This window comes from Neofelis nebulosa, chromosome 7, assembly GCF_028018385.1.
Source record: "Neofelis nebulosa isolate mNeoNeb1 chromosome 7, mNeoNeb1.pri, whole genome shotgun sequence".
Taxonomy (NCBI): domain Eukaryota; kingdom Metazoa; phylum Chordata; class Mammalia; order Carnivora; family Felidae; genus Neofelis; species Neofelis nebulosa.
Window position 1 is genome coordinate 99,841,675 of NC_080788.1, and position 72,089 is coordinate 99,913,763.

The following is a 72,089-nucleotide window of genomic DNA, read 5'->3' on the forward strand; positions in this document are numbered from 1 at the left end:
CAAGCATACGTCCTGCAGGGCTTTTCTGCAACACTCTCCCGGGCCAGCCCCCAGGTGGATCTGCAGAGCTGGGATTATCTGAGGGCTGCTGTTGGCGGGCTCATTGCTTGCTGCTGAGGATCCAGTGCTAAATCAGATAGATGTGGTCCCTGATCTGGTGCGGTTGGGGTTAAAGTCAAATCAGCAGAGATTAGGAGTAAGGAGACAGAATCGGAATGGCTGCCAGTCATTGTTCTATCTCCCCATACCCTGTGCTTCAGGTTTGGGGGTGAGGGAAGGGAAAGGGGGAAGGAGAAAAGAAGTAGAACTGAAGGAAGAAGGGAGGAAAGAATACAGAGACAAAAAATAAACACAACTCAGAAGTAATGATGGCTAAAACGTTTTGAAAACGTACAGGGACCACCATGCTATTTTGTTTTTATACATACACACATGCATCTAATATATTTACATTTTACTATATATTACATATTTAATAATATGTTTAACATTTGATTTTTATGGTACCAAATCCTAAAACCACCACGAAGAAGGATGTCCTGGTGTACTGATAAATGTTTAACCACCAGCACTCTTTAAAAAGCCTGATTTGTAGCACTTGCCAATCTCCATGTATAAATATTCCCCACCAATGCCAATGTCAAGGTACAAATCTGATGTCACTGAACATGGGAGTTGGGTAGAAATTCGCAGCAGCCACCATTATATGCTTTTGGACCATACAGATACAATAGATATAAGTAACTTGGAAAACATAGATAATGGTAAAATATAGTAAAATAATTAGGAAGTGATGACTTTGAGTATTGCCTTTGATTTAATATGACTCGCTTATTAAATTGTATAATTTAACTTTTTTTTTTTATTTTTTTTATTTTGGGGACAGAGAGAGACAGAGCATGAACGGGGGAGGGGCAGAGAGAGAGGGAGACACAGAATCGGAAACAGGCTCCAGGCTCTGAGCCATCAGCCCAGAGCCTGACGCAGGGCTCGAACTCACGGACCGCGAGATCGTGACCTGGCTGAAGTCGGACGCTTAACCGACTGCGCCACCCAGGCGCCCCTGTATAATTTAACTTTTAACAGGGACTATGTTTAACAGTGACATGCAAAATTCCCAAAAATTTAACAACTGGCTTTTGTAAACACACCTAGGCCCTCACACCACTGCTTATGAAGTAGGTACTATTATTATCCCCATTTTACATTAAGAGGAAAGTGAGGAAGAGAGAAGTTCAGTAAAGTTTAGTGATTTGCCTATGGTTCCATGATTGGTGAATGGCTGAGCTGGGATAGCAAATTCAGGCTGCAAAGTTTTTCTACTTCTCTGGTGGGGAAGTATAGACTTACAACAGTTCCCAGGGACTCCAAATTCACTTCTATTTCCATTCTAATTATTAGTTGTGACAAAAACTATTTTGTAGCTCTTTAGTGGGGAGGATAATTTTAGGGAGGAGTGGATGAGTGGATGATTCTCCAGCCTAGATGGGTAGAAAACTGGTTAGAAAGATACTCCAAGAAGCTAAAAAAGACTTCCTCTGCATCCCAGCAGGGGGCTGCATCTGAACTCAAGCCAATATGCAGAATCTTGTGGAATATTCTTTGGGAAGAATAGCAATGTGAAGCTACTTTTCTTCTTAAATTTATACAAGTCATTTCTGGTTAAGATGAATGAATTTATAGAATCCTAACAGTCATTTAGGCTAAATCTGTTTTTTTCTCCAGAATCCTTATAGAGATGTGTGAGTGGGTCATAATTCTAAATGAGAGACATAATATTTAGGGGAAGAAACTGTTACCATTTAAGCAAAGAGTTTGTTACTAGAATTAAATATTGCAGGTCATAACCATTACTAACACTACACTGACAACAATTACTTTCTGGCATGTCTTTTCGTGGTTCTCATTTTATGTATATGTTTTGAAAGGATAATAATTATTATTCTGAGATTTATAACAGAATAGTATATGTCCTATAGAATATTAGGTAATTTAGAACCGAATATTAACATCAATCTTGATGTTATGTGTAAGATTTTTCATTATAATTGCACATTTTAATGATCTGCAACTGATAAAAGCAATTGATACCATTAAATTGCTTTTTTTGTTATGACATGTTGTGATGAACTAATTCATAACTTTAGGCTCATAAAATGAATATTCAGTGAATTAATTTTGTATTTATAACCTATGATCCTGGGCTGCATATTTATGAAACTCAGGCAAGTAAAAATAAAAAATCCATATTCATTTTTGACAAAAATGTAAATCATTTCAAAAGTTATTTGAAGCGAATAAAGTACAAAAGCATCCATTGCTTGGAGGCTAATTCATTTGGGTTACGAATTTATACATTTATGTACCTCCTGTGGTCTCCATGGCAACAACAATAAAACAAGTTAACAGAAGAGGTTTCTCTTAATCCCCATAAAAGAGGTTAAGGTCCTTTTATGACATATGCAAATGTAAGCCATCAAATCAAATTTATATTCAGTCAGCTTCAAAGATTAAAAAGGTGATCAATACACTTGGATATAAGTTTCAATAACCAACAACTCAATTACCAAATTCAGGGCTTAGGCACAAGTGTCCTTCACAGCATAAAGCTAAACACAACATTTGAACCTATCGCTAATATCACTAAACTATGCATTAATACATTTGCTTAATGAACCTATAGCCGTGCTAATTTTCTTGTCCAGTGTTCCAGGTTTCATTCCACCAGTGAATACTGGCCACTTTGATCATCAGTTCTCTGGCAGTCAGAGGTGGAGGCCAGGTCACACTAGAGGCACTGGAAAATGGATTCGAGGAGGGCTGGAAAAATGGCAATAGAGCTTTCATCATGGCATTGGGCACTGCTCTTAGCAGAGGCAGGGAAATGTGAGCCCCTGTTCAGCTCCTGAGTGTCTATTTTCCCTCTTTCATGCCTGTACCCAACTGCTATCTGCTCTAAAGCCTTCTAGAGCCATACAACATTGAGGCCTCTCAACGACAGATTTCACTACATAGTAGTTTACTCTAAAGGTTCAAAGATTAGGGATAGTAGCAGGGCAGCGATGTGGCTTGAAGATCCTGCAGTCCCAAGCTCCAATTGCTTCTGTATAAGGTACACATGAGAGTTGCTGAAAGCAACTTCTTTCATAGGACTCCTACCAAGGACTAGGCAAGGACGGCCATGTGTTCAACAAAACCTTTTCCTTTGCCCCTGACACATGGCTAAACAGCATCTCACAGCCTGCCCTGCCCATGACTGAGTTATGGCCAATGGAACAAGGGCAAAACCATGTTGACCATTTCCAGACCTGTCATACAACCTTCTGTGTCATTCTCCACAACTTCTTAGTACCTATTTGCCAGCTGGATGCAGACATCTAGGCAGAGAAGTCTGCGATCCCAGCAGGTGCTGGGGCCATACATGGGAAAGAGACAGTGTCTCTGAGTGGCTACACTGAAGGTTGTCCTTCAACCCAGAACATCCTCATTAGATTTTACATGAGAGCAAAAAATAAACTTCAATTGTGGTAAGCCACTGACATTTTGAGATTTGATTGTCAGAGCAGCCAGCTTTCCTTACTCTAGTATATTGGGTAAGGGGAAGCAGTCTTCCACAATATGAAACTTTTTATCCTTGATGCTTATACCATGGCTGCCCCCTATCTGTTAAAACTACACTACTATTTTCAGTGGAGAGATGGCTCCTGAAGCTTATTGGGTAACTAAAAACATAGGTGTGTTTAGTAGGAAAACAAAAGGCATCAAAGAGGTCCGGAGAAAGGGAGAAAGTTATGAATATATAAAACATCTGACTTTTACTGATTTATTGCAAAACCATACATACGCAAATCATGCAAAACTTAAAAATGCAGGCAGTAATGTCTTCCTAGACAATTAATGGATAGAGTAGAATACTACCTAACAGCTAGAGAAAAGAACTAGGCTAAAATAATATTACACAGGGTAATGACATTCTAAATGCATGGTATTTTAAATTGTAAAATTAGAAGAGAAATCTCTTTTAATTGCTGTAGGTAAACAAGCTGTAGGTAAATATGGCCTCTTTAAAAAAAAAAAAAGAAAAGGAAAAAAGGAGCGGGTAAATTGCTGATGAAAAATCAATTAAGCAACAGTAATCCCTAACATACTTCTGTTTATTTCTTTAGCTTAAGGAAATAATAATATTAAAAAGTTGTCAATAAAATTTATAATCAGTGTGATAGCAACTTTTCCTCCCCCATTCCTAAGATACTGGATTCTTAAAATTTTATTTATCTCTTTTGTTTTGTTTTTTAGAAAACCTCTTCATTATATATATTCACAACTTATTGGCACATTTAAAATGTACAGTCATATTAGACACTGAAGTGTGACAAACATAAATCCTGAATATTTCAAAAGAAACCATGGCACAAAAACAGACACATAGACCAATGGAATAGAATAGAAACCCCAGAATTAGACCCACAAAAGTATGGCCAACTAATCTTTGACAAAGCAGGAAAGAATATCCAATGGAAAAAAGACAGTCTCTTTAACAAATGGTGCTGGGAGAACTGGACAGCAACATGCAGAAGAATGAAACTAGACCACTCTCTTACACCATTCACAAAAATAAACTCAAAATGGATAAAGGACCTGAATGTTGAGACAGGAAACCATCAAAACCCTAGAGGAGAAAGCAGGAAAAAACCTCTCTGACCTCAGCTGCAGCAATTTCTTACTTGACACATCCCCAAAGGCCAGGGAATTAAAAGCAAAAATGAACTATTGGGACCTCATGAAGATAAAAAGCTTCTGTACTGCAAAGGAAACAATCAACAAAACTAAAAGGCAACCGACAGAATGGGAAAAGATATTTGCAAATGACATATCGGACAAAGGGCTAGTATCCAAAATCTATAAAGAGCTCACCAAACTCCACACCTGCAAAACAAATAATCCAGTGAAGAAATGGGCAGAAAACATGAATAGACACTTCTCTAGACACTTTTCTAAAGAAGACATCCAGATGGCCAACAGGCACATGAAAAGATGCTCAACGTCACTCCTCATCAGGGAAATACAAATCAAAACCATACTCAGATATCACCTCACGCCAGTCAGAGTGGCTAAAATGAACAAATCAGGAGACTATAGATGCTGGAGATGATGTGGAGAAATGGGAACCCTCTTGCACTGTTAATGGGAATGCAAACTGGGGCAGCCGCTCTGGAAAATAGTGTGGAGGTTCCTAGGGATACAGGAGTGCTGATGCATAGGGGCACTTGCACCCCAATGTTTATGGCAGCACTTTCAACAATAGCCAAATTATGGAAAGAGCCTAAATGTCCATCAACTGATGAATGGATAAAGAAATTGTGTTATATACACAATGGAATACTACGTGGCAATGAGAAAGAATGAAATATGGCCTTTTGTAGCAACGTGGATGGAACTGGAGAGTGTTATGCTAAGTGAAATAAGTCATACAGAGAAAGACAGGTACCATATGTTTTAACTCTTATGTGGATCCTGAGAAACTTAACAGAAGACCATGGGGAGGGGAAGGAAAAAAAAAAGGTTAGAGAGGGAGAGAGCCAAAACATAAGAGACTCTTAAAAACTGAGAACAAACTGAGGGTTGATGGGGGGTGGGAGGGAGGGGAGGGTAGGTGATGGGTATTGAGGAGGACACCTGTTGGGATGAGCACTGGGTGTTGTATGGAAACCAATTTGACAATAAACTTCATATTTAAAAATAAATAAATAAATAAATAAATAAATAAATAAATAGATAGATAGATAAATAAAAAAATAAATAATTTCAAAAGAAACCAACAAAGGAGTATTATTTTTGAATTTTCATTTTGCCTACTACAATTTGAAGATCTTCATAGTGAAAAATAAAAAAACACTAAAATCTAGTTTAAATAATAATATAAATAAGTATCATATTTAACATCCAACAAACCACCAACATCCAATGAACTGCTAATTACCATTCTATTCTGTCTGCTTCTCTCCCTTCTCTATTTCAAAGGATACACTGATGTTTTTGAAAGTATCTTCTAAACTGTAAAGCATTGTATGAATGTAGTGTAGTGTAAAATATCATCACTCAATCTAGATGACTTGAGGATAATGTCAAAACTTAACAAGTAACAAAGACATGTGAGATTTAAGCTTCTTTCTTTTGGCCTGCACTCCTACTTTCACATCCAGGAACATGAAGATTTGGGGATGCTCTTTCTTTTATTCAAAATAAGATCTGTGAAGGTATTGGATATCACCTTACTCCTTCCCCTCCCCTGATCTTTTCTTCTTCCAAAGAAGAAAACATATAAAGGAAACAAGAGGATAAAGACACTAAATAAAACTTTACTAATCAGAAGGAGGACCACCCATAGCCCTATGAAATTTCTACATGATCAATGCCCCATTTCAGATTTATATAACAGTCACATATTGTCACAAAGCTTAACATTAACCAATATTGTGTCTACAGTCTCTCCCTTTTCCGTATATCTTTAATACAGTTATTAAGTGTTATTTAGGAAATAAAATGCTTCTTTGATCCCTTATGCCAGCTAGAGGCTTTAGAATATGGTGTAGTTTTTTGAAGATGAACACATAGGATTGCAAAAGCTATTAATGACTGTGTCATTTGATTTCACTTTATCTTTTACATGTGGTCATTGACACCATTATAATATTATTCTTGTCAATTACACTATTGTAGGGACCTTAAAATTTTTTGGTTAGAGAAAAAATTGGCTTTCATTCATAAATTGCCTTTTCCTGTCATACGGGTATAATAGAAAGGAGGTTTTGAGGGAATACACTAAACATGATAAATAGGAATTGGGTTCAAATGATCACTAAATGGGAAAAAGAGATAAGGGGGTGGGCCTACCCACTTGTAAAGCCCTTAATAAACTTGTTATTTTGTAAGTTCTTTAAGGATTAAGCTCACAGATATTAATGTGACATCTAAAATTATTAGAAAATATCTGAAGTCAACACATGTCTGAAACCAATTATATCATAGAGTAGTTAATCTTTCCAAAAAAAAATTCAAATATTCTCTCAGTTCTGAGAATCTGTGAAGTTGTTAATCCCTCAGTCTCTGAAATCCCACAAACCTGGTTTGAATCTGACCTCTGCTACCCATCACTGTCTAGGCACATTGTTTCTTCTCTCTTCAAGACTCAGCTTCTTCTTCTGCAAAAAGCAGCTTAACAGCGTTTGCCTCCTCTAGCTTCTGTGAGGATCAAACAGCATAATGTGTGGACACCTCTTAGTCTGGTGACTGGTATACAGTAATCATTCAGTATATCTTTGTGGTTTTGATATTATCGTTGTTATTAGTAAAATATAGCCAATAAGCCGAAACTGCAGGGCCATGGGGTACTAGGGCAATGTGTTAACCTGTTAGGTCTACAGTGTGATACTTTGTTTTCCAAAACCTGCTTCCCACTGAATTTTTAAAAAACGTTTTCTTATTGTAATCAAAAAAAGCATCCTCTGCCACCTAGTGGCACTTTATGACCAGTCAAGAAAAACATAAAAGATGCCAAAAATGACAAAAAACAAAAGAAAAAAAAAACAAGCAAAGAACCCCCCCATACCATATTTAATTTAAACAAAAGAATCATGCTGTAGATTTCCAAAAGAAGCAATACACAGTAGGAAAAAACTGCTTAAATTTAAAATATTTAAACATTCTTTTTTTCTCCATAATATTGCATTGGTCAAATTGCATTTGAATATTTAGTTGCTAACAGCAATTCTGCAGAGTGACTAGTAGCTCTTATGGCTTTTATGGCACATTTAAGCTCCTTGGTTTTTTCATGGCACAGGAGGTCCATAAATATAAGGATTTTGTCTTCCATGCTTTTAAAACACAAATGTCACAAATGTTGATTTAAAAAAAATGTGGGGTGCTCAGAGGCCTTCTATTTCTGCTTTTTAACTTGGGGGTAAGGAAATACGATTCTTTTAACCAAATACATATAATTTATGTAAAAATGGTAGTTCACTGGGCAAAAAGTCAAGAAGGATCATCCAGACAGAGGGAACACTGGATGCAAGGGTGGGGTACTTACAATAGCAGGTTTCGGAAACCACAAATCGTTTGGGCTACAAGGTTCAAGGTTTAAGGTGTAGGTAAAAAGGTGGGCGAGGCCAGATTCCCAAAAGCCTGGAATGTGCTATATCTTGACTTTAACCTATAGGATATTAAAGGCCATCATAGGACTTGACAACAGAAATTAGATAATAACAGAAAATAGTGATAAGGACAAAAGTTACCACTAAATAATCACTTCCTATGTGCCAGACCCCTTTTGTTCCAAAATTATCTCAAATAACCCTTGAAACTTCCCCCACTCATTTTACCTATTGGAAAACTGGAGGCTCATGGAAGTTAAGTAACTTCGTTGAGGTCATACAGCCAATAAGTAAAGGAGGTTGAATTCAAAGGTGATCTATCTCTAAAGGATGATTCCATTCCAGTAAGCCAGAAGGCCTATTGCATGCTTCCTAATAGGGTCACATTTGTTTTAAGATAATACATAATAGCATTCTCTTATTTTGATTGACCTTTTGAGAAGTAGGGAACATACTTTGGGGCTAGGGGCTGCCTCTTTAAATGTTTTGTCTACCACCGTGCACAGTAAGTGTTCAGATGCTTGCTGAATGACTCAATGCTGAGTCCAGCAAGGGTGGGTGGAAGGCATGGAAGTGAAACATTCTTAGGTGGAGCTGCATTTTCATTAACACATGAGGAGGCATTTTGAACAACATTCCTAGATTTTCTGGGCTATCCTGTATTAACAAAATAACGTGTATTGAGTATGGATTACATATATTAACTTATGTAAGCCTCACAAGAACCCAAGACTGAGGTAAGAGAGACTGCATCACTTGCCTAAGGTCTCGGGTTATTAATTGGGAGACGCAGGATTCATGGCCAGGACATCTGACTTTAGAACCTTCACTCTTCCATGCTTTGGTCTGCAGTCCCCACCATGCTAGACTGCCTCTCAGCGAAGATTCCTCTACTCGGTATAATTCAGCAGGGTACTCATCTCCTAGGATGACAATGGAGATACATGCAGCCTGTGAGCAGCACGGAGGGAACAGAGGTGTCCACTGCCTGCCACTGTGCTCTCGGGCCTCCAGCCAAGGGCTGACTGGGGCTCAAATTCAGCCTCTGTTTCGTTGGCAAAGCCATGTGCCCTGGCCATCGTCCACACCAAATCAGGTCCCCTGGAGGGCTTCCTCTGCCAGGACAAAAGGTTGCCTTTTCCTAATTAACATGAAGGCACAATATAGGCAAGCAGCCCTGTAAGGGGATCTGATTTTTAGGGACAGTGAGGGTAGACGAGGGGGATAGTGAGGGTGTGGAAGAAATTACTAAGCTTCTAGGGCAACTCCAAGGTTGAAGAGTCATAAAACATGACCCTCTGCTTTAGAGTGTGGGCAAGAAAGAGCCAGGACACTACCCAGTCACTAAAGACTCTTTTTTTTTTTTTTTTTAATTTTTTTTTAACGTTTATTTATTTTTGAGACAGAGAGAGACAGAGCATGAACAGGGGAGGGTCAGAGAGAGAGAGGGAGACACAGAATCGGAAACAGGCTCCAGGCTCTGAGCTGTCAGCACAGAGCCCGACGCGGGGCTTGAACTCAACGGTCCGTGAGATCATGACCTGAGCCGAAGTCGGACACTTAACCGACCAAGCCACCCAGGTGCCCCACTAAAGACTCTTTTAAGGTCAAATCATAAATGAACTTAAAATGACCTGTTCATAATAGACTCATTTGTCCTAAGGAAAGCCTGTGTATTTTGGGGGAAAGACCAATTCTCAGGCAGGGCCTATAAGAGACAAATCCTCCCTTTGCACTTCCCAGTTTTATTAGTTGTCAGATCATTTCAGCTACAGCTATACAATTACAGCTTTGTTTTCAAAGTATTATAACATGTTCTCTATAAACAACAAAGGAATTTGAAAACTGTAAAGTACCATATACATGTGAGATATTAGGATGGTCAGGGGATAATGGGAAGGATGTTGATGATGATGAAGTTGAAGTCAGCTAAGATTTATTGAACTCTTATGATGCTGTGGGTTGAGCAATGTGCTGAGTAGTTCATATGCATTACTTAATTTTTAAACAAATATTTTTGAAACGCCTATGGTAGGCATACATTTAAGCACTAAAGAAAGGTGGTGAATAAGACACAGTCCTCATAGAAGTGACATACTAATGAAGGAGAGCCACAATAATCAAAATAGGCAAACAAATATATAATATCAAGTAGTGGTAAATGCTATACATAGAAAAGTCAAGAAGGATTAAAAGATAAGAGGAATGGTCAAGGGAAGGTCTCTGAGGAAGTGACAGTTAGGTAGAGACCTGAATGAAGTGGGCAAATGATTCATGAAAACATTAGGGAAAAGTGTTCCAAGCAGAGGGACAGCAAGTGCAAAGGCCCTGAGGTAGGAGAAAGCTTGGCATGTCTGAAGAAGAAGGATAGAGTGGAGTGAGGGAAGGTGATACTGAGAAGAAACAAGATCAGCTGGTGGTGGTGTTAGGAGTAGTAGTGGCAATAGTGGTAGTAGCTAAGTCAGTTGTAGGTGGTCAGGTTCTGGTAAGTCTGAAGATTTTGAGTTGGGAAATGACATGATCTGACAGAAAGGATTATTCTGTGTGCATTAACTCATGTAATGCTTATAGCAAACCTGTGAGGTGGGTCTATCATTTCCACACAACAGATAAGGAAACAGAGGATTAGAAAGTGTAAGTAGGTAGTGCAATTAAAATTGGAATGCTGGTCTGTCTGACTCCAGAACCAGGTTCTTATCCACCAGACCTAAGCTATCATGACCATTAAAACGGAGCTGTTAGGTGTGGGAGCCAGCCTCCAAGATGGCCCCCAGTAATCCTTGTCTGCTTGTGTCATATGCTTGTGTGTTCCTCTCCCACAATGAACAAGTCTGACCTTTAAGACAAACAAGATGTTGTGGAAGTGACTGACAGTGAGTGGCCTCTGAGGCCAGGTCATAAAAGACATCACTATGTCTGCCTTGCTTTCTCGGATGGCTCACTCTGGAGGAAGCCAGCCACGGAGGCCTCAAGCAGCCTATGGAGAGGCCTTCGTGGAAAGGTGCTACAGCCTTCCACCAGCCAGCACCTCCCACACGCCAGCCACAGGGAAGCCACTTTGGAAGTGTATCCTCCAGCACCAGTTAAACCTTCAGATGAATGTCCTTCGATCGACACCTTGTCAACAACCTCATGAAAGACTTGGAGCCAGAACCACCAGGAATTAAGCCATTCCCGAATTCCTGACACACAGAAAACTGTGAGAGAGCATGCCTATTGTTTTAATTTAGTAAATCTTGAGGTAATTTGGGGAAGCAATAGATAACTAATTAGGCTTCTGTGATAGCAAACACCCCCTAAACTGTCAGATCCAAATATTACTTAGAATGGAAATATTAAGAACCATAAGCATATTGATTTGCTTTAATTTTTAAAAAGGACTTAGCCTGTTCAGGCTGCTACAAGAAAATATCATAGCCTTGGTGGCTGAAACAATAGATATTTACTTCCCACAGTTTTGGAGGCTGGAAAGTCTAAGATCAAGGTACAGGCAGTTTTGGTTCTTGGTAAGAGCCCTCTTCCTCATCTGCAGATGTCTGCCTTCTTGCTGGACCCCCACATGACAGAGAAAAACAGCTCTGGTGTCTCTTCCTCTTCCTATAAAGGCACTCTTCTCATCATGAGAGTCCCATTCTCATGGCCTCATCTAAACCAAATGATCTCCTAAAGGCCCCACCTCTTAATACCATGGCATGGGGGGCAGTTAGGGCTTCAACATATGAATTTCAGGGAGACAGAATCGTTTAGTCCAGAACAACAATTAAGTGGCCATTTTCTAGGATGACTGAATTTTAGACAGATACTTAAGTATAAGTATGGTATATCAGAATACACTTATAAAATTTGATACTTAACCTACTATAATTCATCTAATAGGTAAATATAAGTTCGTATGCAGGGCGCCTCGGTGACTCAGTCAGTTAAGCATCTGACTTCAGGGCAGGTCATGATTTCATGGTTTGTGGGTGCGAGCCCCATGTCAGGCTCTCTGCTGTCAGTACAGAACCTGCTTCAGATCCTCTGTCTCCCTCTCTCTCTGCCCCTCCCCTACTCTCTCTCTCTCTCTCTCTCTCAGCAAGAAACATTAAAAAAAAAAAAAAAAAGAGGAAATAAGAGTTAGTATGCAATGTTGCTCTGTATTAACTGCCAGTGTTCATGGGTAGGGAACCTGTGATATCCATGGTATGCTCAGATAAGCATTTCTGTTCAGGTCCAGTTCAAGCACTTTTTGTTGTCCTGACTCTGTATCATTTATGATCCTTCCTCTGCCTTGGGCCATCTGTGTAGGAAGAACTGCTATTTGTGTCAGAGATGTCAATGCTAAGTGAATACACTCTTTCTTCTTCTGAAATTGACCAGACTTCAAAATTTAAGTCTGGTGTCTAAGTTTCAGTTTTCCTTCTGCCTTTGGACAACTGCAAGAACATATATTAAAACTATTGTAGACTGTGGGTCTAAAGTTCTCTCTTGTCTAGCAAGAGAGTGGGATGCAGGATGAACGTGGGAGATGGCTAATGTTTGGGAAAAGACAAGAGCCCCGAATAAGGGTCCTTGCCCCATTTTTATTAGGATCAGAAGGCTTACATACACGGCATGGACGTGTACAAAGAGACAATGAATCTGTGACCATTAACTTGTGGATGTGAGGGAAAGGGGTTCTTGCAGATATTCAGGGTTAGGGGTTTGGGTTAATACAAAGGAAAATCCTGACACCTGGTAGTGGGCAGAAGGTTGTTTACAGCAGACATGAGGCACCACCTCTGTTTGTCTTAGCTAGCCTAGGGGATGAGACCAGTAAGATGTGTGACCTCAGAGTTAACAAGGCATCTTTTCTTTTGTTAATCATCTCCACTCTGGGCTGCTTCACCTGCAGCACAGCGGTCTATAGCCCAATTTAACTGTTACCTATCTTGGTCCTTCCTTCCTGTGAAAGCAGCTTTCTGCTATAGTACTAAATCAGGGGGTGCTTCCACCCTGAATACCTAATCTTGTTTATTTCATATACCTATGTTCTATTTTGGTGTCTTTGCACCTCCCTATTCTGGGCCTTTGCCCCTCCCTCTCTATTCTGGGGTCTCTGTACCCTCATACTCTATTCTGGGTGCCTTTGCACCTCCCTACTCTATTATGGGGGCTCCAGCCCCCCTTTACTCTATTCTAGGGGCCTAAGTCCCCCTTCTCTATCCTAATTCGCCTAATCTTGTTTACCCAAACTCTGGTGTGAGCATCCTATGGCTTTGTACTTCTTTATGCCTTGTTAACCCACTGGTGTAAGCCCAGGGGATTCCTAAGCTTATTCCCCACATTAAAATCTGCCAAATAATTACGTCAGTGATTAGTTACCCTTCAGATGGCCAAATCTTCATTTAACTGTAATACAGGATTTCATGTGATAGTACCCCTTTGAACATTTAGAATTTTCTCTAGCTTGGTTTAAACATTTTATGCATGAATGAGAACATTATAAAATATTTAATAAGATTCTTTAAAGTTAAATTTTAAAGTCAATCTCATAAATTTAGAATGGCCCTTACTTTTGCCCTTCTGCATCTAGATGGGAAAGGAGAATAATTAATCTTCCTAATGGTGGCTTAGAGAGCTGTGAGATCATCTAAGGATGTTATCTCATAGACAGTGTAGTTGTCATTGAGTTTAGCTAAGCTAAAGGCATAATAGTGCTGCCTTGGCATACAATTGGTGTTTCGAGGCAGCCTGCAGGGGCCTTGAACTGACACCAGCCCCTCCTGTGTGTGTATGTCCTTGTAACAGTCCATAGAGTCATAGGAAAATGTAAGTTCCTGCTGTGACTCCCTCAATGGCTGACATGATAAACAGTCCCCACCCTCTTCCTAGGACCTTGTGCATCCCTTAGATAAAAACCCAATGAAATTTACCCAAACCCTGCTATTTTTCGGTTTGAATCAACAAATTTGGCCTTAGCCCGGGAACCCCCAAGCACTCTACTCACTGACCCTCAAGGCATACTGTGTACTTCCTCCAGGACTTGTGAGTAATAAATTTCTCTATTTCAATTTCTCTTATGGTCTTTTAATAAACTGCAACTTGCCATCTAATAACAAGTATTAATTTAACAAAGTCACAAGAGGTGACTATACTAATATCAGACAAAAGAAAATATAAAACAAAAAGAAATGTTACTAGATATAGAGGGAAATTTTATAATAGTAAAAGAGCCAATACATCAGAAATATATAACAATTATAAAGATATATACAAATATGCCCTAAAATACCTGAAACAAAAACCGTCAGAATTGAAGAGAGAAATAGTTCAACAGTAACAGTCGTAGACTTCAATACCCTATTTACAATAATGGATAGAATATTTAGGCAGAAGATCAACAAGGAATTAAAAGACTTGAACAACACTACACATCATCTAGGCTTAATGGACATCTATAGACCACTTAACCTAACAGAAGAATGCAGATTTTTCTCAAGGAATGGAACATTCCCTGGATTAGACATATGCTAGGCCATAAACCAAATCCCAATAAATTAGAAAGAACTGAAATCACACAAAGCATGCTCTTTGATCCCAATAGAGTGAAGTTGAAATTAATAACAGAAAGAAATTGGGGAAATTCAGAACTTTGTGGAAATAAATAACACACTTCTAAGTAACCAATGGACAAAGAGGATATCAAAAGGAAAATTAGTAAATACCTTCACAACAATGAAATGATGACACAACCTGACAAACGTTATGGGATGCAGCTAAAGCAGTGTTTAGGAGGTAACTTAGGGGTTCAATGCCAAAATTAGAAAAAGAAGAAATATCCACTTTAAAATACTTTGAAAGGAGTGGGGAAGAAAACTAAAACCAAAGATGCAAAAAGAAGGAGATAATGAAAGAGAGGATTTTTAAAAAATAGAGAAAACCACTGAAACTAAACATTGGTTCTTCGAAAAGATCAATAAAATTGACAAACCTTTAGCTAAACCAACCAGGAAAAACAAGAAGACTCACATTACTAAATTACTAATTAGTAAAATTAAGAATGAAAGAAGAGACTTAACATTGACCTTACAGATATAAAAAGAATTATAAAGGCATATACTATGAACTACTGTGGGCCAACAAATTAGATAACTTAGATGAAAAAGACGTATTACTAGAAAGACACAAACTACCAAAACTGACACAAGAAAAAGTAGAAAATCTGAATAGATATATAGTGAAAGATTGGATTAGTAATTTAAAGACTATCCACAAAGAAAAGCCCAGGCCCAGATTTCACTATTGACTTCTACCAAAAATTTAAAGAATTAATATAATTGTTGGGGCACCTGGGTGGCTCATTCAGTTAAGGGTCTGACTTTGGCTCAGGTCATGGTCTAATGGTTGTGAGTTCGAGCCCCACATCAGGCTCTCCACTCTCAGTGCAGAGCCCTTTTCAGATCCTCTGTCTTCCTCTCTCTCTATCCCTCCCTGCTCCCCACTATTGAAAATAAATAAACATTTTTAAAAAATGTTTAAAATAAAGAATTAATAGAATTCTTCAAAAACACTTTCAAAAAATAGAAAAGGAGGGAACAATTCTCACCTCATTCTATCAGGCTAGTATTATCTGGATATCAAAACCAGACAAAGACATCACAAGAAAAGAAACCAATATCTCTTATGGATATAGGTGTAAAAATCCTCAATAAAATACTAGCAAATGGAATTTATCAATATATAAAAAGAACTAAACACCATAACCAAGTGGGATTTATATCAGGAATGTAAGGTTGATTTAAATCAATTAATACAATCCACTATATCAATAGAATAAAAGACAAACCACATGATCATCTCAAAAAATGTAGAAAAACCATGTAATAAAATTCAACATTCCTTCATAATGAAAATATACAACCACCTAGGAAGAGAAGGAAACCTCTTCAAGCTAATAAAGGGTATCTGTGAAAAATCCAAACTCACATTATACTTAATGATGAAAACGGAATGGTTTCCTTCCAAGAACAGGAACAAGAGATGGTTCTCTACTCTTGCCACTTCTATTCAGCATTGTACTGGAGGTCTAGTCAGGGAAACTAGGTAGGAAAATTAAATAATTAAATAAAAGGCATCTATATTAGCAAATAAAAAGAAGTAAAACTATCTCTACTTTTAGATCACATATTATTACATACAAAAAAATGTAAGAAATCCACTAAAAAGTATTAGAACTAATAAACACATTCAGCAAAATTGCAGGATACAAGGTAAATATACAATACAAATTCTATTGCATTTCTGTATAGCAGCAATGAACAAACCAAAAATGAAATTAAGCAAACAACTGCATTACCTTAAAAAAAAAAAAGGTGGGGGGTACTGGGTGGCTCAGTAGGTTAAGCATCTGACTTTTGATTTTGGCTCAGGTCATGATCTCATAGTTTGTGAAACTGAGATTGAGCCCCGCTTAGTTGGGCTCCACGCTGATAGCAGAGACGGCTTGGGATTCCCACTCTGCCCCTTCCCTGCTCATGTGGGAGCTCTGTCTCTATAAATATAGATAAATGAACTTAACAATAAAAACAACTGCATTAATATAAGCATCAAAAAGAATACTTAATAAATTTAATAGAATTGCAAAACTTGTAATCTGAAAACTACAAGATATTGCTGAAAAAAATTAAGAAGACATGAATCAATGGAAAGACATCCTTGTTCACAGACTGGAAGGCTTAATATTGTTAAAAGGGCAACTCCCCAAACTGATCTACAGATTCCATGTAGTTTCTTGAAATTCTAGTTTGCTTTTTTATAAAAATCAATAAGCTGATTTAAAATTTTAAATGGAAATTTAAGGATCCCAGAATAGCTAAAACAATATTAAAAAAGAACATAGTTGGAAGACTCACATTTCCTCATTTCAAAACTATAGTAATGAAGACATGTGGTAATAGCATCAAGGGAGACATTAGATCAATAAAACAGAACTGGAAATTCAGGGAAAAACAAAATCACATACATATATGATCAACTGATTTCTGATAAAGTTGCCACGACCATTCAATGTTGAAAGAATAGTCTTTTCAACAAATGGTGTTGGGACAACTGGATGCTACAGAATGAAGTTGGACCTCTTATCCCACACCATATATAAAAATTAACTCAAAATGAACCAAATATCTACCAAATATCTGTATGAGCCAAAACTATAAAATTCTCGTATGAAAACATAGGTACCCCTGAATTAGGCAATCGTTTCTTAGATACCGTATCATAAACACTTTCATTTCAAGGTACATGTCCATGAGAAATGGGAACATTACGTCCACACAAAAACTTGTACATGAATGTTCATAGCAGCATTATTACTAATAGCCAAAGAGTATCAAGTGATGAATGGATAATCAAGTATGTTCTGTTCATACATTGCAGTGTGATTCAGCAATAAATGAAGTACTGATACATGCTACAACATGGATGAACTTTGAATGCATTATGCTAAATGAAAGAAGGTAGTCACAAAGGACCACATATTATATTATTCAATTTCTGTGAAATATCTAGAGTACAAAAAAACCATAGTGGCAGAAAGTAGATTGGTGTTTGCTTAGAGCTGGGGAAAGGGGTAGTTGGGTGGAAATGCGGAATGACTGCTAAAGAATACAGGGTTTCTGTCTGGAGGTGATAAATATGTTTTAAATTTGATTGTGGTGATGGTTGCACAACTCTGTAAATATACTAAAAACCATTAAATTGTACGTTTTAAATGGCTATAGTGTATGGTACATGATTTATATATCAATACATTATATATCAAAAATGATATATCAGTAATGTTTTTTTTTTTTTTTTTTTTAAAAAAAGAAGGAAAACCTTCAAGACGCCAGAGGAAAAAGGATCATGGCATATACCAGGGCTGTGACAGTGGGATGAAAAGATAGATTTCAGATGAATTTAGGAGTTAAAAGCAACAGAACTTGGTGATTTGGTTGATTAGTTAGGAGGGCTAATCTGGTTTTAATAACTCAAATAGTGTCTCCTTCAGATCTTTGGTGGTAAGATCTAGCAGCAAAGCTAGATCATCAGTGGCTCCTCCCCCTAAGCCTAATGAAATAAACCAAAACAATGAAAAACTAGCTCTCAGAGGAAGAGGTACAGCCTTAGCCTGGGAGAATTAGTGAGTCACACTGTGACAGTAAAGCTGTGCCACTTGTTAAAATATTGAAATACTTCCATGATGGTTGGCAGCTAGCTGCTACCTGGAGCCACCTACCTCCCCCAAGACTCCTGCCTCTACACAGCTTCCAGCTACTAGAGTCATCTTGGCTGCTCCCCCTGCCCTCCACCTTCCCTCTTGAGATCTTCAGCAACAAAGATATTAATCTTTAGTTTCTCCTGCACAGGGGGGCCACCAGGACATTGCTGAAGCATTATGGTCCATACTTTTCCTAACTGGTGATATCTAACTGAGGATGCTCAAAAGAAAACTGCCCATGGTTATTAGCCAAGGGTGGAGGTAGGGTTTACCCCCAGACAGGCTAACTGCTACACTATCCTTCTACTTTCTAGAATTTTTTGAGCTTTTCTCTATGGCCTTATGTAAGTTAATTTTAGTAAAAGGTCTCTGAGTAAATGAAAAAAAAATATTCTGTTACCAAAATTTAGGGTTTGATACAGGGTTATTAAATTGATATTATTTAATTACATTATTCAAGAATTATGAAAATGAGTGCTAACTTTAATTTTTTTAGAAACTTATTTTTATTTATTTATATTAACATTTATTTATTTTTGAGACAGAGAGAGACAGAGAGAGACAGAGACAGAGCATGAGCAGGGGAGGGGCAGAGAGAGGGAGACACAGAATCTGAAGCAGGCTCCAGGCTCTGAGACGTCAGCACAGAGCCCGATATGGAGCTTGAACTCAGAAACTGTGAGATCATGACCTGAGCCAAATCGGATGCTTAACTGACTGAGCCACCCAGGCACCCCTAATTTTAATTTTTAATTATAAATTTGGCTATAAGAAAATTTACAATTATATATGTGATTCTCATTCTATTTTTATTGGAGAACATTGCTCTATACTCTTATGTATTAAATCATTATTTATCAAACACTTATTAGTATTTACTGTTTGCCAGGCTCTGTGTGGCAATCATAGGGAAGCACTACTCAGATGCCTGCCTGCAAGAGAGCCTGCTGTGGGGAGCATTACTGATTGATGGTCCCCAGCTGCTGCCACTGAATGCTGAGGCCATGTTCCCTTTCCCGCCCAACTAACCACCGCTGCCAGCTGATGACTGAGTGGCAGATATACTTGTTCCAGCTTTTCCTGCCTGATATGAGATTCCTCTACCAGGGAGCTTTGGTTCAGGCCTCTCCATGGATCCGGCTGAGCCTTTCTTAGAACTGTACTGTGTTCTGAGGCTCTGCCCAGCCTTCCCTTTGTCCTTTTACAGGTGTCAGAAAAATACTGCAGTCTGCAAGCTCCCTGCCTACTCCTGCTCCTCTTCCCCTCGTTCCTCCCAGAACTTCTCCCTAATAAATCCCTTCTGTGTCTAATCCCATTTTAGCATCTGTTTCTTGGAAGATTTAAACTGACTCACTCTGTTTTAAGCACTTTATAAATGTTAGTTCATTTAATCCTCATAACAGCTCTGACAGAACAACAGTGAGGTAGGATAACCATTACCCCTTTTTACAAACACAAAAACCAAGATAACAAGAGGTTAGGCAACTTGCCAAATATCCTGAAGAACTTAAGTGGTAATGGCAAGATTTGAATACAGCCTGGCTTGAGTCCATTCACTTAATCACTACACTAAGCTACCTTTCCATCTTTCGGGGGGTGGCACTAATCTCAGAACATACTCATGATACAGAGTAAAATGTATTTTGGTTGATACAGAAAAGTAGGATGTGCCACACAGAACTCAGTGGTCAAGAGTGTATATGGCCTATTCTGCATACAAGCTTTAACTGAGAGGATAGCGTAGCGTTCACACTATGAGAAAAATGATATTAATAATATCAATAACTTATTCAATATTATATTATATAAAGAATACTATCTGATATTATTTAATTTATAATAACATTACATGAAGTTTAAATTGATGGTTAATTATTAACATATTAAGTTATCAATACTATATTATATAGATATTTCCACATATTTCCTGATATTTATACTTTTAGACAAATATTTCAGAGATCATATAAGAATTCTTTTAAGTTGATATGTATGTATTGTTAAGTGAAAAAAACTGAGTAGTAATTGAGGGATGAGCTCATTTGTGTATTTTTTTAAGGACAGTTTATGTGCATAGAAAAATTCTGAAAGCATACAAAAGAAAATGTTATTAGCAATTGCCTATGGGGTGTAAATTGTCACCGAAGATGGAAAAAGATTTTAGAGGGTATCTCTATTCACTTTATAGCCTTCGATACTTGCACATATAAGTCATAAGACTGCATTTTTTTGTAATATAAAAATGCACTTAAAATGAAATTTTAATAAATTATCATGAATGATGTACTGTTAAAAAGATTTATGAATATAAGCTCATTTTATCTTTTTATCAACCCTGTGAGTATAAAAGGCAGTATTAAAAAAATAAAAAAATAAATGCAGCTATTATTTCCATATTACATAAGAATATGTTTATATTCTTAAAAAATTTTTTTTAATGTGTATTCATTTTTGAGAGACAGAGAGAGTGTGAGCAGGGGAGGGGCAGAGAGAGTGGGAGACAGAACTTGAAGCAGGCTCTGGGCTCTGAGCTGTCGGCACAGAGCCTGACGTGGGGCTTGAACTCATGAAATGCAAGATCATGACCTGACATGAAGTCAGAGGCTTAATTGACTGAGCCACCCAGGTGCCCCTATTCTTTTTATGTACAGCCCATACATTATAATAAAAGCATGGCATATCTATAATTATCATTTTCCTCATTCATTCATTCAACGAATATTTATTGAGCATTTATTATATATTAGTTTCTAATAGTGGCTAGGCACTATGCCTTAGGGATTATAGTAGTGAACAAAATAGAGAAGTTTTCCACTGTCGTGAAACTTACATTCTTACTGAGTGAGGAAAGAAATCAGTTAATAAACAAGGACATCAGTTTAATATTTAGAGTGGACTAATATTTAGAGTGGACTAATATGATGGCTCTAATATGACTTTTAAGAGGTAACATTCAAGCTGAGATCAATGACAAAATGGAGTCATATGAAGACTGGTGGATAAGTAGTAAGTAAAGGGAACAGACAATGCCAATTCTCTAGTGTGAGAATGCATGTGACACATTCAGGGAACCACTGGAGGGTAGCAGGCTAAGGAGGAAGAGAGCAAATACTAAGTGAGGGAGCAGTTAGGTAGGTAGAAGATCAAGTAGGACTTTTTAAGTACTGGTAATGAGTTTAAGAAGTTTCGATTTAAGTAAAGTGGGAAGCACTTGGAGGGTTTTCAAGAGAAACAGCTTGATCTTATTTAAGGAAGCAAAGAGAGGACACAGGGAGATCAGTTGGGAATCTATTATCTTAGTAGAGGCAAGAGATGATAGAACCTTGGACTAGGGTGTTGCTATGCAGATGGAAATTAGTGATCAAATGCAGGATATGTTTTGGAGGTTGAGTTTATGGGACTTGTTGATGGAGTACATGAGGAAGGGGTGAAGAGAGAAACAATAAAGAATTAGAATGGAAATTTTTGTCTTGAGCAACCTGATGGACCTTGGGGCTTTTTACTGACATGGAAGACTAAGAGAGGGAGAATCAAGAATTTTATTTTTTGGCCACATAATGTTTGAGCTGCCTATTCTATATCCAAGAGATGTCCTGCAAAGAGTTGAATACATATGTCCAAAGTGCCCAGAGTGGGAATGACAGGTAAGACTGAGGTCTTTTACGTCCAGATTGAGGTTTATCTGGAGGAGTGTGCAGATACAAAGAGAAAAAGGGGCCAGTACAGCATCCTACTAGGATTTCTAGGGCAAACCAATGCTTAGAAATCACAGAGAGGACCAACCAAGAAGTTTCAGAAGAAGCAGCTAGTGAGGAAGGAGAAAAAGCAATCAGGTGAGGCTCAACTGAAGGCAAGATAGTAAAGCAGCTTCAAGGAGGGTGCGGTGACTGTAGAATACTGCTGTCAGTGAAGTAAGATGAATACTAAGCAGAAACAATTGGCTTTGTTAACATGCAGATCACTAGTGTCCTAGAAAGAGCCTTCAGTGTCAGGGTGAGGGAGTCAGCCAACTAGAGTGAGTTTAGGAGAGAAATTGAGGTGAGATGTAATTGCAACTATTATCATTTGACTAATACTTTCTAAAGACAGTGCACATTTTGATTTGTATTTGCATTTACAAATGCCTGGGGAAAAAAATCTCAAATATTTGCTACAAGCCTATGTGTTTTGTTCCCATGTTGAATTTCAGATTTGGCATCTCTGTAACTACTGCATTTAAAAACAAATTGAGGTATAACATACATTCTAAAGTGCATAAAGTGCACTAATCTCAACGGGTACAGCTTGATGGTTTTTTATGTGTACGCCCTTGTAACCAACTGTTCAAAGATAAGGAATGTAAAAGTATGCCAGAAGATTCCCTTGTGCACCTTTCCAGCCTGTAATCCCCTACAAGAAAATCAAAATTCTGACTTACATAAACATCCATTAGCTTTACTACAAAAATTTCCAAAAGAAACAAATGAAAACTCTAAAGGGCGCTTAATTGGACACTTCTTTAGTGTAAACTTACCAACTGGCTTGAGTAAGTATGAATACCAATCATTTGGCGCCAAAAGGTGAAACAATATTTAAGCCAGGCCGCTCCGTAGCCCCGCCCCACTCCCTACACCACGCCCCCTGCTTGCTCTTTTCCTTCCGAACAATTCTAGGGCTCGCCCGGCGTAGGGAAGAAACCGCTTTTCTGTCATGCGCACTAGGGATTGGCGCTTTTCCCTCTCTACAAACCAGTAGGACCGGGCATCGTCCTGCGCATTGAGAGTTTCCCAGGAACGCGCGCGCGCGCGCAACTGCGCGGTCATGCGCATGAGCAGATTAGCTCTCTGAGGGCGGAAGTGAGGAGCGGCTGCGCAAAGGTGGGGGGCGCTGCGCTTGCTGTGGGGTGGGCGAGCTGCAGAAATGACGGCCTCCAGGAGTCCCGTGGTTCCTGTGGCAGTGTTGCTGCTGTTGGCTTGCGGGGCTCCCTGGACCCACGGGCGGCGGAGCGACGTGCGCATCATCACAGACGAGAACTGGAAAGAGTTGCTGGAAGGAGAGTGGATGATAGAATTGTGAGTGTGGGGCGGTTGTCTCGGGTCCCCTCGGTGGGCCGGGAGGTCCCGGCTGCTGGATCTAAATCTGGACACCCGCTTCACTTCCATTCAGCTCAGGCGGGTCCCAGCTTACCCAGAACTGCCACTCGGAGCCGACGACCCAGAGCCTGACTCCTCCAGATCCCTAAAGTCCTCTTCGGATCGGCAGCTGGCTTGGTCCCACCCCCTCGTTTCTAACCAGGGAATATTAAGTTTCTTCTAAATGGTTTCGTTTCTAGCACTGTGGTGCGCCTAAGAGATAGAGTTCAACTTCGCATTTTTTCTACTTTTCATGACTTTGGGGGTGGAAGTGGTTGGTTTGACTAATTCCTATACAGTTATTTATTTTAGAATCATCTTTCGCAAACTTCTAGACTTACTCTTCACCAAACTTTATAAAAGAGGAGATTGAGCAGAACTCCTCTCCTTTTGTCTTTTATCCTTTAAAAGTCCATTCGTAGTGTTGGAATTTGAGACTTTTCACATTTTATTTTATGGATTAAGTATATTTTAATTTTAAATGCTGAGTAAATTCAACTTGGATTATTGTTAATTTTTTTTTTTTTTTTTTTTTTTTTTTGCTTTATCTTGTTTTTGTTTTTTTCTCTCTGCACGTCTCATTTTTCTTTTGGATTCGTGTTTCTGCAAAGTACTTATTGCTCAATGTCCTGGATTGTTACTCTCAGATATAAGTGTTATTGCAATAAAAAATAAAGTTAACGTATGAGAGTGATTATAAACTCTTAGGACCATCAGGTCATCATTTACTGTTTGGAGGAAACCACGTGTCTGTGGTGATTCTGTTCTACTAAGGTCCCCTTTGCATCTGTAGAAAATAAATTGCTTTTGCTTTAGTTGCTAAATTGGTGATGGTGGTAGTGCTATTGATCATAGTGGTATTAGTGGTATTAGTGATATTAGTAAAAAACACCACTTTTGAGTGTTAACTGTACCAGACACTGCTAAACACTTTATATACATTATACTATTTAATTTTTTACAAATCCTTTAAGATCGGCATTATTTCCCACATTTTACGGGTGAGAGAAATACCTAAGGGTTTTAATGAATCTGTCCTGGTATTGCTATACTGGCTTTCCTTTGCAGTGCCTAAGCGTAGGTATGCAGTAATTGTTAGTATGGTCCCCTTCTTTAACAGGGTTCAGATGAGTGTTTTCCTGTATGCTTGGGTTGCCAGTTAATGGATGAAGGTGGACGTCCCCAAGGGAGAGCGCAGAAGGCCAAATCGATAACTCTTGAGTCATAAAATCAAAAAAGGCATAGAACATTTATATGGAGTAAAAGATAGGGGAAATTGTTTATGCACTATACATTTAATCTGTAACTTAGTGAAATGAAATTTTAGGCAACATTGAAGCTGCAGCCAAGAGGAAATATAACCAGGGACAACATTTGATTTTTATTGTCATGAATAAGTTGTTTTAGATTGTGCCCATAAAATATTTACGGTTTCATAAATAGTAATTAAACAATAGTGATTATGAATTTATATACAAAATATAGTCAAGTAATACTTCAGGGTTTTTAAAAAAATTTTTCTTTAATGTTTATTTTTGAGAGAGAGAGAGCACGAGCTGGGGAGAGGCAGAGAGAGAGGGAGACACAGAATCTGAAGCAGGCTCCAGGCTCCATGCTGACAGCACAGAGCCTGACATGGGGCTCGAACCCACAAACTGTGAGATCATGACCTGAGCCAAAGTCAGACAACAGACTGAGCCATTCAAGCACCCCTTGAGGTTTTTTTTTTTTTTTTTTAACTGATTTGATCAATCTATGTAAATACAGTGGTCAAAAGTTAAGTATTTGGGGATTTGAATTAGAACTTCTCTGTGAAATTAGACTATACTGTAGAACTTGTTCTTATTTTTTTCCCCCTTAGCTTACTGATTTACATGTTAAGACTTTAAGAAGCATAAAAGGAACTTGTAAGGGGGATCGAGTATTACTAATGAATGATAGTCTGCTCTTATTACAAGTCTGTTATCTGCATTAAACGCATCCTGATCAGTTTTGTTGCAGAGATATTTTTATTGAAATACAATCTGTTGTTAAGGACTTTTGCTTTCATGTATGGTACTGGTCTTGTTTCCCAGTGTCTATTACTTTTAGGAGTTTTATTTTCATAACATAAGTTAAAATATAATGAAATGCAGAAACTGAACTCTTGTGTTCAGCAAGTACAGGCTTTATTCTTCCATTAAAAAAAAAAACTGAGTCAAATTGAAAGATAATACACAATAAAGTGAAGAATAAAATCCTGGAGAAAAATCAGGGCCTTGAAAGATGCTGAATACCAGAGGAGTAATTAAAATGCTAATAAGCTTGGCCATAGATTTGTAAACCTGAGGTTTTAGAAACTGGCTAACCAAGGACTGGCCAAAGGAATTTTGTATGGTCTGTCCAGTGTTTGTGTCCGGGTTAAGTTTTGAGGTAACATTTTTACATAAATATGCAGATTTTCAGCTTCTTTTAAATAAGGTAGAGCCTGCTACCTAGCCAGAAATCCCCTTGTGGCAATCATGCTGAGTGGAGGTTCCCCTCATAAGGAGCATGCATTTCCTTTTTCGCCACAGCCCTGGGCACTTCCTATTTTTCTCCTTACTAGCCCCTTGCCTTTGTGACTCCTGTAGTGCAAATTATTCAAACGGGTGAACTCCAAATTTGGTTTTGAGTTTTCTGGTGGCCACGTATTCATAGAGAGATCCAAAGGTTTTCAAAGAGCTGTTTTGGGGGGCTCCTGGGTGGCTCAGTGTGTTGATCTTCGGTTGAGCATCTGACTCTTGATTTCGGCTCAGTTCATGATCTCACAGACGTGAAATCAAGCCCAGTTTCCGGCTCCAAGCTGAGCGTGGGGCTCTCCCTCTCTTTCTGTCTCTCTGCCTCTTCCCTGCTCAAATGGGTGCGCACTCTCTCACTCAAAATATATAAACTGATTAAAAAACAAAGACTGTTTGGCATGTAAACTTACGAACTTATTTTTGTGTCTGAAGAACTTATTCTCAGAATTTTACGTAATGAGCATCATCAGTTATAGTTTTGATTTTCAGAATGTTAGCTCCACAGTTAAAACTCTTTCATCTTCACAGAATTAACCACTTTGCTATCTTGTTTTTAGTATAAAACAGTCTTCACAAATTACACATTTAGAATTGTTATATCTATATGGTCATATTAGAATGCTTAACTTTTTTTCTTAAACTGTATTTTATAGTTATGCTCCATGGTGTCCTGCTTGTCAGAATCTTCAACCAGAATGGGAAAGTTTTGCTGAATGGGGAGAAGATCTTGAGGTTAATGTTGCAAAAGTAGATGTCACAGAGCAGCCAGGTACTGTAAGTCTGTGGTTAGTCTGCAAATTGGGTGGATATGTTCATCCTGTTTGCCACATCACTTGGTCTTAACTGCCTTTCATTAGGTTTTGAAAACATAACTGTCTGGGGGCACCTGGGTGGCTCAGTCTGTAGAGCGTCCAACTCCAGCTCAGGTCATGATCTCAAGGTTCAGTTTGTAGATTCGAGCCCCACGTCAGGCTCTGTGGGAGCCTGGAGCCTGCTTCGGATTCTGTCTCTCCCACTCTCTCTGCCCCTTCCCTGCTCACAGTTTGTCTCTGTTTTTCTCTCTCCCTTAAAAAATAAGTAAACATTAAAAAAAAAAAAACAACAAAACATAACTGCATAACTGTCTGCAGTACTTATGCTGACTCACCCGCCTCCCCGGTGAGGGATCCTTGTGCAGTGGCTACAAAAAGCAGATTCTGTGGTTGTGTATGCAGCTCATTACTTTTAGGTGTTGCTGTAAGGGACCTTGGGGGCCGTGCCCTCTCCCTGTTCTGGCCCATGTAACTGCCTTTGATCTTTTTTTCCTTTGTATCCCAGACCCCAGACTAGCATGTAAGATGCCTTTGAGAAGTCCTAGAATACTGTGGTTTAGGTGGACATTGGCCAAGCCATCATTTGCATCCATATACCAAGCTTCAGAATAAAGAGCATGTGGTGGAGGTTTTTTGTAGAGCCAAGGGTACATTCTCTGACAAGTGAACCCAATCTCTTAATTGGATTTCAAATTTAATAACCTGTGGTTTGAGGGCATGCTCTTAATACAAAGCTCTCATGTCTGTGGGGTCAAATACACTCCTGACTTGGCCCCCTGAACAAGTGGCAGGCTCTGCTCTTAAGGATGCTCCTTTCTTAGACCAGCCTTATCTTACCTGATCTTGGTCACAGTAAACCTGGGTTGTTGATTCTGTTCCCACCCCAGATGGTAATAAGAGCTAATATTTATTGAGCACTTAGTACAAGTATTGCTCCAAGTGTTTTGCATTTGTTATATAATCCTTATACAACCTTGTGAGTTAGGTAATATGAGAAAACTGAGGCATAGAGAGATGAGCTCTCAGTTATATTAGAGCTTAACACATGGTTAATAATGTTATTGTTACTGCTCATCTTAGGAAAGATTGAAAATATTTTCCGTTTTTAACATCTTAAACTCTTTGTTTTTTGAATGGCAAGTGGTATTTCATTTGATTTTAGATCTTTCTAAGACTACTGTTATATTGTGCCGCCCTGTGACTCATCGCTGGTAGTCTTATCACATAGTGGTATAGTTGATCAAATGTTAATATATATATTCACAGACATCTTCAGTATTCAAGCCTTACATACTTTTAATTGAGATAATGTGCAGTAGTGTTGATTTTAAAGTTGCTTCAAGTACATAATTGGGATTTTTTTCATTGTTACAAAGCTCAACTGTTTTTAGGTATAATTTCATATTCATTCCCTGTTAGTATTTAAATAATTCAGAATCAACTTTTAAGTAGTAAGTGATTGTTGGCTCATATAAAACCTGTTGTTTCTTGTATTTGTTTCTAATGTTTCCTTATCATTTTTAGGACTGAGTGGACGATTTATTATAACTGCTCTTCCTACTATTTATCAGTAAGTATTTGAAGATTCTATCGTTAAGGGGAAGGATGCAGCATAGTATAATCAGAATAAAAGACCTCTGGCCTGAATCATGTTTAAAGAGCATTATATTCAGTAAGGCTCAGTTTGTCCTTCATGCTATTGTAGGTGCGTTAGATGGATGACGTATGAAATACTTCTGGTCACAGAGGTTTGTAACTATTTTGTAACCTCCTGAACTCAGAGGTTCACATGACATGGTGTGATACCATGTAGCATAGTAAAGATTATGAGCCCAGGTTTGTGTTAAGTCCTGTAGAAAGTTTGGTGAGGAAAAAAAATCACTGGGCAGGGTGGTTCCTGGAGAACATGGGAATATAAACACAACTTCAGAGGTAGAATTTTCAAAAGAGTGTAGAAGTAAGCATTCCATCCTTTGGATACTCTCATGAACAGTCATAAATAGGAACACGGTGTGTTCAAAAATTAGCTAGGAAAGGGCTGTAGCTCAGTCTTCAGATGGTAATCGGTGAAATGGTTGAGTGTTAAGTCAGAATGAACAAGATTATGTAGTTTTCTGTGTCAGGTCTTTTAGTTTGAATTTATCTTCTAAACTGGGGATAGGAAATCTCAAATCTGTACAGGCGTACCTTGTTTTACTGTGCTTCACAGATGTTGCATTTTCACAAATTGAAGGTTTGTAGCAACGTTGGATCAGGTGGGTCTGTCTGCACCATTTTTCCAATAGCATTTGCTCACTTTGTGTCTCTGTGTCACATTTTGGTAATTCTTGAAATATTTCAGACTTTTTCATTATTATGTCTTCTGGTGGTCTGTAATAAGTGATTATAGCTTGCTGAAAGCTCAGATGATGTTTAGCATTTTTTAGCAAGAAAGTATTTTTAGATGAAGATATGCATAATGTTTTAGACCTAAAGTTCATTCAGCTGGTGGCTTGTGTGGCAGGAGGTACTTTCCTCATTTAAATTTCTGAAAGCAAGTTGGCAGTTTTTTGTGTTTCTAGCTCACTTTTCTTTGGCATCTTTTTTTTCATGTGTGTATCTGTTTCTCTGTGCCTTTGTATTCACCCCTGCTCCTTTTGTATCTATTCATATGTATGTTCTTCCTCTCTGGAAGTGCTACTGTTCCTTTTTACTCCGTCCTTTTCTCCACTTCCCCCTTTACTGGTTCTAATCAGTGTCTTCCATTTTCCTTCTCCCTTCTTAACATCCCCTGAACTTCCAGAATTTCCTGTCCTTCTTTTATAATTTTATTTTAATGTTTTATTTACTTTTGAGAGAGAGAGAGACAGAGTGTGAGCGGGGGGAGGGGCGGAGAGTGAGTGAGACGCAGAATCTGAAGCAGGCAGCAGGCTCCAGGCTCTGAGCTGTCAGCACAGAGCTCAACGCGGGGTTCCGGGGCTCGAACCCACAAACTGCGAGATCACGACCTGAGCCAAAGTCAGATGACTGACTGAGCCACCCACGCGCCCCTCCTGTCCTTTTTTTAATTTTTTTTTTTTTAACGTTTATTTATTTTTGAGACAGAGAGAGACAGAGCATGAACGGGGGAGGGTCAGAGAGAGGGAGACACAGAATCCGAAACAGGCTCCAGGCTCTGAGCCGTCAGCCCAGAGCCCGACGCGGGGCTCGAACTCACGGACCACGAGATCATGACCCGAGCCAAAGTCGGCCGCTTAACCGACTGAGCCACCCAGGCGTCCCACCTCCTGTCCTTTTCTTAAGTCACATTGTTTATCATGCCCATTCCCCTAATTTTTGCCTTTTGAAATCCTACATATTTTTCAAAAACAGCTCAGATGCCATTGCCTTTACAAAAACTTTTTGTTTTTTTTGAGTGGAAGCTTCCTTGTAGTCTTTGGCACTGGAAGGCTAAAGGATTCTTTAACCCTACTGTAGGTGGTAGGGAGCTCTTGAAAATTTTTGTACTTAAGTGATAAAGTATTATGTAGGATTAGACTGGCAGTATTACCATTTTTTTTTTAACATTTATTTATTTTTGAGAGCTAGAGATAGCACAGGTGCAGGAGGGGCGGAGAGAGAGGGAGGCGCAGAATCTGAACCAGGCTCCAGGCTCTGAGCTGTCAGCACAGAGCCTGACATGGGGCTCGAATCCTGGGCCCATGAGATCATGGCCTGAGCTGAAGTTGGATGCTTAAATGACTGAACCACCCAGATGCCCCTAGACTGGCAGTATTATTTAGGGTAGTTTGGAAATAGTGAAGTTGTGGGAGTAGGGAGAGCATTTTTGAGCCTTTGAGAACTCCATACATTGGGAAGGGGAAGGAGGAGGCAGATGTCAGGAAGAATGCAAAGCATACTGTAAAATAGAATCACTGAAATAGGAGGAAAGGAAACACTACCAGATACCTCCAGCAATTTAAAGTAGCATGGTTAAGATGATGTGATCATAGCTGAAAATACCGGAAAAATGCCTTCAATTTTTAACCTGTAGCTTAAAATAGCTAATAATTAGTAAGTGCCAGATACTGTCTAACAACTTTTCATGTAGCCATCCTTTTAAGATGTGCATTGCACCTTTATTGAGGTATAATTTACATAGAACTATGGTTTCATAATTTTATAATTTGGAAAAGTAATAATAATTGTAAGGCTTATGATTCTTTATAATGCCACTGCTTAAATAAATTTGGAACCAAGATGTTATGAGTTGGTAATTAGTGTTGTTACTTGTGCAATTTCTTACTTGTGCGTTACTAATGATTTTGAATATAAGGATTGATTATAAAATGAGGTTAAAGAAAAAGCAAAACAAATGCTAAGTTTATTTATTTGGTGCTGTTTAATATTTAATTCTGATCCCCTTTAGTTGTAAAGATGGTGAATTTAGGCGCTATCAGGGTCCAAGGACTAAGAAGGACTTCATAAACTTTGTAAGTGAGAAAGAGTGGAAGAGTATTGAACCCGTTTCATCGTGGTTTGGTCCAGGTTCTGTTCTGTAAGTATGAGGGATTTTTCTTTTATCTATTTCAGAATTAATTGGACCAGATAATTATATTTTGTGGAAATAAAGCATTCATACCCAGTTTTAGTTCTTGGACTCTTAAGGTACATTCATACTTACTGCGATATTTGTAGTTTGACTTTTTCTTCTAAGTCAGATACTTTTTTTTTTTTTTTTAATTAATTTATTTATTTTTGGGACAGAGAGAGACAGAGCATGAACGGGGGAGGGGCAGAGAGAGGGAGACACAGAATCGGAAACAGGCTCCAGGCTCCGAGCCATCAGCCCAGAGCCTGACGCGGGGCTCGAACTCACGGACCGCGAGATCGTGACCTGGCTGAAGTCGGACGCTTAACCGACTGCGCCACCCAGGCGCCCCTAAGTCAGATACTTTGATCTTTGGTAAGCTAGAAGGAGGCGTACGCTAAAATTAAGTTGAAAGCCTTTTCAGGAATATTTTAGCTCTGCAGATAATGGTCATTTGTATCCTCAAAAACGAATCGATCTCCCTGAGCAATGTAATTGGTAAAGCTATCATTTCAGCTTAATATTTGAATAAGCCTCAAACATGTGCCTACTCTTGTTACCGTTATATTTTATACCGTTATATTTTAGTTCTTAATGTGATTGCATTATTCTACCCATCTGATAATTTTTTGGTTGAATAGGATGGATGAACAATGAACTTAATGGTATGGGTAACCACTGGGCTTAATCTGTAGCTGGATATATGGAGCAGTAATGATTGGAAATAGCAAGAGTATTTTCAGCTAGCCTTTGGGGTATAAGGCCTCTCAGGTCATATGAGAGTTATCTGGAAATAATGAGTTTTGCTGAGGTCTCCATGGACTCATCCTGGTTTGGCTAAGTTATCTCTTCCTGTCTCCTCACCACATTTGCCCTTAGAGGTTGGGGAGTTGTTACACCAACGGTGTAAGGTATAAAAATGCTCTGGATTCTGGGAGTGTAGGAAAGATCAGCCCTAAGTGATATTTTGAAATCGAATTTTGTCTTTAGCTCCTTTCCTTTTCACCTCTTTTCCTGTGAAAATCTCTAAATTGAATGGTCCTGTAGCTGTCAGAACTCCCCTTACTGAACCACCATGCCCTAGTATTCCTGATAGAATCTAATTAGTGCTGATTATAGTGAGGCTACACATTGCTTTATGTTTCAGTTCCCTGTTCCTATGCCCATTTGCAATTTAAGTGACAGAAGCAACATGATTGAACCACATTTTTGTGTCAGACTGAAATTGCTCCTGATTTTTGTTAATTTGAAATCTCCTAGACGAATCTTACCCTCTCTAGTAGAAGAAGGTATTCCTTGTACGTCTTTGTTGAATCCTCAGGGATTCAGCAGTGCATGCCTTTTTTATTGGTGGACCGAGTGAGAGACACTTGTAGTGTTGGCAGGCTCACCCACCCAGTGTGGGCAGTCGGAGTAGGTCATCCTGCATGCAGGAACTTTGGCTTAGGTGTGAATTGATCTATATGTTGGTGGCAATCCTTGTGCTAGAGAGGAAGCAAACCCTTCTTAGTTTTGCCTTTTTCTAACTGTCTAAACTACTTGGGTTTATGTGAAAATAATAATTATTTATGTTTATATGATGTCAGCATTTATTTCATATGAAATTTCTTTGTATATCCTTAAATGATATCAAACTAATACAAATTAAAATTATTTAATTTTAATACAAAAGGGGAATAATTCTTAGGTGGGAAGGATCAGTTCAACAAGTATTCCCAGTTCTTCCTTCAGGCTCCCTTCTCTCCTCATTCTTTGGAGGGATTTTAAGGGTTAATAAGAGTTGTCATTTGCTTATAGTACACTTGACTTTAGGCAACTGGTTCCTTAGAGCTTGTAACCCGTTATGCAGAGTATATTGGAGACATCATCAGATGAAAGGTGAAAGGCTAAAGTCAAAGCAGTAGGGAAAGGGAAAAAGTTACCAAGTTTTATTTATGAGGACATCACATAGTGACAGCAGTTCAAGAACTGTTCATTTTTATTAATAGGAATTCCTAATACAAGCTTGAAATCAGTGATGTATTGCTAGTCTTGATTAACACCAGCAATAAAATCTGTTATGTTAGGGAAATTATAGCCTGAAAAATAGAAGATCTAGATATGCACACATTCTCTTTCAAAGGTATGTGTCCTATTCATTTTTTTAATCCTTTTTTCTTTCAGGATGAGTAGTATGTCCGCACTCTTTCAGCTATCCATGTGGATCAGGGTATGGGCTAGAGTTTTATTTCTATTTGAAACATTTTTGACACTACCCGAGTTTTTTAAACAACCAGGGTGTTTAAGTTTATTCTTTCCTTTTGATTTTAGACTTGCCATAACTATTTTATTGAAGACCTTGGATTACCAGTTTGGGGATCATACACAGTGTTTGCTTTAGCAACTCTGCTTTCAGGACTATTATTGGGACTTGTAAGTACTTCATTTTCAGAGTACATGGAAGAAAAATATTTTAAAATCTGATGATTGAATGTAGGTACACTAAGCTCTATCACATACATTCAGATTACTTGTGTTTATTTTCGCAGTGTATGATATTTGTGGCAGATTGCCTTTTTCCTTCAAAAAGGCGTAGACCACAGCCATACCCTTCCAGTAAGTATATTTTTAACGTTTATTTTTTATTCGCCATAATTCTGTTCATTTCTGTGAACACAATCACACATATAGCAAGTTGCTTGTTTAGCTTAGGTTTCTAAATGTGGAACAATAGTTTACGTCAGAAACGGAAGGAGGATATATATTTCATGTAAGAATTCCAGCCTGGATTTTAGAACATAGTTGTTTTCTTGGCTTTTGTAATGTGGAGATTTTTAACATCGCGTATAACTTGCAGATACTTAATAACCCTGATCTGGTGTCATTTTTTTTGAAAATTTCATGATATTCATGGATCCATTTGAGTATACTGGAGTCAGAAAGAGTTGAGTATGTTCTACTCTGGTAGTCGTTCATTATTATGGTGGCCACATTTGAAGGTTTTTCTTTGAATCGTAGCCAAGTCTAAGTTTTTCTGGTAGGATATTCGGGAAAGCAGTTCCTGTAGCTGATTGAGGATTTGCATTGACACTGTACTATAAGATGAGCTGATATAATTAGAAGTATTCACTGCTATCTGTCTTAATATAATTGCTCTCAGCATTTGGTTTAATCTTGAAAATTACACTGTTAGGGAAGCCCTCCTGTTTGCTGTTTATAAATAACTCTCACTTTGTGCCCTCCCATTCACTTTTCAGCAGCTCTCTAGATTGTATGAGTGATACTCTTCATTTTGTGGTTGGGGAAAGTAAGGCTCAGAGAGGTGAACTATTTTTCTAGGGTCACAAAGAAGTGACAGAGTAGAGAGTAGAGCCTAAAGTAGACTGCGGGCATGACATTTTCATTGTGCCACCTTTTGTGACTTTAGGAATTACCGAGGTCAGAACTCCTGAAGTGAAGTCAGTCAAGATTGCATTTACAGTCTACCTTGTTCACTGGATAGCTGACAGGTTATCTTTCATTTCTTAGATGGTTGCATCAATACCGAAAAGGACACGTACAGGGGAAGAATTCATTCTATCCAGCAAGAGCCACTGACCTGTAGGGAAAGAAATGTGAACACAGATTACTTAAAAGACAATTTAAAAGTTGGTGGATGTACATTTAATACTTATATCATTGAAAAACCTTAAATCTAACAGCAAATTAGTTTCAAGTAATCTGTGGCACGACTGATAGATTTTAACCTGGACTTTAATATGATACCACCCCTTCTATAGCAGGCCACGTGATTTGAGTTGTTTTTCTTTTTTTTTTTTTTTTTTTTGAGTTGTTTTTCAATGTCTGTGTTTAGCTTTGATGTTGAGTTGCCAGGGAGAGACCCAACTCAGTCTAGCTTTAAGCAAAATAGGGATTTACTGCTTCATGTAGCAAGGAAGTCTGAGGGCAGAGTTGGCTGGATCCTTGGGCTCAAATGTTAAAGATGTTGTGTTTCTGAACCGCTTTGTTTTCCATGTCTTTCCCTGCTTCATTTTTGCTCTTTCCAGTCCTTAGCATAAAATGAGTTAAGAAAGCAGTGGCTCACAATCCAGAGTAGAAAGTATGCTTTTTCCCTACACCCAGCTATCTTTTGGAAAAATTTTGGTGCACTCTACTTGTGTAAAGAGCTCACTTTTTGGAACAGTCAGTGTAAACCAGGGTTTCTCAACATGGACACTTTTTACCTTTTGAGATGGGTAATTCTTAATTGTGACAGACTGTCATTTGTAAATTGTTGGGTGTTCAGCATCATCCCACACGTTGGCAGCAGCACCGCTCCTCTTAGTGGTGACAACCAGAAATATCTCCAGACAGTGCTAAGTGTTCCTTGGCAGTGGTGGGGTCCGGGGAGCAAGAGCACCCACCATGGAGAACCATTGTTGTAGGCTGTAGTGCCTACCACAGCTACATGGGGTGTGCTACTGGGAAGGGGCCATTAACCCAGCTGAAAGTGCAATGTCAGACCAACCCACAGAGTGCCCACCATGTGGTCATTTCTTCTCGTGTTTTTTTCTGCCTTACGCTCTCAGGCCTCCCTACTCTGCTCAGGATTGCCTAAGATTAAGGCAGTCTAGGATCGCGGAATAGACTAAAGCCTCTTGGCCCAGTTCTGTGTTCTGTATCTCAGTAACATGGTGTGTTCGAAGTTTAGGTTAACTAGCAATAGGTCCTGTAAAAAAAAATGGAAAAGGGGTGTGTGTGTGTGTGTGTGTGTGTGTGTGTACACATACATAGTTAAAAATTCATTGAGCTGTGCGCTTAAGCTTTATACATTTTATTGTTTGTAATTATGCCTTAACAAAATTATATATGTGAGGAAGAGGAAGCACACTTGTGAAACTCCTTGGAGAAGAAAAACACAATGGATAGGAATATAACGTAAATGTCTGATTGCTGCTCACCTAGAAACTGAAACGGGTAGTGTTGAAGTTTGTTTCATTGCACTTATTAACTAGAAGATTTAAGAGCAAATAAATATGGTTCTATTTAATGTAGTATATTTTCTTACAACATCCACATGCACGCACAGCATTAATTCTGGTTTATTTCGGTTCAATTTATAAACAGGCAGGTGATTACAGTGAATTTGGTAAATAAGATGGATCTTTCAAACCAATTTTCATTTTTATGGTGTCACTTATTTTTAAAGATAACTTTTTCCTTTTAGAAATCTAAACTTATGATTGATAAATAAAATCCGAAGCAGTTTATGGGCCTATGAATCGTGTCTTGATTTTACTGTAGTGGAACTCTTAATACATCAATGAACAAAACCATTTCTGGGTCTTTATCTTTTTCTGTTGTAATGCCCACCATGAATGTCGTCTGTGTGCATACAATGTGATTATAGTATTACTGACTATATTCCCTATGCTGTACTTTTCATCTTTGTAACTTATTTTATAACTGGAAGAGTGTACCTCTTAATCCCCTCTGGTCTTTATCTTTAAGAAAAATTATTACCAGAATCTTCTCAACCTTTGAAAAAAGTGGAGGAGGAACAAGAGGCTGATGAAGAAGATGTTTCAGAAGAGGAAGCAGGAAGTAAAGAAGGAACAAACAAAGATTTTCCACGGAACGCCATTAGGCAACGTTCTGTGGGTCCTTCATTGGCCACAGATCAATCCTAGTTGATTTTTATAGATATCATAATATGATTTTGGCAGAAACAGAAGATGGATCATTTTGGTTTGAAGTAAACTGTGACATGCTTGTACATTGCAGGGTTCAGTCTAGATTGTCATTAGATTGGACAGATTATCTTCAGAAAATAAAAGTAGCACTACGTAAAAAAGTTTGAAATAGGATTTAAGAACAACAGTATGATGGTTTAAACAATTCTTTAGGTTTTGAAAAATCTGGTGCCAAGCAATAAGGTTTGAGTATTTTTATTTAATAATGTTTCAGATCTTCTGAGTTGAAAAATTACATTTCCCGAGTATTGCATTATTGAGGTATTTTTGGAGATTACTTTGGAGAAGATTTCTCATTTGATATAATTTTTCTCAGTTTCACTGTGTGAAAAAAAGAACATATTTCCCATAAATGGGAACTTTGCCCATTGACTCGAGAAATGTGTGGTTCAGTGACAACTCTGGTCATTTCACAAATATAGTCCAAAATTTCTTCATATTTTTAGATTATGCAACTAATAAAGACTACCTTGCTTTAATTAGTTTTCTACACATGGTAATATAGGATATTCTCCTGATTTAGGAAGTTTTTATGTAAGTCCATGGTGTTGTCTTGATTCCTATAAAGGTCGGTTGCCTTTTTTTGTTCCCCTCTGTTCACTGTATGGTTTATGTTTTTCTTACCATGGGTTACATTTTCTTTTTCTAAATTGGATAATTTTCTGGAAACATTTTTCATGCTTTAATAAATAGCCCTTTTTGTTTCAACTGAAGCTTACTGAGGATTCCTTAAAATTGAAAAGCTGTTTACTGATCATTTAAAATTTTGGCCACTCATTTCAGATTTTATGTCATTCTGTTGAACTTCTGAGGTTTTTGTTTGTTTGTTTTGCACATGAAGGTGAACATTCCTGATTTTTATTTGATCTTGTAGAAAAGCCTTGATATTTTACATTTTGAAAATTCATAGAAGCTTAATTTGATATAAAATAAAGTTACCATTCTACTCAGGAAAAAGCATCTTATAGTGTATGTTTTCACTGTATATTCATCATCACAGAAAATTCTTAATTGATTTTACAAAGTCTGTGTATGCTTGATGTTTAAAAATCATAACATTCTTACGTTCTTGAACACAAAGTCTGTATTCTGCTGTACTTTTTATTGTGTAGTGTTTCACAGGTGAGCATCAGCAGGATGGGACATTTAATATAATTTTACACCTCAAAGAGTACAGAGCTTTCACTTTACAGCAAAAGGGGGGGGTGTGTTGGGTGGCAGTAAGAACTGTATTATCTACAAGAAGGGGAAAAGCCATAACTCAGAATGAATCACTTGCCCATTATTTAATAGACAATTTCTGTAATGTCCTGTTTTGTCTAGATTCTGCTGTGTGAATCCATTAGACTTATACAGTATCGTAATGTACAACAGTTTTCTTCAAAGACCTTGCCTTTAGAATATTAAATATTCTACCATTGAAGAGTTTTGGATGTATAGTAATTTTGTGATGCTTTAGAAAAATAGACTAAGCACAAAATAAACTTTTCTAAGCACTTCACTAAAGGCTGGAGACAAGTGTGATTTCTAGTTGCATATTTAGAAGTACTTCATTACTTTGTATTTAACAATGTTCAGATGAATAGTTGTGTCACTCTGTTCTTGATTTGTTTAATCAAAAGGCTAGAGTTCTACACATTTTTTTTTGTTATTTGAGATGATAGAGGAAAATAGTACTCATTAATCAGGTGTTCCACTTTCTAGTATTCTAGTATACAAGACATAGACTTTAAGTTCTTAATTAGAAAATACTGTATATACAGAAAATTAAAAGTAGCCTGAATAGGTAGAGACATGATATTTCAGGAAACAGATGGTTTTGCATTTCTTCAAGATTGTCACTCTAGACACCTGAATAATCAATTTTCTGTCATACGAGAGGCATGTAGAAACTACAGGATCATTTACCTCTAACAGACTCCTTTTGTTTCCCTTATTGGGTTAAGGGGGCTCAACATAGCAGTTAGTTATAAATCTTAGGAGAGATGAAGGTGCGATATCAGCATCCTGGAGAACTCTGACCCCCACCCTGCAATAATTATTCAGTGCTAACGTGGAAGTGTAAAACTGATCACTCCAATAGAAAAGGCAGTTCTAGGGATGCCTGGGGGGGCTCAGTTTGTTGAGCGTCTGACTTCAGGTTATAATCTTGTGATTCGTGAGTTCAAGCCCTGTATCGCGCTTGCTGCTGTTAGCACAGAGCCCACTTCAGATCTGCCACGCTCCCTCTCACTGTCCCTCCCCCGCTGGTGCACTCTCTCAAAAATAAATAAACCTTTAAAAACAAATGCAGGTCTACCACGTACTGCCTAGGTCAGCAAGAATGACAGAAGTTGTAATGAAGATTCCTGTGTATATATTAGCTTCCATTCATGACGGTTCTTTTTTCTCCACATTCTTGCCAACATTTGTTACCTCTTGTCTTTTTGAGTTAGCCATTCTGACAGGTGTAAAGTGATACCTCATTGTGGTTTTGATTTGCATTTCCCTGAGGATTAGTGATGTTGGGCCTCTTTCCATGTGTCTGTTGGCCATCTGTGTGTCTTTGGGAAATTGTGTAGTCAGGTCCTCTGCCCATTTTTAATAGGATTACTTGGGTGTTTTTGGTGTTGCCCTGTACAAATTCTCATATATTTTGGATATTAGCCCTTTACTGAATAGATCGTTTACAAATCTATCTCCTCTCATTCAGTAGGTTGCCTTTTTATCTTTTGGATAGTTTCCTTCGCTGTGCAAAAGCTTCTTCTTTTGATGTGGTCCCAATAGTTTATTTTTACTTGTATTTCCCTTGCCTAAGGAGACATACCTAGACAATGTTACTAAGGCTGAAGTCAGAGAAATTATTGCCTATGTTTTCTTCTAGAAGTTTTATGGTTTCAGGTCTCACATTTAGATCTTTAATCCATTTTGAGTTTATTTTTGTGTATAGTGTGAGAAGTGGTCCAGTTTCATTTGTAAATGATGCTTTTGAAAGCAATTTTCTGTCAAGTCAGTTGTGTCCTTATTCAACCGAGTGCACCAAAGGCATAGGTCTGGACTTAATTATATTACGAGATTAACATTTTTGAATAAACATTTTAACTCATTTTAGGATTACCTAGGATATTATGATGCATAACACTAGTTTAAGGTATAATTCTTTCAATAAATTATTTCTTTCCAGTTTTACTGAGGTATGATTGCCAAAACAAATTACTTTTGATAGGGATCTTTTATTAATAAGATAATTAATTTGAGATGGAATTTAAATGAGTGGTCCTACTGAATAATTGTATAATTCTAAAAGTAAAATTAAAAAAAAAATTTTAATGTTTATTTATTTCTGAGACAAAGAGAGACAGAGCATGAGTGGGGGAGGGGCAGAGAGAGAGGGAGACACAGAATCAGAAGCAAGCTCCAGGCTCTGAACTGTCAGCACAGAGCCTGACATGGGGCTCAAACTCAAAAACCGTGAGATCATGACCTGAGCCATAGTTGGTTGGTCGCCCAACTGACTGAGCCACCCAGGCGCCCCTAAAAGTAAAATTTTAAATATATCACTTACAGATTTGGGTATATATTGCGTATCTAGCAACTTCTGCATTTGTTCTAAAACCGTTAAAGCTAGAACAACAAATTTAAATTTGAAGTTTGATAATATATAAGTAGTAAAGTCATTATCTGAACAGATCTAAAATATATCCTTTTAAATTTTATTTTATTTACTAAAAAATATTTTTTTAATGTTTATTTATTTATTTTGAGAGAGAGATAGAGCACAAGCATGGGAGGGGCAGAGACAGAGAGTCACAGAACTGAAGCAGGCTACAGGCTCTGAGCTGTCAGTACAGAGCCCGATGCGGGGCTTGAACTCATAGACTGCAAGATCATGACCTGAGCTGAACTCAGACCTTTAAACTACTGAGCCACCCAGGTGCCCCTAAAATATATCCTTTTTAGGAAAAATGTTTCTTTTGAGAGAAAGAGCATGAGCCAGGGAGGGGCAGAGAGAGAGAGAGAGAGAGAGAGAATTTCAAGCGGGCATGCTGCAATCAGTGCAGAGCCCAACCCAGGGGCTTAATTTCATGAACCATGGGATCATGACCTGAACCAAAATCAAGAGTCAGACACTTAACTGACTGAGCCACCCAGGCACCCCAATATATCCTTTCCCTTAATGATTGTTTCTTTTGACTCATTAATTACAGATGATTATGATAATATCAGTATTGTGGCCATTAATGAAATCAACTGTCTCCTTTCTACCCATTTGGCTGTGTGTAACATTTTTAAGCCTATTTTTGTTATTATCACAACTCAGACTGGTTGTATCCCGAAAATGAAAACATGAAAAATGAAAATATAACAAGTAATTGACCAAATAGAGGTGTGCTTCTCTGAAATTTCTTTTTTTTTTTTTTTTAACATTTACTTATTTTTAAGAGACAGAGCACGAGCAGGGTGGCGGGGAGTGGGGAGCAGAGACAGAGGGAGACACAGAATCCAAAGCAGGCTCCAGGCTCTGTGCTGTCAGCACAAAATCAGATGCTCAACCACCTGAGCCATCCAGGTGCTCATCTGAAATTTCTTTTAAATCTAAATAGAAGTAAGTCTTTTATTTTATTTATTTTATTTATTATTTTAAAAAATTTTTATTTTTGAGAGACAAAGAGCATGAGCGGGGGAGGGGCAGAGAGAGAGAGAGAGAGAGAGAGAGACAGAATCTGAAGCTGGCTCCAGGCTCTGAGCTGTCAGTACAGAGCCTGATGCAGGGCTCAAACTCACAAACTGTGAGATCATGACCTGAGCCCAAGTCGGACACTTAACCGACTGAGCCACTCAGGCGCCCCTATTAAATCCATTTTAAACTGAGTGTACATATACTTTGAAGACTAACTTAAGTAATTAAGTATTTTTAAAAAACATCCTTAGTTTTCAGTGTTTTAAATAAAGCATGTCACAGAAATAAGGTTATTAGTAGGTTAGAATATATCAACTCAAGTACTTAAGATTCAACTTACTGCTACCTGGGCATTCCACAAAAGCTCTCTAAAGTTTAGATGTCTCTGCTTCCACAGAATCAAGTATACACTTGGTTGAGAATGTTAAATGCTATTAACTTCATCTCCCCCACCCAACCCAACTAATATTCCTGAAACTATTTTAACAAATCCTCTTGTCTGTCATGTCTCACGTTCCATCTGTTGGTTTAAGAGTCAGCTCAAATCCCTTAAGTCCTTTCTGGCCCACAATCTTGTTTTGTTTTGTTTTTTTCCAAAAAACCTAAAATGTGGATTTTCACCATTCCCTGGCAGTTAAATCACATTCTGTCTTGTTATATTTCTTCTCTTGCATTTATTATACCAGTTAACTGGCACTGAGCAAATCATAATACATCCTTTGGTCTCAAGTTATGAGTTAAGTGATTTCTGGGGTTCTACCTTGAAGAAGATAGTCACTGCATTCATAAGTTGTCTCTAAAACCTGACTGTCATCACTTTGAGACCTGAAAATACTTGTTAGAGACAGAGCATGCTGTTTCGGCAAGATTTGACAGAAGTCGAGAGACCTGGCTTCAAGTCTTGTCTCTGCCCCTGACTCAGAATGTGACTACTGCCTGTCTGTACATTGATTTTTGTTTTTGTGAAATGAGTGCAAGTTGGGTAGTCTAGTTGTTAGATAAGTTACTTTGAGGAAGTTCTTGAAGTGAACAATGAAGTTATTTGCAACTTTACCTTCTTGGGCAGGTTTTCTAGAACATAAATGCCATGTGAATGGAGACAATTGTGAAGTTAGTCATGTTGACAGTGAATCGTGGGTGTCATTAGGCACCAGCTTGGGTCCTCAATCTGCCGAGATGGAGAAGCAGGAAAAGGAAAAGGCTGTTCTGCCTTTGCTATCCTATACTTTCTGGCATTCACATCCTTCACAGCAGAACCCAGATTTTATGTTCTCCATCTTTTTCTTGACAGCCATGTGCTTCAGGACAAGCTGAGACTCTCCTCACTTACTAGGGGTGAGTTTTGGTTCTTAAGACACATGATAATCCAAACCAGTGATTGACATGGTCAATGAACATGTCCAACTTGAGCCAGTGAGGACATGGTGGCTTCTCGTAAGGTCTCTTTGCTTAAAAATGAGGACTCAAGGGTATGTGTCATTTTTCTGGAGTTTGCCATTTTCTGGATGTGATGCCTAGAATGTTGTGACCATCTCACATCCTGAGGATGAAGTGAACAAAGAGGAGGACAGAGCCAAGAGAATCAGAAAAGCAAAGCTTGAGCTTTGACAGAACACTCCCTATCTCTGAACATCTTGTTATTTGAGATAATTTTCCTTATTCCCTAGCCGTTTTCACTTACTTATAACTAAAGTATCAACATGGCTGTCACCTTTCTGGACTCTGTGAACAATGGTGTCTTGATTTGGGTTAACTTAGCTCAATTCCATGTCATCATCAGATTGCTAACCTCAAGCCATGGTTTACTTTTCTCACTGTGACAGCCCAAGTTCAGGAAAAAGAGTTAATCTTCATGTATGTGGTTGAAAGCAATTGATGGGTTAAGTCAGACATGTACTCCAAACAGGCTTGGTAGTGAGCAGTTAAGTGAGTATAGTTTTCTGTTTTGGGGGGCTATTTTTTTATTCCTCATATTTTATTACATTAATATTAGAATCTTGTAAGCATTAGAGATGAAATCCTAGAAGCTAAAAATAGTGTGTTGAGTGTAAGTATAGCTAACCATTTCGTGTTAACTCAGGCTTTGAGCCTAAAATAGCCTTGTTTAGCTTGTAAGATCCTCTTTGGATTTTGTTTAGTGAGCAAATTCCTATGTATCATTTTTGATAGTAACTTGAATTTTCTACTGAGAATGGGAATAATATAAGTTTGAAGATGGTAAGAAGGAATCATTTTGCCATTCTGTCCCCTTTGAAGAGGAGGAAGAAAAGGATGGGTGAGTAAAGGGTGACATTTGTTTATGTCTTCTGGAATGTTTCTCTCTTTTCTAAGTTTCTTGTTTGTGTTTTGTCAAGATTAAATGACAATGTATGTGCAAATGCCAGTCGTAACCTAGCACATGCAAACAGCTTGATATGGAATATTTCTTAATGTTTATGAAAGGGGATTCCAGTCAAATAACCCTACTGCTTACTAGACTATAACTTGCATTGTAGCCTGAAGTGTTTATTTCGCAAAACCGTCGAGAATGCAATTACTTTTTTTGATGTTTGAGCTGTCAGTGCATGCTTTGAAGTACCTCATTGTTGAAGGAACCAGATGCCTTGCTAACTTTGAGTTATATGCATGCTGCATGTAAACATTTTTAGTTGTGTTCAGTGTTTATGTGTGAGTTCAAGTTGTTAAATGGCTCCAGCCTTCAGGCTGATTTTTAATCTGGAGATATGTAAATTTCATAAAGTGATGTTACTTACTCTTACCTTTGGATATGAGCTTACAGAGAAATTATAGTATACAGAGACAGGATAATATGATGAGTTTTTTAAAGAGCTATTTTTTATTCTGAGGTTATATCCTCCTTCTTAATGTTTTAAAATTAAAAATGCTAGATTTTAAAAAATGGCCTTACCTTACTAAAGTTAAGAGTTGACAGTCTCTTGTGAGTATCCCAAATTTGGAGAGTTTTACTGGACCATAAAGTTTTGAAGTCTGGGAACCACTTATCTTGTCCAAGATGAGTAAACTGAAGTTTCTTCCCTAGACGGCTCATGAAAGGCAAATAGAAAATAAAAATTCAGGTCTCCTCACAAGTGATTTCTTCTTTCTTCACAAATTTTTCCCTGAGTGGGGTTATTGGAAGCCATGCCATGTTATACAACTGTAAGCTTAAATGTTCTGTTCATATCGTTACATCGAACCCAGGTCTGACCTGGGCGCCTAGGTGGCTCAGTCAGTTAAGTATCTGATTCTTGATTTTTGTTCATGTTATGATCTCATGGTTTGTGAGTTTGAGGCCCACACTGGGCTCTGTGCTGATAGCATGGAGCCTGCTTGGAATTCTCTCTCTCTCTCTCTCTCTCTCTCTCTCTCTCTCTATCTCTGCCCCTCCCCTGTGTGCACATGCACACTCACTCTCACTCTCTCAAAATGAACTTAGCCTCCTGTGTTAAGAAAAGAAAGAAAGAAAGAAAGAAAGAAAGAAAGAAAGAAAGAAAGAAAGAAAGAAAGAGAAAGAAAGAATCCAAGTCTGATCAAACAGGGCTGTTGGCTCATAGATCTGTCAGGTGACAGTTTATATTACTGTGCAACTTATGCCTGCAGCAGTCTCATTTTTCTGTGTCTCTGTTTTAAATTGGAATCATGGAGGAGAATAATTGTCTCTGAATTTTAGCTTTATCAATAACATTTCCACTTGTTAATATAGACGCATAAGATTAAATCTATACTGGTGCTAAGGAATAGAAAGACCAGTTGGGTACACTGAGGTTTTGACAGCTTATTTTCTTCTGGTTGAAGCATCATTATAAAATATAGTATCAAGGAGAAATACTGAGGTTAAGTTCATGTCAGTCGTATTCATGTTTTGGCACTACAGTAGTTCACTAAATGTTTGCTCAGTGTATTTATTTAGCTGTTTACCCCTGACCTGGAGTAGACAATCAGAGAAAACTCTGGTGGTGCCAGTTATCCAACTTTGTGCAGAATAATTTTTATTTGAATGTTTTCCGTTTTATTTCACTAATACACTGTCCCCTGATCCCCATGGATTTACCTTATCTCTCCTGAGAGGTACTGTGAAGAACATTTTAGTCACATGTGTCCTGCGGTAGAGCTTCCAAAGGGCTTTCACAAACGTCTCTTTGACTCACAACCACCTTAAGAAGTAGGTAGGGCAAGTATTATTATTATTTTAACAATAAAGAAATGGAAACTCCAGCCAATAGATCTGATTCAGGTTTGCAAACCATTAAGTAGTGGATTTAAGGCTTGAACCTAGGTTGACTTACTTTAATAGAGTTCAGTGTTTCTAGATTATCTTTAGATCACTAGTCCCACAAGAGGTTTCATGGAGTCTTGTGGTAAAATGGGTTTGTATATGCTGTTCCTATGGATGCTCGTAGCACAGTCCCTGTACCAACAAGACCAGTTTACCTTTGTTCATTGTGATATTTCCCTTTATAATAAAACCTTTGCGAGGATAATTTGTTCCAGAAATATGCTTGTAATCCAAAGCACTTGTGTATCAAAGCGAATTTCCCTGTGAGAAATAATGGAAACTCGGGTGCTTCATTCCACAACCCCAAAATATTCATATAAAAACGATTACAATATTGTAATGCAGTACAAAATAATAAAATACAAAATATAAAGAAAAATAAATTAATCTGCACTTACCTTTGAAAACCTTCATGGCTGGTGTAAGGGAGACAGAGAGGAAGGTTATTATATAGGACAACTTTCACTATCACTAATGGAATCGCTGCTATCTATTGGCTCAATGGAATGTTTTCTGCATGGGGGCCATTGTATATGTTTGCTCAGATGTTGACTGTAGCACAGTATTAATAAACTCTTGTCATATACTGTATTTAGTATAGCTGGCAGTAAGGCAGAAAAGGAAAGGGTCTGTATCTAAAGGCAGCCTGACCTAGAATGAAGCAAAGCATTCCTGAGCTTACTCTTGTATGGAAAAGCAAAGGACCATCCATAGGTGCTTTGAAGTGACAAAAACACACTAGTGCGAGTTGTGGGCACTTTCCAGCGTTCTGAAAAATCACTCATTTCTGCCAAACACCTTGGCCTGAGACTGAGCATCTGAGCATGGGAGAGATGATAACCCACAATCCCACAGTAAGAGAGAGAGATAGAGAGACAGAGGAACCATGGCTCAGTTACGATCATGTGACATCTGGCATCAGGTACTAGTATTGCAAGATATCACCTGTTTATCAAGTTAAAATTTACTAGAAATGTTTGCTCATCTTTCAGAATATTCACAGAACAAGTTACTCGCAATCCAAGGTTTTACTGTATTTGAACATAGAACCTCTTTTTAAATTAACATTCTTTAAATATCCCAAGACATTAGTATACTTTTTGGGTACTTTGGGGGAATGTTAGTATAGTGACTTTCTTTCTTTCTTTCTTTCTTTCTTTCTTTCTTTCTTTCTTTCTTTCTTTCTTTCTTTCTTTCTTTCTTTCTTTCTTAATGTTTATTTTTGAGAGAGAAAGACAGTGTGAGTGGGGGAGGGGCAGAGAGAGAGAGGGAGACACATAATCCAAAACAGTTTCCAGGCTCTGAGCTGTCAGCACAGAGCCTGACGCAGGGCTCGAACCTGGGAACAGTGAGATCATGACCTAGGCCAAAGACAGACGCTTAATTGAGTAAATCACCCAGGAGCCCCAGTGTAGTAACTTCTATACCATGCTACCCTCATTTTATATGGGGCTTTTTTTTATGGCACCTCATAATCTAAGCTTCCTACTCAATTGTCGAATGCTAGCTTTCTGAAAATATACCAAAATAATCCTACTGATTTAAGCAAAGCTGAGTTTATTCTTTACTGTGGTAAGGACAATCACTTCATTGACAGTCTTATTAGGGTTTTGAAGTAAGGGAGAGCAAAATCAAGTTATGTGAGTTCTTTTTGCGGTCTGATTTAAGGTGGGTTTCTTGATTTGAGGTCTTGTTTGTGGCTGGACAAATTTGGTACTAGGATTTTAAAGTAAATCTTGAAAAGTAAATAGTCACTAAATGCTGCCTGTTCTGAGAAAAGAGTATATACTTTGCTGAGGGGGGACGTTGAATAGTTTAGTGTACAGATAAATGACTTAAAGGAGGTTCTTAAAATGAACAGTAAAGTTCTTTGTAGCTTTAGCTTTCTGGGCAAGTGTCCTAGAATATTAATGCCATTGAATGAAGACAGTCAAATAGTAAAAGTTGTTAATGTTGACAGTAAGCTGTGTAAGTGCAAATAGGTTCGGTTCTCAGTATTGCCATTCTTTGGCCTGAGCTGAAAGATTCATAACAAGGGATGTGATCCCACAGTCTTTACTGCAGATCGTCACTGCTATTTGTGGCATCATGATCATGTATCACGGTTCCCAGATGACTGTTTCAGCATGCACAGTGTTAGTTTTTTCTGTTCTTTTTCTTGATCATTTCTTTAATTTTGTGATGAGACACCAGTTGCATAGCAACATTTAAAACTTGCCATCAGCCATCTGAGCCCCTGTATAACAAATTCTAAGAGAAGGACTATGATCAGAGTTTGTAGAATTCTTTTAAACCCTGAGCCAAGAGTGCCCAAATTAAAATAGAAGGACATTTCATTTCCATTTAGAGTCTGTAGTACCAGATAGGGGATTATTAGCCAAGTTACTGTATTTTGTGATTTTTTTTTTTTGTTAGCTTACCAGATCTCTTTAGTAGTATTAAAGATGCCAGAGAAGTCTGCAGTGACATAATCACATCATTTCCCCCTAAAACAGTACATGCTTCCTCTCAAGACACCAATATTATATCTAATGGGCTTTTATTTCAGTTCAATTTCCTGAATCTCTTGGATGAAGATTTCCTTGGTGGAACTTTATAGCCTTAGTGGATTTGTCTAGCTCTCCTTTTCTCTGAACCATAGCATGTAAGCTGTCTCCCTATTTCAAGGCTTCTTGCGAAGTGAAATAGTCTAGCAGAGAATAGACAGCAATCCAGAATTCTCTGTGAATCGTTAGGGCTCAGTTTTTAACCCAAAGTCCAATTTTTCTCCTTTCATTAATTTACCTAATTTCCTTTTCTGAGAGGCAAATTGATGAGTCAGAGTGGGTAATATCAGACTACCCTGAGGGCAGGTTGTCCATTTACCATGGTAACAACCCCTGGGCATTTTGCAGTTTGTAGCCAATAGACTTTTGTGTTACAGATCTAATTGTATTACAAAGTCAGTTTTGTGTTACATATGTAGTCATTGGTGGCCACTTAGTCATCTGTTTTTGGTTAAAGTACCCCTAATGGGGTTGTCAATTAGTTTTTTTATGATTTGGGGCCACTTGAGTAGTCTGGTTCCAGGCGTTAAAATTTAGTGTCAAGACCATTACTTAGGCACATCTAAAGTAAAAGAAATAGTGTGTTTTACCTGTAGCAGTGGGTAAAGTGAGACAGCTTCCAAATATCTACCATGTGTTCCCTAGTTCTTTTCCAAGCTCCATATCTGAGAGTTCAGGTACCAAAGCTAGATCCCACAAAAGGTCCAAATAATAGTTTTGGTGGAGACAGGAGTCTTTTTTTTCTACATATGACATGATAGAGGATTTTAGATTTCTGGCTGTCTATCTGTGTGTTGTTTGCCATCTAAAAATTTGCCTGATACTCTTGCCCTAAGTGGCCTGAAGCGATCTCTGAAAATGGTTCCCTATTCACTGGATCCAGAAAACCCTACTAAAGTAAATCATGCAAATCAAGAGGTTCAAATCTTCTTGTTTACTTTAAGAATACATGTGAAACTGCCAGGCCATCAAGGATATGCATGTCTAAAAAACCACCAAGTATCTGAAAGATGTCACTTTGCAGGAGCTATGTGTGCCATTCCTTCGCTACAATGGTGGAGTTGGTAGGTGTGCCTAGGCTAAACAGTGGGGCTTGACACACAGTTGGTGGCCCAAAAAGAGTGCTGAATTTTTGTTGCACATGCTTAAAAATTCAGGGTGTAGTGCTGAACGTAAGGGTTTAGATATAGATTCTCTGGACATTGAGCACATCCAGGTGAACGAAGCCCTCAAGATGCAATGCAGAACTTAGAGAGTTCGTGGTCGTATTAACCAGTACATGAGCTCTCCCTGCCACACTAAGATGATCCTGACCGAAAAAGAGCAGATTGTTCCTAAACCAAAAGAGGAGGTTGCACAGAAGAAAAAGATCGCGCAGAAGAAACTGAAGAAACAAAAACTTCGGGCCCAGGAACAAATCCTGCATAAAATAAATGCAAATAAAAGAAAAAAAAGTAAAAAAAAAAAGCCTAATAAAATGATTGAGTTTACACAGAAGTTACCAGATTTCATTCAAGGAAATGGAACCAAGGGAAACCAAGTGGCTCCTCCCAAAGGGAAATATGTACAATTCCAATGGTTAGTTTGGTTGTATGCTCTACTTGTTCATGAGTCATTTGTCTCTTCCAGAAGGCCAAATCTTTGGGTTTTAAGGTTATGCATACTTTAGGAGGATTCCAAGGTAAGTCTGCTCATACCTGTTGATGGTAAGGTCGGAGGTATTACATGAGTCCGTTGCCATATTTGGTCATGCCTGCTTGCTAGTAGCGTGTGGAGTCTAGAATCAGATGTAATATTCCTAGATGCCCAGATAAGTCAACTACTCATAAGGCAAAAGTTGTTGAACCCCAGTGGAGTCATTAAAGCCAATGAGAATATCTTCAACCATAGAACTTGGAGAGTCTGAGAACTTTGCTAAACTAAGTTTCAGAACTCCATTTTTTTTCCTACTTTTCCTAGAAATTGGGGGCAATATGCATAGCAGACTTTCTGAGTAAGTGGTAGGGCTTACAAAACTCTTTAATAAATAGTCCCAGGGAAACTGGTGCTTTGTTTACTAGAGAGAGAGGGGCTGGAATTCCTCAGGTTGGAGCATGAAATTAGGTAATGTTTTTTATACTGTAGGGCTAAAGATCTAGTAAGAAAGGATTTCAGTCTATCCTGAGAATAAGGATAGAACAATGATCAGGGCATATTTAAAACCCATAATAGGGTATACTTGGATGAAATCCGTTTGGAGATGTTCAAAGAGGACCTGAATTTGGGGCTTTTGTCCAAGACCAACCTTTAAAGTTTTACTAAGGTTATGCTGGTGACATGGGACATGCATCAGAGACACCAGCAGCAATCTTAGTAAAGTTTCCACACTGGGATGCTTAAATTTATGTCACATTTATGACTGAATTAAGGGGTGCACAGGTAGCTGGTAAAACATTATTTCTAGGAGTGTCTGTGAGGTTGTTTCTGGAAGAGATTAGCATTTGAATCATTAAACTAAAGATTTGCACTATCAGTTTGGATGGGCAACATCAAGTCAGTTGAGGACCCGAATAGAATCAAAAGGCTGAGGGAGGCTGAATTTTCTTTACTTTTCCCTATGGACATCAGGATTCCTGGTTTGGGGGCCTTTGGAAGAGGACTGAATTATATCACTGGCTTTCCTATTTCTCCAGCTTGCAGAGAAGATAGCAGATTACAGGACTTCTTGGTCTTCATAACTATGTGATCCAATTTCTATAATATCTGTGTGTGTGTGTGTGTGTGTGTGTGTGTGTATCTGTCTGTCTGTGTTTATTCTGTTGTGTCCATTTTTCTGGATAACCATGGCTAATATACCAGTGTTGGTTCAGTACAGTGGCCAATTTTTCCTTGCTGTGGTAAGTAGTTTCGTGTAAACTTTTTACAATATTCCATGATGAGAGTGTCAAGACATTATCCCTATGCAGTTTGCATCCAGATTTCTTCCAGTATTTCTCTTCTCATTCTGGATCTAATTGCTGGCATCTTGTAATAGCCTCACCTCTCCAAAGATTTGGTCTTTTGGGATTTCATGAACACTAGGATTTTAGTAAAGGATGCCTGTCTCGCATCGTGATCAGCCGTGGCATTTTGTTCAGTGTCATGTTATCCCTTTTGTGATAAGTTCCAACCATTATAATGACCAGTACTTTAGGATGTATTAGAGTACTTCAAAGTTCTTTAATTTTCTTATTGATCTTAATTAGATTTTCTGCTGAGATCAAGAATCATACGTGCTATCAGTTTATATATCAATTCTCTTTAAGTAACCAACAGGCTCTGGTGAATATATTGAGGCAAAGTTCACCTTCTTGCAGGGGGTCCTATCCTAGAGGGGAAGTGTGAGACCTGTTATAGTGTATCTCTCCTGATAATTTTCTATGTAAGTCCATCAACAAAGAAGTTTAAGTCTGGCTTCTCTAATAAATCAATTTGGAGCATAGATCATTCATGTACAGAGGTTAAACAGTCGTGAGTGTCCTCTTCTCCAGGTAATAGAAGTAGAGCAGCAGTATTTCGAATATAATAATGAACATAAATGTGTGGGAAAAAAATAGCATCTCATAGAAGATAAGCCCACCTGGTGAGAACTGTATATTACTAGTAAGCAGCAAAGATTGTACAGCATGGGACACCATCAAGTTTAAAGGAGACCCTAAAACCAAGTCTGCAGAAGCCTCTCCTAGGTGGGCGGCTGTAGCTGCCGCCCTTACCAGGTCAGTAGGTCTTGCCACCAGGTTAAGAAGAAGATTGTAGTAAGCCTTTGGCCTCTAGTGATTCTCTTGAAATTGAGTCAGAACATTAAAAGCTTGCCCAAACTCCTCTTGTACAAATAGAAAGGTTTATGATAATTAGGAAAAGCCATGGTGAGACACTATTGAAGAGTTCAACTTTGTTGTTGTAGCAACACAAAGACAGCCTTGGGTAATCTGTAAAGGAATGAGTGTAGCCATGTTCCAATAATACTTTATTTATAAAACAGGTACTGGATATGGACCTTTTCTTTTACTAAAGGATTTAGTCTTTAATATTTATTATGTTAATAATATTTTTGGAGTTCTTTTAACCATCTGATTTTGTGTTTTGTAAGCATTCTTTTTACATACATATTTTTTCCCTTTTCTTGGATTGATAGAGATTTTTTAAAATTTTGTTTTAAATTTCATCTTCTCCATTGAAAGTGATGGTCTCTATTTTAATTTTTTGTGGTTCTAAAAATTCTTTTTTAAAAAAAAAATTTTTTTTTAACGTTTATTTATTTTTGAGACAGAGAGAGACAGAGCATGAACGGAGGAGGGTCAGAGAGAGAGGGAGACACAGAATCTGAAACAGGCTCCAGGCTCTGAGCAGTCAGCCCAGAGCCCGACGCGGGGCTTGAACTCACAGACCGTGAGATCGTGACCTGAGCCGAAGTCGGACGCTTAACCGACTGAGCCACCCAGGCGCCCCTGTGGTTCTAAAAATTCTAACAAGCATGTTTAATTGAACAAATTCAAAATTTAATCACTGTTTTTGCTCATCACCCAAATTATATACTATTATTTTTTATTTTACTTGTCTATATTTAACCCCACATTTCAGTACAGTTGTTGCTGCATTATACAGTCAATAGTAGCTTAGATTTTCTTATGCACTTTCTGCTTATTTTGCTCACCATTGATTTTTGCATCACAAATCAATTTTGGGGGGAGTCCATTTTACTTCTTCCTGGAGTAGGTCTTGTGAGTTTTAGAAGTCAGTTACACTAATTTCTTTAGGGTAATCTTTGCCTCTAGCTGTATTTAAGAACTTCCCTTCATTGTTCTGTAATGTTTAGTTGTGAATCTCTTTAAGCTTTTTTAGGACTCATCGGGATCCTTGAATCTGAGAATTTGTGCCTTTTATCAGTGTTGGAAAATTTTCAGCTATTATGTTTTTGAACATTGCCTCATTCCTATGTTATTTATTTGTTTCTTCTGGTAGTCTTAGTAGAGATGTGTTAAACATTCTCCCTCTGTTCTCAATATCTATTACATTTCTTTTTATATTTTTCGTCTATTATTCTTTCCTTCATCCTGAGTAATTTCTTCAAAATTATCTTTGATAATAATTCTTTCTTCAGCCACGTCTAATCTTCTCTTTTATCTCATTATTGAGTTTCCAAATCCAATGATATGTTTTAAATTTCTAGACACTCTACTTATGAAACACGCCTGTTCATACTTTAAGTACTATCTTTTTATATTTAAATGTAGTCAGTAAATTATTTCCAGTCACTGTGAGTCTGAAATGGTTGTGTTCTGTTTGAGTGTTAGTCACGTATGGTATTTTTTTTCTCTTGTACCTAAGGGATTTTTTGTCTTAATTTCATATTTGCTTTATCTGTGAATTCTTGGGAGCCAGACTTCAGGGTAGACTAGGATTTGCATTTATTTCTGCCAGTCACTTGGGAGTGTTTTTTTTTTTTTTTAATGTTTATTTTAGAGAGAGAGAGAGAGCAAGATGGGGAGGGGCAGAGAGAGAGGGAGACACACAGTCTGAAGTAGGCTCCAGGCTCTGAACTGTCAGCACAGAGCCCAATGCCCGGGCTCAAACTCATGACCTGAGCCAAAGTTGGACAGCGAGATCATGACCTGAGCCAAAGTTGGACGCTTAACCAACTGAGCCACCCAGGTGCCTCATTGGGAATGTTTTTTGTTTTTTATTTTTTTATGAAATTTATTGTCAAATTTGTTTCCATACAACACCCAGTGCTCATCCCAACAGGTGCCCTCAATACTCATCACTCACTCACCCCTGCCTTCCACCACCCATAAACCCTCAGTTTGTTCTCAGTTTTTAGGAGTCTCTTATGTTTTGGCTCCCTCCCTCTCTAACCATTTTTTTCTTCTTCCCCTCCCCCATGGTCTTCTCTTAAGTTTCTCAGGATCCACATAGGAGTGAAAACATATGGTATCTGTCCTTCTCTGTATGACTTATTTCACTTAGCAAACACTCTCCAGTTCCATCCACGTTGCTACAAAAGGCCATATTTCATTCTTTCTCATTGCCACGTAGTATTCCATTGTGTATATAAACCACAATTTCTTTATCCATTCATCAGTTGATGGATATTTAGGCTCTTTCCATAATTTAGCTATTGAGAGTGCTGCTATAAACATTGGGGTACAAGTGCCCCTATGCATCAGTACTCCTGTATCCCTTGGGTAAATTCCTAGCAGTGCTACTGCTGGGTCATAGGGTAGGTCTATTTTTAATTTTTTGAGGAACCTCCACACTGTTTTCCAGAGCGGCTGCCCCAGTTTGCATTCCCACCAACAGTGCAAGAGGGTTCCCATTTCTCCACATCCTCTCCAGCATCTATAGTCTCTTGTTTTGTTCATTTTAGCCACTCTGACTGGCATAAGGTGATACCTGAGTGTGGTTTTGATTTGTATTTCCCTGATGAGGAGTGACGTTGAGCATCTTTTCATGTGCCTGTTGGCCATCTGGATGTCTTCTTTGCATGTCATCCTTGCGCAGGGTCCATGCTAATCTTCTGTGTATTGTTCCAATTTTAGTGTATGTGCTGCTGAAGCGAGTACATCCGGATGTCTTCTTTAGAGAAGTATCTATTCAGGTTTTCTGCCCATTTCTTCACTGGATTATTTGTTTTTCGGGTGTGGAGTTTGGTGAGCTCTTTATAAATTTTGGATACTAGCCCTTTGTCTGATATGTCATTTGCAAATATCTTTTCCCATTCTGTCGGTTGCCTTTTAGTTTTGTTGATTGTTTCCTTTGCTGTGCAGAAGCTTTTATCTTCATGAGGTCCCAATAGTTCATTTTTGCTTTTGTTTCCCTTGCCTTTGGGGATGTGTCAAGTAAGAAATTGCTATGGCTAAGGTCACAGAGGTTTTTCCCTGCTTTCTCTTCTGGGGTTTTGATGGTTTCCTGTCTCATATTTAGGTCCTTTATCCATTTTGAGTTTCTTTTTGTAAATGATGTAAGAAAGTGGTCTAGTTTCATCCTTCTGCATGTTGCTGTCCAGTTCTCCCAGCACCATTTGTTAAAGAGACTGTCTTTTTTCCATTGGATGTTCTTTCCTGCTTTGTCAAAGATGAGTTGGCCATACTTTTGTGGGTCTAGTTCTGGGGTTTCTATTCTATTCCATTGGTCTATGTGTCTGTTTTTGTGCCAATACCATGCTGTCTTGATGATGACAGCTTTGTAGTAGAGGCTAAAGTCTGGGATTGTGATGCCTCCTGCTTTGGTCTTCTTCTTCAAAATTACTTTGGCTATTCGGGGCCTTTTGTGGTTCCATACAAATTTTAGGATTGCTTGTTCTAGCTTTGAGAAGAATGCTGGTGCAATTTTGATTGGGATTGCATTGAATGTGTACATAGCTTTGGGTAGTATTGACATTTTAACAATATTTATTCTTCCAATCCATGAGCACAGAATGTTTTTCCATTTCCTTATATCTTCTTCAATTTCCTTCATAAGCTTTCTATAGTTTTCAGCATACAGATCTTTTACATCTTTGGTCAGGTTTATTCCTAGGTATTTTATGCTTCTTGGTGCAATTGTGAATGGGATCAGTTTCTTTATTTGTCTTTCTGTTGCTTCATTGTTAGTGTATAAGAATGCAACTGATTTCTGTACATTGATTTTGTATCCTGCAACTTTGCTGAATTCATGTATCAGTTCTAGCAGAATTTTGGTGGAATCTATCGGGTTTTCCATGTATAGTATCATGTCATCTGCAAAAAGTGAAAGCTTGAGTTTGTCTTTGCCAATTTTGTTGCCTTTGATTTCCTTTTATTGTCTGATTGCTGATGCTAGAACTTCCAACACTATGTTAAACAACAGCCGTGAGAGTGGACATCCCTTTCATGTTCCTGATCTCAGGGGGAAAGCTCTCAGTTTTTCCCCATTGAGGATGATATTAGCTGTGGGCCTTTCATAAATGGCTTTTATGATGTTTAAGTATGTTCCTTCTATCCCGACTTTCTCGAGGGTTTTCATTAAGAAACGATGCTGAATTTTGTCAAATGCTTTTTCTGCATCGATTGACAGGATCATATGGTTCTTATCTTTTCTTTTATTAATGTGATGTATCACATTGATTGATTTTCGAATGTTGAACCAGCCCTGCATCCCAGGAATGAATCCCACTTGGTCATGGTGAATAATTCTTTTTATATGCTGTTGAATTCGATTTGCTAGTATCTTATTGAGAATTTTTGCATCCATATTCATCAGGGATATTGGTCTGTAGTTCTCTTTTTTACTGGGTCTCTGTCTGGTTTAGGAATCAAAGTAATGCTGGCTTCATAGAATGAGTCTGGAAGTTTTCCTTCCCTTTCTATTTTTTGGAATAGCTTGAGAAGGATAGGTATTATCTCTGCTTTAAATGTCTGGTAGAATTCCCCTGGGAAGCCATCTGGTCCTGGACTCTTATTTGTTGGGAGATTTTTGATAACTGATTCAATCTCTTCGCTGGTTATGGGTCTGTTCAAGCTTTCTATTTCTTCCTGTTTGAGTTTTGGAAGTGTGTGGGTGTTTAGGAATTTGTGCATTTCTTCCAGGTTGTCCAGTTTTTTGGCATATAATTTTTCATAGGATTCCCTGATAATTGCTTGTATTTCTGAGGGATTGGTTGTAATAATTCCATTTTCATTCATGATTTTATCTTTTTGGGTCATCTCCCTTTTCTTTTTGAGAAGCCTGGCTAGAGGTTTATCCATTTTGTTTATTTTTTCAAAAAACCAACTCTTGATTTCATTGATCTCCTCTACAGTTTTTTTAGATTCTATATTGTTTATTTCTGCTCTGATCTTTGTTATTTCTCTTCTTCTGCCAGATTTGGGTGTCTTTGCTGTTCTGCTTCTATTTCCTTTAGGTGTGCTGTTAGATTTTGTGTTTGGTATTTTTCTTGTTTCTTGAGATAGGCCTGGATTGCAATGTATTTTCCTCTCAGGACTGCCTTCGCTGCGTCCCAAAGCGTTTGGATTGTTGTATTTTCATTTTCGTTTGTTTCCATATATTTTTTAATTTCTTCTCTAATTGCCTGGTTGACCCACTCATTCGTTAGTAGGGTGTTCTTTAACCTCCATGCTTTTGGAGGTTTTCCAGATTTTTCTTGTGGTTGATTTCAAGCTTCATAGCATTGTGGTCAGAAAGTATGCATGGTGTGATCTCAATTATTGTATACTTATGAAGGGCTCTTTTGTAACCCAGTATGTGATCAATTTGGAGAAGGTTCCATGTGCACTCGAGAAGAAAGTATATTCTGTTGCTTTGGCATGCAGAGTTCTAAATATATCTATCAAGTCCATCTGATCCAGTGTATCATTCAGGGCCCTTGTTTCTTTATTGATCCTGTGTCTAGAGGATCTATCCAATGTTGTAAGTGGAGTATTAAAGTCCCCTGCAATTACCACATTCTTATCAATAAGGTTGCTTATGTTTGTGATTAATTGTTTTATATACTTGGGGGCTCCTGTATTTGGTGCATAGACATTTATAATTGTTAGCTCTTCCTGATGGATAGACCCTGTAATTATTATATAATGCCCTTCTTCATCTCTTGTTACAGCCTTTAATTTGAAGTCTAGTTTGTCTGATATAAGTATGGCTACTCCAGCTTTCTTTTGACTTCCAGTAGCATGATAGATAGTTCTCCATCCCCTCACTTTCAATCTGAAGGTGTCCTCAGGTCTAAAATGAGTCTCTTGTAGACAGCAAATAGATGGGTCTTGTTTTTTTTTTATCCATTATGATACCCTATGTCTTTTGGTTGGAGCATTTAGTCCATTTACCTTCAGTGTTATTATTGAAAGATATGGGTTTAGAGTCATTGTGATGTCTGTAGGTTTCATGCTTGCAGTGATGTCTCTGGTACTTTGTCTGACAGGATCCCCCTTAGGATCTCTCGTAGGGCTGGTTTAGTGGTCATGAATCCCTTCAGTTTTTGTTTTTTTGGGAAGACCTTTATCTCTCCTATTCTGAATGACAGACTTGCTGGATAAAGGATTCTAGCCTGCATATTTTTTTCTGTTCATCACATTGAAGATTTCCTGCCATTCCTTTCTGGCCTGCCAAGTTTCAGTAGACAGATCTGTCATGAGTCTTAACGGTCTCCCTTTATATGTTAGAGCATGTTTATCCCTAGCTGCTTTCAGAATTCTCTCTTTATCCTTGTATATTGCCAGTTTCACTATAATATGTCATGCAGAAGATCGATTCAAGTTACGTCTGAGGGGAGTTCTCTGTGCCTCTTGGATTTCAATGCCTTTTTCCTTCCCCAGGTCAGGGAAGTTCTCAGCTATGATTTCTTCAGGTACACCTTCAGCTCCTTTCCCTCTCTCTTCCTCCTCTGGAATCCCAATTATGCGTACATTATTTCCCTTAATTACGTCACTTAGTTCTCTAATTCTCCCCTCATACTCCTGGATTTTTTTTATCTCTCTTTTTCTCAGCTGCTTCTTTTTCCATAATTTTATCTTCTAGTTCACCTATTCTCTCATCTGCCTCTTCAACCTGAGCTGTGGTCGCCTCCATTTTATTTTGCAGCTCATTTATAGCATTTTTTAGCTCCTCCTGACTGTTTCTTAGTCCCTTGATCTCTGTAGTAATAGATTCTCTGCTGTCCTCTATACTTTTTTCAAGCCCAGCGACTAATTTTATGACTATTATTTTAAATTCATTTTCTGTTATATTGCTTAAATCGTTTTTGATCAGTTCATTAGCTGTCGCTACTTCCTGGAGTTTCTTTTGAGGAGAATTCCTCCGTTTCATCATTTTGGATAGTCTCTGGGGTGGCGTGGAACTGCAAGGCTCTTCCTCTGTGCTGTCTGGAGTAACTTGAGTTGGTAAACGGGGCCACAGTCAGATCTGATGTCTGCCCCCAGCCTGCTGCTGGGGGCCACAGTCAGACTGGTGTGTACCTTATCTTCCCCTCTCCCAGGACTCGCTTTGGAGTGGTGTGGCCTCTGTCTGGGCTACTTGCACACTGCCAGGCTTGTGGTGCTGCTTCAGTGGGATTTGGCGTATTAGCTGGGGTGGATCCGCAAGGTGCACAGGGGCAGGAGGGGTAGGCTCAGCTCTCTTTGCCTTCAGTGGTCCACTTCAGGAGGGGCCCTGCAGCACCAGGAGGGAGGCAGACCCGCCGGAGGGATGGATCCACAGACGCACAGTGTTGGGTGTTTGCACGGTGCAAACAAGTTCCGTGGCGGGAACTGACTCCCTTTGGGATTTTGGCTGGAGGATGGGAGAGGGAGCCAGCGCTTCCCACTGCCTTCGTTCCCTGCCAAGCTGAGTTCTGTCCTCCAGGGCTCAACAACTCTCTCTCCCGCTCTCCGAGCAGAGCTGATGACCTATAACATTCCAGATGTTAAGTCCCACTGGCTGTCAGAACACACTCCATCCAGCCCCTCCACTTTTGCAAGCCGGACTCGGGGGCTCTGCCTTGCCTGGTGGGCTGGCTGCTCCTCCGCCGCCCCAGCTCCCTCCCGCCAGTCCGTGTAGCGCGCATTGCCCCTCCGCCCTTCCTACCCTCTTCCGTGGGCCTCTCGTCTACGCTTGGCTCCAGAGAGTCTGTTCTGCTAGTCTTCTGGTGATTATTGGGGTAAATTAGGCAGATATAGGTGGAATCTAAGTGATCAGCAGGATGTGTGAGACCAGCATCCTCCTTCGCCGCCATCTTCTAGAATCCGGGAATGTTTTAAATTAAATTCGCACCTTGGAGTTTTTCACACCCAAGGACGCTGCAGATTTTGTTTGTGCGTGCAGGGTCAGCTTTTGGAGAAACTCCCAGAAGAATCTTTCCTTCTCCCAGAGCTAAGGTAAAATAGACATATTTCCTTCCTATCTGCTTCTGTGTTCATCTTATTTTCGAGGGAGTTTTGGGTTTCATCTCATCTCATCTCACCTGTCATGTTAGGTCCCACGTTTTCTTTTCTTTTTTTCCAGTGTTATTATTTGCATAAAGACCAAAAAGCTGGAATCCACTAGCATCGATCATCAGAAGCATCAGTGGTAACTGTTAGCTCTTACACTTAGCTATCTCACTTAATTTACGTTCTTGCTTCATTTTTGCTTGTGTAGTGTTTCTTCATAGTGCCCAACCATGATTGTAAAGAGATTAAAAAAACAAAACAAACATTTTATCCAGAACTTTTCAGCATCTGTCCCAGGAGTTTTTCTTAAGTTATCCAGCCTCCTAAGTTATTTTGCCTGAAACAGAAGTACTCTCCTGTTCTTTTTTGTATTTTTACAATACACTTAAAAAGATCTCTTTACATTACTTTAACAGTGTTTTGAGAAAATCAGATATTAACAAAAACTTTTTATTGTGGAAGATCTTTTAGCTGTGACATTGGGGACTTCTTTGTACTGAAGAATGGGGTGGTGATGTTACATAGAATTGAGTTTAAATTTATAGCTGCATCCTGAAATTAAGTGTGATGCTTTTGTTCCTTTTCTTGTAAAATATTTTTATTAAATCAGTTGACTTTGACTGATGAGTGTATGTATTTAAGAGTATGTTCCTGTGTCATTTCATTCAGTTAAGCTGTTATAACTGATAGCTTCAATTGATAAATTTTGCTTATTTGAATGAAACTTTAAAATGAAAGAAAGTAGATATCATGAAGTTATAAATGTTGAAACTTTTACTCCTAGATATGCTTTCTGTAGTGTTAGCTTTTTATTAAATTTATAAGGGCCAGAGAGTGACCCTTTCATGTAGTGGAAGAGAAGTCAAGAGAAAATACTTGAGAGTTACTGTCTTAAGATCTTATTTAGATAAAAATCAGTTTTGTAACAAAGGACAAAATAATTAATTAACCTGGTAAAGATAAATTTTCTTTTACCTTGAAAAGGGCACATTTGTAATTAGTTTTATGCCTGAGGTACAATTGACTCAACAACAAAGTCTCAATATGGTAAAATGCAAACCTCATTTATTTGGGTAGAAATGAATAGAAGAAAAGGTTCTGAACTTGTGTCCTGGGCTTCATAGGGTTTGAGATCTCCTTAAATTGTGTACAGTCTTACATATATATATTTAGATTTGTGACTTTTCCTGGGCCCAGCCCTACTTGGCTTTCACATCCCCTTTGGCGAGGTACATTTGTGCAGTACACAAACTCTGTAACTGTATATGGTGGTTAGATTTCCCAAAGGCTTGCATCCCATAGTTTGAGATTTGAAAAGGCTAAATGAAACCTGATTTCACATGTTGAGCAACACTTGTCTTACGGTGTTGGGATTTAAAAACTTAAAAAGTCATCCTCCTCAGGTATGTTAAATGTGGAGGTATTAAGAGTAAACTCTCTCAGACTTTATTTTTCATGTTAACATTTCTTTTTCATTTATACCTAAATCCTTTGTATATGTGTTTACCACACCTGGTAGGGGCTATTCATTCCAAGAGAAGTGGCTGTCTTGCAGATCTTCAAAACCTTGCTCGATTTCTTTTGTCTTTTTTAAAAAAATTTTTAGACGTTTATTCATTTTTGAGAGACAGAGCACAAGCAGGGGTGGGACAGAGAGAGAGGGAGACACAGAATCCGGAGCAGGATCCAGGCTCTGAGCTGTCAGCACAGAGCCCAACGTGGGGATCGAACTCACAAACCATCAGATCATGACCTGAGCCAAAGTCGGATGCTTAACCAAGGCGCCCCAAAACCTTGCTGGATTTCTTAAAGACTGGGCTTAAAATAAACGTTGAAAAAAAAAAATTAAAAAAAAAAAGGGGCGCCTGGGTGGCGCAGTCGGTTGGGCGTCCGACTTCAGCCAGGTCACGATCTCGCGGTCCGTGAGTTCGAGCCCCGCGTCAGGCTCTGGGCTGATGGCTCAGAGCCTGGAGCCTGTTTCCGATTCTGTGTCTCCCTCTCTCTGCCCCTCCCCCGTTCATGCTCTGTCTCTCTCTGTCCCAAAAATAAATAAACGTTGAAAAAAAAAAAAATTAAAGACTGGGCTTAAAATACATCATGCTTGGTTGTTGACTGTTTTTTCAGCTGACTTTTCAGACTGGCAAGGAACTTGGGTACTGGTTCACTATAATTTTGTTTCACAATTCCTAATTTTTCTTTTTAAGGAAAGTAGCTAATAGATCTTTTAAAGAAAACACATGAACATTACCAAAAGAAAGAAAACAGGAGAAGAGAGCAACTAAAGTTCAGTGTGCCAAATATAAAGTGATACAATTGGCATAAATTGTTAGGCAGCTGCTTTGTAAAAAAATTGTTTTTAGTATCAGTAGGGCCGAATGTATTTTTTTTCTGAAACATTTTAAGATTTAATTAAAATAGTCCAATATACTGAAAAACGTACTACAATCACCTCTTTCAGCCAACATACACTGTCTTTATTTAATTATTAAAGCAAATATGGCAAAATGATAACCATGTCTGTACATATAAACATGTCTGAGTAAAATATACATTGTCACAATTATTACTTTTCTTTGTTAGCTATTGCCTTTGTTACACCAGGCTCAATCATTACCCTTGAGTCAATTAACAAGAACTCCTGATTATCTGCTCGCAGGCAAAGACCAGATTTCTTTAACCAATACTCAATCTGCTTAGAGTATATTTTTCCAACAAAAATGCAATCACGATGTGTGCCTCCTTATGCCTGTAACCTCACTTGGTCTAGAACTGTTACCTATTTCCTCCCCTGACCCTGACTTTCCAATGTCACAAACCAGCTGTGGAACACCTGTGTCCTGTCTTGTGTGTTTCCACAAGGTGCCATTTAACTTATGACTCTATCCCCTATATTCTCCATGATAAGCTGGAAGCTACTTGCCAGCCACGTGCTTCACGTTGTACCACACTGGGCATGTAATCCTTGTGAGCAGCCATTGCCAGTGATGCCAGTCTTGAATGTTGTAATGGACTGACCTCTTCACTGCAAATGCATTTTTTTTTTTTTCCATTAGCCACTCACTAGTAATGGTTGTGGTATCCATTGACCAGTTTTGTCTACAACAGTTTGCTTTTGGGGGGTTTACAGCATAGTGATTTTTTAATACCTCCGTTCTTTTTTATTTCTTAGATAGCATTCTTTCATAAAGAGTTTTCCTGCCTCAACTGGGGTATAGACAACAAATGTGTCAGGATCCATGGTTAGTACTTTACCTTTGATTATCAATTGTCATAGCAGGGTTTTAATGTAATGGTAAACCCCTCCGTGGACAAATGAGCTCCCCTTCTCTCTTCCTTTTACTCTCCTCATATACTGTGGTTCCAAAGATTTTTTAAAAATATTCATTTGCCTTTATTAGGCCTCTTGGTGCCAAAATCATTCTCATTTGGTGGCTGGTCATCCCCTTCGTCTTGCTTCAGTAGATGATGTGCTGGCATTGGTCTTTCTGGAACAACAAGATATCCCAGCTTGTTTTGTAAATTGCCTGCCTTACACCTAAAATTATCCAGTTCTTCAAGAGGCCCTGGTTCTGTTTACTGGGCTGGTTTTAGAAATCAAGATGTAGATGGAAGGTATGGCTGTGGCACATGGGCTTCATAGGTTCTAGAACTTTTAGGGTACAGAAAGTAGTAAAAAGTACAAATAAAATTATGAGCATATATTACTATTTTCAACTATAATTTAAGTTGACAATATTTTTATTAATGTCTTGTATTTTATTTTGGTAACTTTTTTCCCTTTAAACTGGAACTTGTGGTTTCTAATATTAGCAGAGTACTTGTCTGCTTTATCGAAAATATATTACATAGTTTGAAAAATCATGTACCATTGTTTTGTTTTATTTTGTTTTGTTTTGTTTTTTAACTGGAATAATGATAGTTTATTGTAGATTGTTTAGATTGTATTCCAGTCTGAATTTTTTTTTAATTTTATTTTTTTAATTTACATCTGAATTAGTTCGCATATAGTGCAACAATGATTTCAGGAGTAGATTCCATAATGCCCCTTACCCATTTAGTCCATCCCCACTCCCACAACCCCTCCAGTAACCCTCTGTTGTTCTCCATATTTAAGAGTCTGTGATGTTTTGTCCCCCTCCCTGTTTTTATATTATTTTTGTTTCCCTTCCCTTATGTTCATCTGTCCTGTGTCTTAAAGTCCTCATATGAGTGAAGTCATATGATATTTGTCTTTCTCTGACTAATTTCACTTAGCATAATACCCTCTAGTTCCATCCACGTAGTTGCAGATGGCAAGATTTCATTCTTACTGATTGCCGAATAATACTCCATTGTATATATATATACCACATCTTATTTATCCATTCATCCATCAATGGACATTTGGGCTCTTTCCATACTTTGGCTATTGTTGATAGTGCTGCCGTAAACATTGGGTGCATGTGTCCCTTCGAAACAGCATACCTGTATCCCTTGGATAAATACCTAATAGTGCAATTGCTGGGTAGTAGTTCTAATTTTTTTTTTAAGTTTTTAAACGTTTATTCATCGTTGAGAGACAGAGAGACAGAGCACAAGCGGGAGAGGGGCAGAGAGAGAAGGAGACACAGAATCTGAAGCAGGCTCCAGGCTCTGAGCTGTCCTCACCGAGCCTGATGTGGGGCTCGAACTCACCAACCTTGAGATTATGACCTGAGTGGAAGTCAGACACTTTACTGACTGAGCCACCCAGGCGCTACTATTTTTAATTTTTTGAGAAACCTCCATACTGTTTTCCAGAGTGGCTGCACCAGCTTGCATTCCCACCAGCAGTGCAAAAGACATCCTCTTTCTCCGCATCCTCACCAACATCTGTTGTTGCCTGAGTTGTTACTGTTAGCCATTCTGACAGGTGTGAGGTGATATCTCATTGTGGTTTTGATTTGTATTTCCCTGATGATGAGTGATATTGAGCATTTTTTCATATGTTGGTTGGCCATCTGAATGTCTTCTTTGGAGAAGTGTCTATTCATGTCTTTTGCCCACTTCTTCACTGGATTCTTTGTTTTTTGGGTGTTGAAATAGAGAAGTTCTTTATAGATTTTGGATACTAACCTTTATCTGATATGTCATTTGCAAATATCTTCTCCCATTCTGTCGGTTGCCTTTCAGTTTTGCTGATTGTTTCCTTCATTGTGCAGAAGCTTTTTATTTTGATGAGGTCCCAGTGGTTCATTTTTGCTTTTGTTTCCCTTGCCTCTGGAGATGTGTTGAGTAGGAAGTTGATGCAGCCAAGATTAAAGAAGTTTTTGCCTGCTGTCTCCTCAAGGATTTTGATGGCTTGCTGTCTTACAGTTAGGTCTTGCATCCATTTTGAGTTTATTTTTGTGTATGGTGTGAGAAAGTGGTCTAGGTTCATTTTTCTGCATGTCGCTGTCCAGTTTTCCCAGCACCACTTGCTGAAGAGACTGTCTTTATTCCATTGGATATTCTTTCCTGCTTTGTCAAAGATTAGTTGGCCATACGTTTGTGGGTCCATTTCTGGGTTCTCTATTCTGTTCCACTGATCTGAGTGTCTGTTTTTGTGCCAGTACCATACTGTCTTGATGATTACAGTTTTGTAGTGTAGCTTGAAGCCCGGGATTGTGATGCCTCCGGCTTTGACTTTCTTTTTCAAGATTGCTTTGGCTATTCAGGGTCTTTTCTGGTTCCATACAAATTTTAGGATTATTTGTTCTAGCTCTGTGAAGAATGCTGGTGTTATTTTGATAGGGATTGCATTGAATATGCAGATTTCTTTGGCTGGTATTGACATTTTAACAATATTTGTTCTTCCTATCCAGGAGCATGGAATCTTTGTCCATTTTTTGTGTGTCTTCTTCAATTTCTTTCATAAGCTTTCTATAGTTTTCAGTGTATAGATTTTTCACCTCTTTGGTTAGATTTATTCCTAGATATTTTATGCTTTTTGGTGAAATTGTAAGTGGGATCAATTCCTTGATTTCTCTTTCTGTTGTTTCATTATTGGTGTATAGGAATGCAACCGATTTCTGTGCATTGATTTTATATCCTGCGACTTTGCTGAATTCATGAGTCAGTTGTAGCAGTTTTTTGGTGGAAACTTTTGGGTTTTCCATATAGAGTATCATGACATCTGTGAAGAGTGAAAGTTTGACCTCCTCCTGGCCGATTTGGATGCCTTTTATTTCTTCGTGTTGTCTGATTGCAGAGGCTAAGACTTCCAATACTATGTTGAATAACAGTGATGAGAGTGGACATCCCTGTCTTGTTCCTGACCTTAGGGGGAAAGCTCTCAGTTTTTCCTAATTGAGGATGATATTAGCATTGGGTCTTTCATATATGGCATTTATGATCTTGAGGTATGATCCTTCTATCCCTACTTTCTTTTTTTTTTTTTAATTTTTTTTTTCAACGTTTTTTTATTTATTTTTGGGACAGAGAGAGACAGAGCGTGAACGGGGGAGGGGCAGAGAGAGAGGGAGACACAGAATCGGAAACAGGCTCCAGGCTCCGAGCCATCAGCCCAGAGCCATCAGCCCAGAGCCTGACGCGGGGCTCAAACTCACGGACTGCGAGATCGTGACCTGGCTGAAGTCGGACGCTTAACCGACTGCGCCACCCAGGCGCCCCTATCCCTACTTTCTTGAGGGTTTTTATCAAGGATGCTGTATTTTGTCAAATGCTTTCTCTGCATCTATTGAGAGGATCATATGGTTCTTGTCCTTTATTTTATTGATATGATGAATCACATTGATTGTTTGGTGGATATTGAACCAGCCCTGCATCCCAGGTATGAATCCCACTTGGTCGTGGTGAATAATTTTTTTAATGTATTGTTGGATTTGGTTGGCTAATATCTTGTTGAGGATTTTTGCATCCATGTTCATCAGGGAAATTGGTCTATAGTTCTCCTTTTTAGTGGGGTCTCTGTGTGGTTTTGGAATCAATGTAATGCTAGCTTCATAGAAAGAGTTTGGAAATTTTCCTTCCATTTCTATTTTTTGGAACAGCTTCAAGAGAATAGGTGTTAACTCTTCCTTAAATGTTTGGTAGAATTCCCCTGGAAAGCCATCTGGCCCTTGACTCTTGTTTTTTGGGAGATTTTTGATTACTAATTTGATTTCTTTACTGGTTATGGGTCTATTCAAATTTTCTATTTCTTCCTGTTTCAGTTTTGGTAGTGTATCTGTTTCTAGGAATTTGTCCATTTCTTCCAGATTTCCCATTTTATTGGCATATAATTGTTCATAATATTCTCTTATTATTGTTTTTATTTCTGCTGTGTTGGTTGTGATCTCTCTTCTTTCATTCTTGATTTTATTTATTTGGGTCCTTTTTCTTTTTGATCAAACTGGCTAGGGTTTTATTGATTTTTGTTAATTCTTTCAAAGAACCAGCTTCTGGTTTCATTGATCTGTTCTAATGTGCTTTTTTTGTTTGTTTGTTTGTTTGTTTGTTTGTTTCGATAGCATTAATTTCTGCTCTAATCTTTATTACTTCCTGTCTTCTACTCATTTCGGGTTTTATCTGCTGTTCTTTTTCCAGCTCTTTAAGGTGTAAGTTTAGATTGTGTATCTGAGATCTTTCTTCCTTCTTTAGGAAGGCCTGGATTGCTATATACTTTTCTCTTATGACCACCTTTCCTGCATCCCAGAGGTTTTGGGTTGTGGTGTTATCATTTTCATTGGCTTCCATGAACTTTTTAACTTCCTCTTTACCTTCTTGGTTAGCCCATTCGTTCTTTAGTAGGATGTTCTTTAGTCTCCAAGTATTTGTTACCTCTCCAAATTTTTTCTTGTGGTTGATTTTGAGTTTCATAGCATTGTGGTCTGAAAATATGCACGGTATGATCTTGATCTTTTTGTACTGGTTGAGGGCTTATTTGTGTCCCCATATGTGGTCTATTCTGGAGAACATTCCATGTGGACTGGAGAAGAATGTATATTCCGCTGCTTTAGGATGAAATGTTCTGAATATATCTGTTAAGTCCATCTGGTCCAGAGTGTCATTCAAAGCCATTGTTTCCTTGTTGGTTTTTTGATTAGATGATCTCCCCATTGCTGTGAGTGGGGTGTTGAAGTCCCCTGCTATTATGGTATTACTATCAATGAGTTTTTTTTTATGTTTGTGATTAATTGATTTATATATTTGGGTAGCCTACATTTGGTGCATAAATGTTTACAAGTGTTAGGTCTTCTTGGTGGATAGACCCTTTAATTATGATATAATTCCCTTCATCTCTTGATACAGTCTTTAAAGTCTAGATTTATATAAGTATGGCTACTCTGGCTTTCTTTTGTTGACCATTAGCATGATAGATGGTTCTCCATCCCCTTACCTTCAATCTGAAGGTGCCTTTAGGTCTAAAATGGGTCTTGTAAACAGAATATAGATGGATCCTGTTTTCTTATCCATTCTGTACCCTATGTCTTTTGATTGGAGCATTGAGTCCATTGATGTTTAGAGTGAGTATTGAAAGATATGAATTTATTGCCATTATGTTGCTTGTAGAGTTGGAGTTTCTGGTGGTGTTCTCTGGTCCTTTCTAGTCTTTGTTGCTTTTGGTATCTATCTATCTATCTATCTATCTATCTATCTATCTATCTACCTATCTATCTTTTCTTCCCTCAGAGAGTCCCCCTTAAAATTTCTTGCAGGGCTGGTTTGGTGGTCACACACTCCTTTAATTTTTGTTTTTATGGGAAACTTTTTATCTCTCCTTCTATTTTGAATGACAGCCTTCCTGGATAAAGAATTCTTGGCTGCATATTTTTCTGATTCAGCACATTGAATATATCCTGCCACTCCTTACTGGCCTACCAAGTTTGCGTGGAAAGGCTTGCTGCAAACCTGATCTGTCTTCCCTCGTAGGTTAAGGACTTTTTTTCCCTTGCTGTTTTCATGATTCTCTCCTTGCCTGAGTATTTTGTGAATTTGATTATGATATGCCTTGTTGATGGTCGGTTTTTATTGAATCTAATGGGAGTCCTCTGTGCTTCCTGAATTTTGATGTTTGTGTCTTTCCCCAGGTTAGGAAAGTTTTCCACTATGATTTGCTCACATAACCCTTCTACCCCTATTTCTCTCTCTTCCTTTCCTGGGACCCCTATGATTCTGATGTTTTTCTTTTTTAATGAGTTACTGATTTCTCTATTTCTTACATCGTGCTCTTTTACCTTAATCTCCTTCTTTTCTTCTGCTTCATTATTCTCCATAACTTTGTCCTCTATATTGCTGATTCTCTGTTCTGCCTCATTCATCCTTGTGGCCGTGGCATCCATTTGAGATTTCAGCTCAGTTACATTTTTTATTTCATCCTGAGTAACTTTGACTTCTTTTATATCTGCAGAAATGGATTCTAATCTATTTTCGACTGCAGCTAGTATTCCTATTATCGTGATTCTAAATTCTGGTTCAGACGTCTTGCTTGTATCTGTGTTGGTTAAGTCCCTGGGTGTCGTATCTTCCTGCTGTTTCTTTTGGGGTCAGTTCCTTCGTTTCATCATTTTGAAGGGAGAAAAGGAATTAATGGGGTAAAAAAAATTAAAGTTAAAAAATTAGAAACAAACACACACACACACACACACACAAAATCGAATAAATGATGCTAGATCCTAAGTTTGTTTTGGTCTGGGTGTTAAAAGGGGCTTGATACATTAGAGAAAAAAGGGGAAAGAAGAAAAAAAAAGGAAATCCTTTGAAAATTTGAAAAAATAAATACACTGAAGTAGACCAAAATGAAATGATGGAAGTAAAATAGAATTTGAAAAAATTTACACAAAAGTAAAAAATATAGTAGAAAAAAATTAAAGAAAAATATTATTTTTTTAACGTTTATTTTTGAGACAGAGAGAGACAGAGCATGAATGAGGGAGGGGCAGAGAGAGAGGGAGACACAGAATTGGAAGCAGGCTCCAGGCTCTGAGCCATCAGCCCAGAGCCCGACGGGAGGCTCAAACTCACGGACCGCGAGATCATGACCTGAGCCGAAGTCGGACGCTCAACCGACTGAGCCACCCAGGCGCCCCAAAGAAAAATATTTTTAATAAAAATTGTAAATAAAAATGAGTTTTTTCTCTTTCTGTATTTAGAAAAATAAACAAAAAAGAGAAAAGGGAAAAAAGAAAATAAAAGGAAGAAAGAAAATTGAATAGATGGACCAGTAAACAGACTGAAATATTACTGAAATTACTTTGTTTTCCCCTCGAAGTCAAACTATGAAGCGCTTTATAGTCCATACACTATGCAGGCAGAGAGACTTGTGTTCCTGAAGAGCAAGGTTGACCCAGTGTGGCGGGGCTTAGTGTAATGGCTCCATTCTCCACTAGATGGAGCGGCTTAGTTTACTGGGGTGGATTATTGTGGCACTTGTAGGTGTGCATGCGCTTGAGTGGGAGCGGTTAAAATGGTGTTACCCAGCTACACAGTCTCTAGTATCAGAACTCTGTTCTCCCCGATCAGCAACTGCACACCCCTCCTTTGTCTTTGGCTTCCATCCACTCCCCGCTTTTACACAGTCTGTGACCAAGACCCAGGTAGCACCTCCTTCCTGAGTTTTGTCTCAGATGTGGCTGTTTTTCCTGTCCCCTTACTTCTGAGAGACTGCAACTTTGTCTCCTTCTGCCCCTCTGCAGGAGGGTCTCACTGAGCAATGGCTGGGTGCTGTCTGCACCCAGGGACATTTGCGGGACTGTGCTGGTGCTGATGCCCAGAGCCTGCGGCTGGGTGCCAGCCTATCCCGGAAAAAGTTTGTGAGATAGTGTAGCAGGAGTGTTTCAGGGATTATGGAAAATCACAACACACAACACACACCAGGCTTCACCCTTAATGACCTTGTTCCAGCACCAGAGAATGTGGTTGTTTTCCCAGGTCCACTGGGGCCTTGCCTTTGGGGGACCCACACAGCCTCTACCAGGTGTCCTCCCAGCAGGGGAACCACCTCTCCCCGTGTGGCCTGGAGAACCCTGGACTCCACTCTGCTCCTGGGGATTCGCCCTTCCCATCAGAGCACTGCCAGGTATTGAGCTGTGGTGTTCAGACTCTGAGCTCCCCCTGCTTATAGTGTTAATGAAATTTAAACTCTCTCCTTTTCTCCTTTCTCCCTTTTTAGTTCAGTCCCTGCGGCTGTTTCCACTTTTCTACTTTCTCTCCAGCTGCTTTTGTGGGGGTGCTTTTCCTGTATTCTCTTCCCTCCCCCACTGTCTCTGTCCTCTCTCCACATGCAAAAGCGGCTCCCTGCCCTCCACGGCTTCTCTCTCCCCAAGTTCACCTCTCTGCGCCATGTACCTCTTGAATTCTGTGGTTCAGGTTGTGCAGATTGTTGTGTTAATCCTCAGATCAGTTTTCTAGGTGTGCAGGATGGTTTAGTGTTGGTCTGGCTGTATTTCATGGACGCGAGACACACAAAATCTTCCATGCTGTTCTGCCATCTTGGCTCCAATCCTGGCTGAATGTATTTTTATTAAATTGAATGGAAATTTTGCTAAATTGTATTTTTTTTAGGCTCCTTTGCTTTTTCATTCTTTGTATAAGTCAACTTTTTCCTATCTGGTATTCATCAAAAGAGATCTCTTCTTTAAAAAACTGTAGGACTTGGGAGCCTGGGTGGCTCAGTCCACTAAGCATCCGGCCTCAGCTCA

At 38.6% G+C, this 72,089-nt stretch overlaps 1 protein-coding gene, 1 long non-coding RNA gene and 2 other non-coding genes across 4 annotated transcripts; 2 read left to right on the forward strand and 2 right to left on the reverse strand.

The window, feature by feature from the left end:
- Window positions 1-8,915: 8,915 nt before the first annotated feature.
- LOC131517206 (uncharacterized) lies at window positions 8,916-23,043 on the reverse strand. The gene is made up of 3 exons (XR_009264457.1): window positions 22,883-23,043; window positions 16,098-16,210; window positions 8,916-9,073 (listed from the first exon to the last, which is right to left on the reverse strand). It is a non-coding gene; the product is annotated as an uncharacterized LOC131517206 (long non-coding RNA).
- A 122-nt stretch (window positions 23,044-23,165) lies between these two features.
- On the forward strand, window positions 23,166-38,598 carry TMX1 (thioredoxin related transmembrane protein 1). The gene is made up of 8 exons (XM_058739037.1): window positions 23,166-23,420; window positions 26,674-26,789; window positions 28,357-28,402; window positions 31,220-31,348; window positions 33,545-33,590; window positions 33,692-33,793; window positions 33,910-33,976; window positions 36,851-38,598. The coding sequence occupies exons 1-8, from the start codon at window positions 23,269-23,271 to the stop codon at window positions 37,027-37,029; spliced, it is 837 nt and encodes a 278-aa protein (XP_058595020.1). The 5' UTR covers window positions 23,166-23,268; the 3' UTR covers window positions 37,030-38,598.
- LOC131518443 (small nucleolar RNA SNORA70) lies at window positions 27,145-27,278 on the forward strand. Its single transcript, XR_009265119.1, has one exon. It is a non-coding gene; the product is annotated as a small nucleolar RNA SNORA70 (small nucleolar RNA).
- A 16,455-nt stretch (window positions 38,599-55,053) lies between the features above and the next one.
- On the reverse strand, window positions 55,054-55,155 carry LOC131518357 (U6 spliceosomal RNA). The gene has a single exon (XR_009265046.1). It is a non-coding gene; the product is annotated as a U6 spliceosomal RNA (small nuclear RNA).
- Window positions 55,156-72,089: the final 16,934 nt, after the last annotated feature.

Bases quoted from the DNA above. Each gene is read 5' to 3' on its own strand.
- TMX1 (XM_058739037.1), top strand. From the start codon at position 23,269: ATGACGGCCTCCAGGAGTCCCGTGGTTCCTGTGGCAGTGTTGCTGCTG. The intron at 26,790-28,356 runs GTACTGTAAGTC...TATCATTTTTAG, and splicing joins AGATGTCACAGAGCAGCCAG to GACTGAGTGGACGATTTATT. The intron at 28,403-31,219 runs GTAAGTATTTGA...GATCCCCTTTAG, and splicing joins GCTCTTCCTACTATTTATCA to TTGTAAAGATGGTGAATTTA.